Source organism: Triticum aestivum, chromosome 5B, assembly GCF_018294505.1.
Source record: "Triticum aestivum cultivar Chinese Spring chromosome 5B, IWGSC CS RefSeq v2.1, whole genome shotgun sequence".
Lineage (NCBI taxonomy): Eukaryota > Viridiplantae > Streptophyta > Magnoliopsida > Poales > Poaceae > Triticum > Triticum aestivum.
This window is the reverse complement of record NC_057807.1, coordinates 40098531-40170619: the sequence shown is the minus strand read 5'-3', so window position 1 is coordinate 40170619 and position 72089 is coordinate 40098531.

The window sequence follows — 72089 nt, the reverse complement described above, 5'->3', positions numbered from 1 at the left end:
AATGTTTCAGACTTGTGTTTCATAAAGTAAATATACCCATATCTTCTCAAATCATCTTTGAAGGTTAAAAAATAATGATACCTGCCATGAGCCTCTACACTTATCAGACTGCATACATCGGTATGTATTATTTCCAATAACCAATAAGTCATTAGCTCGTTCCATTGTTCATCTTGCCCATTAGGCACGGTTCGCAAGTATCAAATGATTCATAATCAAGTGATTTCAAAAGCCCATCAGCCTAGAGTTTCTTCATGCGCTTTACACCAATATGATCTAAACGGCAGTGCCGCAAGTATGTTGCACTATCATTATCAACTTTGCATCTTTTGGCATCAATATTATGAATATGTGTATTACCACGATCGGGATTCAATAAACCATCAACATTGGGTGTATGACCATAGAAGGTTTTATTCATGTAAACAAAATAACAATTATTTTCTATCTTAAATGAATAACCGTATTGCAATTACCATGATCTAATCATATTCATGCTCAAAGCAAACACGAAATAACATTTATTTAGGTTCTACACTAATCCCGAAAGTATAGGGAGCGCTCGATGATGATCATATCAATCTTGGAGCCACTTCCAACACCCACCATCACTTCATCCTCTACTAGTCTCTATTTATTCTACAATTCCTATTTTGAGTTACTAATCTTAGCAGCCGAACAAGTATCAAAACCCAAGGACTACTACGAGCACTAGTAAGGTACACATCAATAATATGTATATCAAATATACCTTTGTTCACTTGCCATCCTTCTTATCCACCAAATATTTAGGGCAGTTCCACTTCCAATGACCATTTCCTTTGCAGTAGAAGCACTTAGTTTCAGGCTTAGGTCCAGCTTTGGGCTTCTTCACGGGAGTGACAACTTGTTTGCCATTCTTCTTGAAGTTCCCTTTATTTCCCTTTGCCCTTTTCTTGAAACTATTGCTCTTGTTTAATCATGAACACATGTTGCTCTTTCTTGATTTCTACCTTCATCGATTTTAGCATCACAAAGAGCTCGGGAATCGTTTTCGTCATCCCTTGCATACTATAGTTCATCATGAAGTTCCAGTAACTTGTTGATGGTGACTAGAGAACTCTGTCAATCACTATCTTATCTGGAAGATTAACTCCCACTTGATTGAAGTGATTATAGTACCCAGACATTATGAGCACATGCTCACTAGTTGAGAAATTCTCCTCCATCTTTTAGGCAAAGTACTTGTCAGAGGTCTCATACCTCTTGACACGGGCATGAGTCTGGAATACCAATTTCAGCTCTTGGAACATCTCATATGCTCTGTGTCGTTTCAAAAATGTTTTTGAAGTCCCGGTTCTAAGCCGTAAAGCATGGTTCACTAAACAATCAAGTAGTCATCATATTGAGCTAGCCAAACATTCATAACATCTGCATCTTCTCCTGCAGTAGGTCTATCACCTAGCGGTGCATGAAGTACATAATTCTTCTGTGCAGCAATGAGGATACACCTCAGATCACAGACCCAGTTCACATCATTGCTACTATCATATTTCAACTTAGTTTTCTCTAGGAACATATAATAAACATAGGGAAGCTATAACGCAAGCTATTGATCTACAACATAATTTGCAAAATACTATCAGGACTAAGTTCATGATAAATTAAAGTTCAGTTAATCATATTACTTAGGAACTCCCACTTAGATAGTCATCTAAATGATAATGTGATCCAAATCAACTAAACCATGTCCAATCATCACGTGAGATGGAGGAGTTTTCAATGGTGAGCATCAATATGTTGATCATATCTACTATATGATTCACGCTCAACCTTTCGGTCTCCAGTGTTCCGAGGCCATATCTGCATATGCTAGGCTCGTCAAGTTTAACCCGATTATTCTGCGTGTGCAAAACTGGCTTGCACCCATTGTATGTGAACATAGATCTTATCACACCCGATCATCATGTGGTGTCTTAGCACGAAGAACTGTCGCAACAGTGCATACTCAGGGAGAACACTTATACCTTGAAATTTAGTAAGGGGTCATCTTATAATGCTACCATAGTACTAAGCAAAATAAGATGCATAAAAGATAAACAACATATGCAATCAAAATATGTGACATGATATCGCCATCATCGTCTTGTGCTCATGATCTCCATCACCGAAGCATCGTCATGATCTCCATCGTCACCGGCGTGACACCTTGATCTCCATCGTCGCATCGTGTCGTCTCGCCAACTATTGTTACTACGACTATGTCTCCCGCTTAGTGATAAAGTAAAACAATTACATGGCGATTGCATTGCATACAATAAAGCGACAACCATATGGCTCCTGCCAGTTGCCGATAACTTTGTTACAAAACATGGTCATCTCATACAGCAATTTATATCATGTCATGTATTGACCATATCACATCACAACAAGCCCTGCAAAAACTAGTTGACGTCCTCTACTTTGTTGTTGCAAGTTCTACGTCGGTGCTATGGGCTTCTTGCGAGAACCATTCTTACCTACGCATCAAGACCACAACGATTTTTCGTCAAGTGTGCTATTTTAACCTTCAACAAGGACCGGCCATAGTCAAACTCGATTCAACTAAAGTTGGTGAAACTAACACCCGCCATCCACCTATGTGCAAAAGCACATCGGTAGAACCAGTCTCATGAACGCGGTCATGTAATGTCGGTCCGGGCTGCTTCATCCAACAATACCGCCGATTCAAAGGAAGATGTTGGCGGTAAGTAGTATGACTATTATCGCCCACAACTCGTTGAGTTCTACTCGTGCATAAAACATCTATGCATAGACCTGGCTCGGATGCCACTGTTGGGGAATGTAGCATGCAACTTAAAATTTTTCCTATGATCATGCAAGATCTATCTAGGAGATGCATAGAAACGAGAGGGGGGTGTATCTTCAACCCTTGAAGATCGCAAAGCGGAAGCGTTTATCAATGCAGTTGATGTAGTCGTACACCTTCATGATCCGTCCCGATAAAGTACCGAATGTTGTGCACCTCCGCGTTCAGCACACATTCAGCTTGATCACGTTCTCGCCTTGTTGATCTAGCAAGACGAGTGAAGTAGTAGATGAGTTCCGGCAGCATGACAGCGTGGTGACGGTGTAGGTGATGAACAATCTTCGCAAGGCTTCGCCTAAGCACTACGGAAACTATGACGGAGGATAAACTAGAGGGGATGGGGTTGCCGGCACACGGCTTGGTGTTTCTTGATGTGTCTTTTGTGCTAGCCCTGCCCCTCTATTTATATGTTGAGCCCTAGGGTCAAATCTTGGAGCAAAAGCCACCTCAAAGTCGGTTTTGCCCGAAAGGAAAGAGTCCCACTAGGACTCCAGGACCAAACGCCACAATCCTAGGCGTCTGGCACAGACGCCATCGGCCTCGGTGTCTGGCCCAGGTCCAGACGCCAAGGTCTCCGACGTTTGGCCCCCTAGCCTCCGCAAAAATCCTTTTGCACCGACTTATCACCCCGTGGGCCTGACCCCTTGGCCTAACCATATCATCAGATATATGAATCTTTACCTCCGGACAATTCCGGAGCTCCTCGTCATGTCTGTGATCTCATCTGGGACTTCGAACAACATTCGGTCACCTACGGGTTCGAGAACTATGTAGACATGACCGAGACACCTATCTGGTCAATAACCAATAGCGGAACCTGGATTCCCATATTGGTTCCTACATATTCTACGAAGATTTTTATCGGTCGAATCTTATGACAACATACGTTATTCCCTTTCTCAATCGGTATGTTACTTGCCCAAGATTCATTCGTCGGTATCTTCATACCTAGTTCAATCTCGTTACCGGCAAGTCTCTTTACTCACTCTATAATGCATCATCCCAGAACTAACTTAGTAGTCAAATTGCTTGCAAGGCTTATAGTGATGAGCATTATCGAGTGGGACTAGAGATACCTCTCTTAAACACGGTCTGAAAAATCCTAATCTCGATCTATGCCAACCCAACAAACACCTTCCGAGGCACCTGTAGAGCATCTTTATGATCACCCAGTTACGTTGTGACGTTTGATAGCACACAAGTTGTTCCTCTGGTATTCGGGAATTGCATAATCTCATAGTCCGAGGAACATGTATAAGTCATGAAGAAAGCAATAGCAATAAAACTTAATGATCATTATGTTAAGCTAACAGATGGGTCTTGCCCATCACATCATTCTCCTAGTGATGTGATCCCATTCATCAAATGATAATACATGTCTATGGTTAGGAAACATAACCATCTTTGATTAACGAGCTAGTCAAGTAGAGGCAAACTAGGGATACTATGTTTTGTCTATGTCTTCACACATGTACTAAGATTCCGGTTAATAAAATTCTAGCATGAATAATAAACATTTATCATGATATAAGGAAATAAATAAAAACTTTATTATTGCCTCTAGGGCATATTTCGTTCATTACATCACATCCATTAGATGCAGATCTAATGGTCAGAAATGGTGGATTGTAGACACTCCATCATCACCAACTGAGTCTCTTATAGGATTAGAGATTACTTCGTCCCTCCAACTTAACTGCGGGAAAGGTGCGGCTTTGTGTTTGACGCCGCATTGCTCATTACTATGCCAGCGCCATGACTGGGGTGCTTCACCCCTGCTGCTCTGCACTGTTATATCGGTATGGCACGTGGACCCGGTTGCTTGATGTCCCACATGTCGACGAAAGGGACTAGAACATTTATGAAAGCGAGCACTCCACTCTTACGACAGAGGAGTACATGACACGACGGCCCAGTGAACTATTACATGTACTGCAGTACTACTATAGTTTTGTTGTTTCGCACGAACCATCGATGCAAACCCGATTAAACACGCAAGGGCGGTATTTTTTCCACGTGGTAGATGATACTAGCCATACATTTCGAACGCAGTTTTAATGTATGCAAACTGAATAATTAATTAACAATATGAGATCTAATAAAACTAAAAACACATATGATTTATTGTGTTAGAGTGTAGTAGTAGTGTTGTGTTGCATAGTTGTTAGATGTAACATGCGAGAACGTGTAGAGATGTACTTTTGGAGAGCCTACAGAGAGAAATTGGATATAAAGTGGATTCCAATATTTGTATTCATCTTCATAGCATTTATAACTCATATCTACAGTTTGTATTGTAGACATGAATGCATGTTCGCTCTTACAAAATCAGTACAACAATAATGGGGTGGCGTGCCACTGGCACGTTGGCCTACTAGCTCCACAGAGAGAGAAAGAGAAGAGATAAATACATGAGCAGTCAGTGTATTCCAAGCGAAAAGCGTAATACGGTCACCGGACTTCAGAATACGCTCACTACGGTCACTATATACGTATTGCAGTGATTATACGGTTACTTTCTCACCGTTCAGCATCGGATTGCACTATGTTAACCGGCCAAATAGTTTGTGTGGCACTATGTTGACTAGTTAATTTGACGATGTTTCTTGTGGGTCCCACTTGTCAGTTCACATAGGAAAAATGTCAGATAAACACAAATTTACGAAGGCACGACAAGACTCCAACCCATGCGCAGGAACCACCTGGTTGTGTTTGTGTATATCAGGGCTTGATGTGTGAGTATGGACGTGTAGGTTGAGCACTTGAGCATGAAAGTGTTTGTTGGTCGTGTGGTGTGTGCATGCATGCATGTGTGTGTGTGCGTGTGAGTGTTGCGTGTGTGCATAGCTGTGTGTGTACGTGTGAGTGTTGTGTACGTGCGTGGCTACCTATGTTCGTGTGAGTGTTGCGTGCATGCAGTTTGTGTGCATGCGTGTATGTGCCTATAATCACCACACCGGCTCCTGTGTCTTAAAACAGACGGCTCAACATACAAATACAAGGCCACCTTGTCCACTATGCCCGCGGTCATAACTTCGAACGACTGTCCAATATTTTTTTTATCTTTTTCCCATCTTATACACGCCGACAGGTGGGCCCAATGGTAGTGAGCTAATGTGATGCAACACTAGAGGTGCCACGTCGAGCGTTTAACTGGTCAACTAGTCGTGTCTTCAGCAAATAAAGAGCTATACGATGGGCCCGTGACTACATAATAACCAGAAAACACAAATGGTGACCGTAGTTAGTCGATTCTAAAGTCCAATGTGTGTATCGTGCTTTCGCTTCAAATAAAATGATCGTCATTGTATATATCACGAGAGAAAGATGAAACATGTGTGAATGTGATTGGGGCGTAATTTTAGAGGACTTGGAGATAGTTTGTGTGCTTACGTGAAAGCGGCGTAGAGGGGGTGTATGCGATGGAGAGGGAGATGCACTTCATTTCTTTTTATTATGAATAACTTCATATATAGTATAAAAATATAAAAAATCATTGTGCGGAATTAATATCATTGGGGGGCACCATGCAATGCAAATTAACGGTCATATATCTTTGTATGTTGTATATATGTATAAATTCTAATATAATTTTTTGGCCACACTTTGTGTGGTTTTATTCAAAAGGAATGTTGTATGCGAAAAAACGTGAATAGAGGGCTTTTCGGATCAATGGGGTATGTGATGTAACATGTGTGAATGTTTAGTTGATGTATTTGGCAGAGCCTAGACAGATATGTGTATGTATTACGTATTCGAGAGAGGAACGGATAGAGGGGCCGGCGGCATGGGGCGGGGGCGTGGGAGAGATAGCACGAGAAATGAGAGGTCTAGACAGAGAGAGAGACGAATAGGATGTCACAGCGGGAGATGCCCTCGAGTGTGTATATGCAAAGAGGAGGGGATAGAGGCACGGGGAGAAAATATTTTGTGTGCTGTCTGTGTTGGTATGTGTGAGTGTGAGAAGATAACGAGACCTAGGGGCTTAGGGTGTGTCACCGCGTGAAGTTCGGTGGGCCAAGGTGAGGCCCTTGGCTCGGTTCCGTCCTGCGCCACATTGGTCGTCCCATGACGCATTTAGGGAGACCCATGGAGGACTAGTCGTACAAGACAAAGCTAGCAGAGCCGTGAAGGACTCTGTGTCCACTAACAAAGCCGGCTAGGATTAGTAACCCTAGGTCCTCGGACTAAGGTAACCCCTTATCTCTGATATTACTATTCATCCTATCTAACTAGAAGGGGCATCCTAAAGAATTCTCTGCTACAATCATACTCATCAATTAGGAAAAGAGCTAGAGACAATGCGTGAGAGACAGGCCTAAAGATAATGTATGTGCGGGAGACACGTAGGCATGTCTATGTATATATAAAGGGTTGATGGGGATTGTGCGTGTGTATGCACTACAAAAAAGACACGTCCGTGACATTTCGGGACGAATGATTTTTTTGTCACACTTATGACACTTCTATGATGATAATTGTGACAAAACCTGGTATCATCATAGATGTGGTGGGCTCCTACTTCTATGACAAAAACTCATGACAGAAAAAGGGCTTTTCATCCTGGGAGTGCCGAAGATGCAGCTGCATGACATTCTTTGGGCCGTCCATGACGGAAAAACCGTGGTAGAAGCGAGGGCGAGGAAAATATCGGGGTGTTCCCGGTTATGGTGGGTTGTCAGGGCCGAGCGATGCATGGAGGTTTGCGTGTTTCCCGCGTACACGCACGCGCGTGGGTGCGATGCGTTTGGCTCTAACTAAACCCGAGCGAGGTGTTCGCCTACTGAACCCAAGCGAATGCACTGTAGGCTATGCGTTACTGAACCCGAGCGATCGATCGATGGCTGTTAACTAGACCCGATCGAGCGATTCCTTCGCTACTGCTGCTAACTGAAGCAGATCGATGCTGCCGAGGGATTCCTGGATTAGGGGGTATCCGGACAGCCAGACTATACACATCGTCCGGACTATTGGAGCGTGAAGATACAAGACTCAAGACACCGTCCCGTGTCCGGATGGGACTCTCCTTTGCGTGGAAGACAAGCTTGGCGATCCAGATATTGTATTTCCTTCCATGTAACTGACTCCATGTAAACCCTAGCCCTCTCCAATGTCTATATAAACCGGAGAGGATGGTCCTTAGAAGGCCGATCACAATTACAATCATACCATCATAGGCTAGCTTCTAGGGTTTAGCCACTACGATCTCGTGGTAGATCTACTCTTGTACTACTCATATCTTAAATATTAATCAAGCAGGAAGTAGGGTTTTACCTCCATCGAGAGGGCCTGAACCTGGGTAAACATTGTGTCCCTTGCTTCCTGTTACGATCAGCCTAAGACGCACAGATCGGGACCCCCTACCCGAGATCCGCCGGTTTTGACACCGACATTGGTGCTTTCATTGAGAGTTCCTCTGTGTCGTTGCTGCAAGGCTCGTTGGCGGCTTTATTATGGCCGCCCCATCGGCTGTCGCGCCAACGATGGCCTCTCGGGTCATCACGCAGAACCTTCGCATCAATTCGGAGCTTGCTGAACAGATGGATACGATAGAACTCTCATCCCTTAATGAGCTCTTGGATCGCATCACCGCTTTGGGAGTCGCTACAGACTATGACCGGATTGGGCTTAAACCCGACCAAACGAACATTAGATCCCCGCCAGCCACCCATGAGATAGCGGTAGTGGAGGAACCCATATGGATTACCCCTCTATTTTGAGGACGAATCGTGTCTGTCTCACTAAGCTCCCTTAGCCGAACTCCCACTCGAGGGAAGACATGGCCCAGATTCCGGACTTAGGATCGGGTATTCGGCCGGAAAAATTGCGCAGCATCTCGGATCCCGAGCTGTCGAACTCGGAGGCTCCCCTGCCCCTAGGCGCTAGGCAGGATTAGAATCCGGACTCAGCCGCGGACACCCATCCGTGCTTAAACCGTCTCTCCCATATCAGACAAGAGCCCCATGAGACAGTACATCGCTACTAGGCCAGATTCCTCCTTGTGTTAAATAAGGTCAAGGACTATCTCGAGGAGGACGCGGTCTCACTTTTCTGCAAAAACTGTACGGACAAAGGAATCCTTATTGATATAAGTCGCCATGACATAATACACCTTTCTTACTTAGCAACCATAGTACAAAAATACTGTGCAATGCAAAGCGCCTGGAAAACCCAAACAAAATTTTGGGATAGCCCGGCTCTCACCAAAACCTTTGTTCGAGCTAAACGGGCGAACCCTCGTAGGTCGGCCGATCCAATCCCCGAGAAGTCAAAGCCCGCCCTAGGTCGTGGTACCATATTGGAAGAATGGCTCAATGGGCCATGTAAGCTCCACAGTTCGCCAGACACAACACCAACCCATAGCCTTAGGGCATGTTGGATACTCCGGCAGGTAGCAAAAAGTGGCGAGGATCTCCTTGTAAGCCATAAAGCAGAACAACATCCCACCAAAGAACACAATACAGTACTAACAGTCTTCGAGACTTTCTCGTCAAACAATAGGCGCAAGCGAGCTCATCAAAGCCCCGTTGGAATCTGCCATGTGGCAAAAATAAATCTGTGGAACGACACTGCTATAACTTTCAATGCGAGTGATGAACCTCAATTCCAGACTGTCCGGGCACCAGCCGCTCTGGTCCTTAGCCCAATAGTGGACGGCTTTCGGCTCCCTAAAGTACTCATGGACGATGGAAGCGGATTAAACTTTATCTACGAAGAGACACTCAAGAAGATGGAAATTGATAAAAGCCGCATTGAACAAAGCGGCACAACCTTCAGGGGAATTATCCCCAGTCGGGAAGCACGGTGTGCGGGAAAAATCACACTCGATGTGGTATTCGGCACCCCGGAGAATTACAGGTCTGAAGAAATCACATTCCAAGTGGCTCCTTTTGGCAGGAGATACCACGCCCTTCTAGGGCGGGACGCGTTTGCATGCTTTCAAGCTATACCCCATTACGGGTACATGAAGCTTAAAATGCCCGGTCCCAATGGAATCATCACTCTAGCCAGTGATTTGGACATCACACTCCATGTTGAAAACAAAACCGCAGCACTAGCCTTGGAAGCATTATCCAAAGCCCTAGCAACCGAAGAATTAACAACACTGCACGCCACCGTGGACAGGGACGACATGATACTCGACAATTGACCTAAGTCCACCTCATTTAAACCAGCAGATGAGATAGTCAAATTCCAAGTTCATCCAACGGACCCCACGAAGACAGCTTCAATCGGGACACAGTTGAGCCCCGCAATGGACGCCGCACTGCGAGACTTTCTTACGTGAGAATTGGGACATTTTCGCCTGGCACCCATCGGACATGTCGGGCATCCCACGCAGATTGGCCGAACACAGCCTCAATATACTAAAAGGATACAAACCTGTCAAATAGACTCTAAGGCAGTTTTCAGAGCCCAAACGGCAAGCCATGGGGGAAGAGCTAGCCAAGCTACTTTAGGCCGGATTCATCAGAGATATCAAGCGTCCGGATTGGCTGGTAAATCTAGTAATGGTACCAAAGAAGGAAAAATCCTGGCGCCTGTGCGTCGACTTCAAAGACCTCAACATTGATCAAATCATCGACGCCACAGCAGGACATGACTCGCTATGTTTCCTCGACCCATACTCGGGATACCATCAAATAAAGACGGCAGAGTCCGACCAAGCTGCAACAGCTTTCATAACGCCATATGACCCTTTCTGCTTCAACACTATGCCTTTCGGGCTGAAGAATGCCGGCGCAACCTATCAACGCATGATTCAAACATGCCTGGAAAAGCAAATCGGCAAAACTGTGGAGGCATATCTGGACGACGTAGTCATAAAAACAAGACACATCGAAACCCTAATAGATGACTTGAGGCTTACATTCGACAACCTCCGAACATACGACATCAAGCTGAACCCGGAAAAATGCGTTTTCGGCATCCCCTCTGGAAAACTACTGGGCTACATCGTTTCGAATTGAGGAATTGAAGCGAATCCGGCAAAAATCCAAGCTTTGTCGCACTTGGCTATACCAACAGACCTCAAGCACATCCAGAAACTAGCTGGATGCGTAGCTGCTTTGAGCCGCTTTATCTCCAGGTTAGGAGAAAAGGCATTACCTCTTTACCGCCTTCTTCGGTGCACCGAACACTCAGTGTGGATTGATGCAGCCGCGGCCGGACTCGATGAAATAAAGACCTTATTGGCCAATAATCCAGTCCTAACAGATCCAAATATCAGCGAACCTATGCTACTGTACATAGCTCCAACACATCAAGTTGTAAGCGCACACTACAAAAAAAGACACATCTGTGACATTTTGGGCTGAACGAAATTGTTTTCTGTCATACATATGACACTTCTATGATGATAATTGTGACAGAACCAGATATCATCATAGATGTGGTGGGCTCCTACTTCTATGGCAAAAAAACATGATAGAAAATGGGCTTTTCGTCCTGGGCGATCCAGAGACGCAGCTGCATGACATTCTTTGGGCTGTCCATGACAGAAAAAACTATGGTAGAAGCGAGGGGGAGGAAAATTTCGGGGAGTTGCCGGTTACGGTGGGAGGTCGAGGGCCGAGCGATGTGCTTTCTCTCATACATGTATGCGTGTGTGTGTGTGAGGCGTTGGATCTAACTGACCCCGAGCGAGGCATTGGGCTCTAACTGAACCCGAGCGATTGCACTGTAGGCTAGGCTGTTAACTGAACTCGATGGAGCGATTCCTTCACTACTGCTGCTAACTAAAGCCGGTCGATTGGATGAATAGTGTGTGTTGCGGGGGGGGGGGGGGTGGTTGGATGAACAGTGAGTAGTGGCGTTGCCTCTGGATGAACAGGACCCCGGGGTGTGGAGGGCTCGATGAACAGTAGAAGGTGGAGAGGTGGCCGTGGAGGGGTGGTTGAACAGGACCCCCCGGTGTAGATGGATGGATGAACAGTAGAAGGTGGAGGGGTGGTTGAACAGTAGCCGGTGGAGTAGCGCGCGGTGGAGGCTGGATGAACAGGAGCCCATGGAGGCTGGAGGAGGTCGACGGTAGCCCGTGGAGGCTGGAGGAGGTCGACAGGGGAGATGAACAATATCCCGTGGAGTACCATTTTGCGGTACGCACACCCCTCCCGATGAACAGGATCCCCATTTTGACCATAGGAGGTCCATTTCGTCCGTTTTGCGGTACGCCACACCCCTCCCGATCAACAGGACCTCCGTTTCGACCGTAGGAGGTCCGTTTCCTCTGTTTTGCAGTACGCCACACCCCTGCCGATCAACAGGACCCCCGTTTCGACCGTTGGAGGTCCGTTTCCTCCGTTTTGCAGTACGCCACACCCCTCCCGATCAATAGGACCCCATTCCGAATGTAGGATGTCCGTTTCCTCCATTCTGCGGTACGCCAGGCCTCGTTTCCATCGCTTGTTCCGTCCAAGCCCTCTCGATGAACATGACCACGCATTCCGTTCCGACCCAGCCGGTTGGCTCCCACGCGTTTCGTTGCCTCCCGATGAACACGACGCATTCCGTTGCCTCCCCATGAACACGACGCATTCCGTTGCCTCCCCATGAACACGACGCATTCCGTTGCCTCCCCATGAAAACGACGACATTGTTTCTCCGTTCCGACCCAGCTATGTACACGAGCCCTCGCCGTACGTATGCGCGAGTAGGCGTTCAAGACCCCGCCCATATGTACACATATGTGGCCGTATTTTCTTTCTTGCATCCTGGCCGCTGTACGTACGTGTACATGCTACATGCACGCCTCTACTATGACACGTGCGCGCCTCTACATCCACCAGTATACATGTACGTACACGTTCGCGACCAGAATGACAACGCTACGTACGCTTCGACCAGGTTGGTCCCGACTGTCAGACACTTCCTTGCATGCGAAGATGTAGCTGGTCCGTTTCGGAAAAAAATGTAGCTGGTGGGTCGCAGCTGTCAGAGGGGTGAATCGTTTTTTTTTTGCCCGGAAGCTCTTCCTTTGCGTGCGAAGATGTAGCTGGTGGGTCCCAGCAATCAGGGGACGAATCATTTGTTTTTGCCCGGACGCACTTCCTTGCGTGCGAAGATGTAGCTGGTCGGTCCCAGCAGTCAGGGGAGCGAATATTTTTTTGCCCGAATGCACTTCCTTGCGTGCGAAGATGTACCTGGTGGGTCCCAGCTGTCAGGTGGAAACTTTTTTCGCGAAATACGGTGTCCCGTCCGGTGGGTCCCCGTTGTCAGGTGGAGGAATAGTTATTTTCACGTAATAAGGAGACACTTCCGTGCTGCGGCCGTGGACCCAGCTGTCAGCCTCTCCACGTACAGTCCACGTCCTATGGAAGTCGTTCCTTGACCATGTTGACCACGTCGTGCCGAGAGCACCACGGCGGTGGACGACGGCGAGGCCTAGGAAGGGGACGACTCGGAGCCGGGGAACACGCAACAGTGGATGCCCACACGAAGAGGAGTACGAGGGTTCACTGGTTCGGCTGCGGTGTGAGGCTGCTGTCGCCGCAGAATAACAGGGGGTGTGGGTGAGTAGAGGGATGGCCTGGCCAGCGGTAGGAGTAGTAGGCGGCGGTGAGGCCTCCGCGGCATCACAGCTGGCCACGGGAGGCAGGAGCACGCAGCACGACTGGCGCTGGTTTGGGTGGCTGGAGCAAGATGACCAGAGGTTGAAGAAGCACTACAACCGTTGGATGAACATCGTACGGTAACAGGAACTAGAATCGTTCATATTGACTAAGTTGACAAAGCCCTCCGTCCTCATCAACTTGGTAGGACCACAAGTATGCTGGGTTCCAACTGGTAGGGGGAGTATTCATTTTTTTGCGTAATAAGGCGGCACTTCCTTGCCTGCGAAGATAGCTGGTGGGTCCGACAAGTCAGCGGGGGGCACGTTTTTTTGCGAAATACAGAGGCCCTTCTGGTGGATCCCAAATGTCAGGTGGAGGAATCATTATTTTGCACGTAATAAGGAGGCATTTCCTTGTGTGCGGCCGTGGACCCAACTATCAACCTCTGCACGCATAGTCTACTTCCGATGGTGTCATTCGTTGACCATGTTGACCATGCCGCGCTGAGCGCATCCAAGGTGGTGGACGACGGCGGGGCCCCGGAAAGCAACGAGCCAGAGATGGGAAGACGCGGGAGTAGAGTCGCAGATGGAGAGGTGTACGAGGGTTAACTGGTTCTAGTGCGGTGTGGTTCGGCAGACGGTGGAGAAGAACAGGAGGTGTGGAGGGGTGGAGGGATGGTCTAGCCAACGGTGGAGTAGCACTTCATAGCGAAGCGTGCTAAGCAGAGCTGCTAGCAGCAGGAGGCGGGAGGTGGTCCCGGCGGCGCTGGAGGAAGAAGACGAGAGATTGAAGATGGATGCCGGTCGTTGGATGTAAATCCAACGGCTAACATGTCAGAATCATTTGTTGACTAAATTGACAACGACTTGTGTTGGCTTCGACCTATTAGCCCACATTTCAGCCTCCAAAAATGTGGCACATATTCAAACCATCTTTTCAGAACTTACAGACTTTTTTTTGCGCGGTAGAATTTACAGTCAATTTGATCATTTTTTTTGAATTACAACCATTAGCTGGGCTGGGTGAACAATTAATGTAGCGTCCGTGCGGCCCATTTATTTTAGTTCCTAAAAAATTACAGGCCATTTGCACTTTATCTAGATACACAATTTTGCTTGGCTGGTTCTAATTATAATGTTGGGTTGGGCCAGCAATGTTATCAAAAAATAAAAAGGGCTGAGCATTTTGTTATAAATATATTTAAATACTAAGTGATATTATTACATTCGTCCTTTAATCTTACCAAGCTTTTGTACACAATCACTAGGATTTTTGTGCCAAAACAATCCAGGATTTTATTTGTTAAGAAATTGTTTTTATAAGTTAATAAGATGTTCGATATTGTTTTCTTACATATGTAAGTATCTATTAAATATATGATGACAATAAAAATAATATATACTAACATAGAAAATAATTTAAATATATATAATCTAGTTAGAAGGGAAACATAAGTTGTACGTGGCGTTCCTATTCTTATATAGAAAAATAGAACAGACCTCTGCGTTTTCTTCAAAAAAATACATAAATTGGGCTGCCAAAAATAAAACCTCGGATGGGAGGTCCATAGGCCGGTCGATACATGACGGCCCTAAGAAAATACAAACAGGCCCTCACATCCGAGGTTGTGGGATGCGCATGTTAAAAATGAAAGCCTAGACGAGGCAGCCCAAAACCACGTCCAAGACTTGCCAAAACATCGTCCCTCGTTTTCTCTGTGTTTCGCACACTCGACATTGTGTGGGCATTTTGACTGTGCATCATATGAAGCTGTGCTATGCATGAATGGTTATCAGCATGATGTTAACTAGCTGGTAGTTGCATTTTCAACCATGAATAAAACTTCCAACATGATGTTTACCCTCTTTGAAAAGGCCGTGTTAATATAAATGCTCTGCCTCTGAAAGTTGCAGTTTCTTATCTGAAATTGAACTTGCAGTTTCTTATCTGAAACTAAAACTTGTAGTTTCTTCTCGTTTGCACTTTTATACTCCTATGAAACTACATTTTTTTAAGTGCTAAAAATAGATCTCAAGAATTCATAAAATTCTTCTTATGCTCAATACTGCAAATCTGAAATTCAAAAGACATTCATATCTGAAATTACTCTCAAAATAAACAACACAAAACACAACTCACAACCTGCAAATACTAACAACCCTAAGCTCCTCCTGAAAATTCACAACCTGCCCGACTATTGGGATATGGGGTGAGGGGCAGCCCCTCCTATTCCTCAGTGGCAGACAGTCGCCCCGTGAGACGATGTGAATGGCGAGGGAGACGATGGCAGGGAAGCGTCGTCGGGCCAATTGCTTTTCTCCTCTTGTAGTTAGGTTCGGTCGACGAAGACTATAGATGCTCGATCCTTCAATATCTGGTGGATGCTCCATCTGGGATCAATACTCCCACCATCGCTCCCTCACGATCGGATTTGGTGAATCGGTTTTCTCCATGGCCTAGAGGAGCTGTTGTAGATATTTGGCCATGGATATCGCCGTCGCCGATAGTTGGTCCTTGTTGTCAAACCAATACTGTATCTCCAACATCCTAGCTAGCTTCACAGCGTCGCTGTTAGCGATCCTCACGTATCAGTTGTACTCCTCCATCAACCTACTTCTCCACAGCACCTTCAGTCGCCGGCGGTGGTTTTTGAATGAAAGAGGAGAGGAGCAGCGCTGGTTTTCGATTAGAACGGGAGACGAGCTATGCTGGTTTTGGACTGGAATAGGAGAGGAGGGGCGGTGGTTTTGAAATGGGAGAGGATAGGAGCGGCACTAGATTTAGATTGGAACGGGAGAGGAGCGGCGATGGTTTAAGAGGAGAAGAGCGGAAGAGCGGCACTGGTCTTGGAAGTATTTTTTTGTTGTTTTGCGTATTTTGGGTCAAAGTTTGACCATGTACTATATGTGACAACCAAAATTTGAATGCATGTCACCAAAAATTGTATCGTTTGGTTCATATCTGAATGTACTGTCAAATTATATAATTTTTACAATGTATAACATATATTTTATGTGCGAAAATCATGGTCAATTATGACCCAGAATAAAAGGGAGACTAGTTAATGTGGGGTCGCATTCTTAATTGAAGGGTAAATTGATTTTGATTTTGATACAGTCATAGCGCGCTGGCCCTCTGGCCCAATTCTAAATCGCTGCAGCACGCTCCTCTCCCTCTTCTCCATTGCAAAACCACCTCCTCTCCTCTCCATCATCTCCATTCCAAAACCACCGTCTCGCCTCTCTCTCTTCTGATCTTCGCCATTGCAAAACCACCTCCTCTCCTCTCTATCATCTCCATTCCAAAACCACCTCCTCTCCTCTCCATGATCTCCATTTCAAAACCACCGTCTCGCCTCTCCCTCTTCTGATCTTCTCTCCATTGCAAAACCACCTCCTCTCCTCTCCATCATCTCCAATCAAAAACCACCTCCTCTCCTCTCCCTCTTCTCTATTGAAAGACCACCGTCTCTCCTCCCATCTTCCAAAGCTAGCACTGGACCACTCAGAACGACATCTATGGAGAGGATGCAGCAGTGAATCAGGCAGATCGCCGGCGGCGATCAGGCAAAGTTAGCCAGGTTGAAGGAGATCCTTAGGTCGTTTGACAATGAGTGGGAGATTTCGAGGACGGTGTGGGCCATGTGGCAATGTATGTGAAAGAGCAAGACGGCGGCGATGAGGGCGGTGATGTACATGTACGCCTCGGCGGCAGTCACGCCGCAGTCCTCCGAGTGTCTCCTATGGGCGATGGAGCAGACAGATTCGCCCGAGGCGACAGCCAGGCGGAGGTGGTGGGCGTACAGGTCGAAGGTCGAGCACCCAGAGGATAACGAATCGATGGAGTATAGTGTGTCATTCGTGAGGGTGCAGAGCCAGCCGGAGCCACAGGAGTATTCGTTCTCCCACCGCAAGAGAAGTCCGGATGGCGCGACGTCGCTTCCCCATTGTTCTCCACGGTTCCCTCGATGCTCGCCTCGTTTGAACGATGGCGGTAGGGTTTAAGGTAAGCTTCACACTAACCTAATCTTCCACCTGCTCATGCTTACAATCAGTGTGACAGCTAATGAAAATCATGCTTACAATCAGTCTCCAAGTACTACGCCAATCACCCTAAAATAGCTCTAGACCTTTGGGTCAAAGTTGTGACACACTGTACAAATAAAGAAAAATAGATTGGTGCTTCTTTCAGAGAAGAGTACTCCCTAGAAAAATGCCAATATAAGCTACTAGTATTTGGTTAGAGGATTTGCTGCTGAGAAAGATCCATCCACAGAGAGTGCCACACATCCCACTGGTAGTGGTGGATGCCAATGCGTGCATGCAACATGGTTGGTGTCGGTAATTTTTACTTGGCACACCTCGCACTCTGCATATATGTCGGTTCGATACGTACATTTGTGCAGTTCCACCAAAATGCAGCTGAATAACCCTATTTGCATAGATAATGAAAAAGCATGATTACATTATAGTGGTACTAGTTGATGAAACACACAAAATAAATAGAAGAAAATATTGCGATAGTATCATAGTATGCCATGCTGCGAGGGCGAGATGGGCCCTGCGACGCCTCATATGGTACGTCTCATACTGGACATCGTCCCAAGTCTCCCAGATACACCTTCTGCCAGTGATAAACATCAGTGTACAGCAGTAGTACAAGGATGCACCTTGAGACATTCAAATCTCTATTTTTGTACATATCAACTAAAATTAAGCACCCCAGTTTGCAGAAATGCTTAAACATTAACAATGGGACTAGTTGATGAAACATACTTTAACAAAGAGAAGCACTTTCTTTATCTACATTGGAAATGAAATGATAGAGATGACACTCGCTCTATTGTAACTGTATTATTACTTCATTTTATCAGTGACACTAGGGTCGAGCAGGTGGAAAACGAGGTGTACCGTGCGTCGCAAGGATGGAGGCCGGGGGTGCTTAGACTGGGATGCTGAAGCTGGCTCTTTCAGTAACCAACATGGATGATTCAATTCATGTGACCTTTTGGTGTAGTTCACCTAAAATGAAGCAATGTCCCGTGAGCTAGCAGCTTCTTCTTCAAAAAAATTAAAGAAAAGGGCTCCAGCTCCGGTTCCCTTTCCATCAGAAAACAAAACCCATAGAGCTTCTTCTTCATTAGTTGCAATAACTATAATTTGGATATCATTTGTGTAGTTCAACTAAGATCGAGCGTGAAATGTATATCTCTGTTTGCACGAAAAAGGTGGAAAGGAGAGTGACTAACAAGTGATGAAACATGCATCAAACGAAAAGAAGCATGTTCCTTATCTGAATGGCTATCCTACAAGGACAGTAGCAATTTCTAAAGAAGTGGCATTGATAGCTATTAGTGTGGGCATTAGGATTAACTATGACAACCATTAAATACGACATTACTTTGGGCACGGGAGAGTAGGCAGACCAGGACAATTGCATTTCTAACAAAAAGAACCAACTTAACTTAATGGGAAATTTTAGCAGGACATGTAAAGAAGTGCCATTGATTCATATTACTGGAGGCATTACATTGAAAACAACATTGGTTTTACGTGTCCTTACTTCTAATAGTGCGACTGCTACATTTTACCAGTGGCATTACATAAGAGTGGCTCGGGCCAACAAACATCAGAACAGGATTTCTGGGTTGGTCCCATTTTTGTTTGCTATAGCCACCTTATATTGTGTGAGGCTAGCAAATCTAGTGTTGGACTTGCTATGTTGACTTGTCCGCCATACCCCACTTCCTTTCCTTTTTCAACCAATAGATCGGGTTTATATTGAGTTTGTACTGCGTTTCCCTTTATTTCCCTATTAGACCTAGAGACCAGTTGGATAGCCAGTCTCTGCTACTTTTCGCCCCCATTGTTTCCTCTTTCGACCAAGTTCTAGATTCAGGTAACAAATCCTCCCCCACCCCCACCCCCTTTCTTCCTGGTTTGAACCAAGTAGTACTAGATTCGAGTGCATGAACTATTTGTACCTCTTAAATGTAAAAAAATTAGGTGGTTTTCGAACAGCCAATCGATCCTATCTACGAGGGCCCCTGAGAAATAGTAAAAGTTACAAATGCAGGGACGTCAGGAGCTCGGGAAGTAGAGCAAGGCCGGTTTCGAAGGAAGTTATACCTGATGGTCGCCGGGATGTCGCTAGGTGGGCGGCGGGAGGCCGGATCTGCCCACACTACGACAACGAGGAAGAAGGTGTCAGAGTCCCTCCCTCGCCAGCGGTGCTTGGGAGAGAACGGCAAGGCAGGCTGATCGGGACGCGCCCAGCAGTGGGTAAGAGCCGTCGTCGACGATGACCGCGTGAACGTTGCACCTTCTCACCTTCCCCGGCGGAGAGGAGTTGACTGGATCTGTGACCAGCGGTGAGCAGAGAGAGAGAGAGAGAGTGTGGCCACCACTGTCGTGTTTAGATCTGGAGAGGCCGAGACAGTGTGAAGAGAGCAACACTAGCAAGCAAGCGCGGAGGCTCCTGCCTATATAGTGGAGTAGTACTAAGTTTTCTTTTGTCTACCGGAGCCGGCTTGACCTCGTCAATGACTGTCGAGAAGTCTTCATGCACGTGGCCCGGAGGCGCAGTTGTTGTCATTTTGATCTGAAGCACTGGATTATAACATATAACACGAAAAATGCCACATGACAGGAAATCATAACCTCACTGCCCAAAGGAGACAACATAAATCCCGATGGACAAACTAGACGATGAGAAAAGCTCAAATTAAAGATAAACTCGTAGAAAAGGGGTCCGTCGATAGATGTCCTAATTAACATAGCCGGCTTGACCCAGATGGCAGCCGAGTAGTCACTGTTCGTGCATGTGCCCCCAATGACTAGCCCAACTCAGTTGTCGCTATTTAACCCTCGCAGTGATCCGAAGCACATGACACATAATTTTGTGAGATGACAAGAAACCTTTTTTTAGATTTCTCACCACAACTACAGCCATGTACAACACATCTTGCACGATATGTAGACGATAGCCAATCCAGGCGTCTGCTGGAGTCTGGTCACATGCATGGACGAACTGATCTTCTGTGTCTTGCAGGGATCGTCGAGGCACCAACGTAGTACAACACTTCTCTAGTACTATCGCTCGTCTCCTTCTTCTATTAAGTCACCCGACTTGCGGGGCCGGGGAGTGTGCCTATGGTCGGTTCTCAATTGCCGCCCCACATGTGTGTGCAAACGCAATATGACGCGCGTTCCATTCGGAGAGCAGCGTGGTAGACCGACCGATCGTCAGGGGTGTGGCGCGAACACGACGGGCATGCTGTATACTCCATACAAGTGTACCGTCGTTTTCTAGACGCTTTGCTCCATGGCACGGGCGCAATCCATGGATACAAAATTAGTATTTGTATACTATTTAAAAGTCGAGGGCGGGGCTTTTACTGCCCGGTAGGCGGCGGGACAGTTCCACCTAGTAGGTTCGACAGAGATGCGAGAAGACAAGGGAGTAGGCTCCTGCAAATGTAGGGCTGTGTGATTTGATAGCGAGTTACTACTGGACAGGTGGGGCCCTGTGATTTGATTTGCCATTATCATTTTTACTGCGACACTACGACCGGCGTGAGTCTCCTGATTCATGACCACCTCCATACAGGTGCCTCTCCCAATGCTCCACCATGTAGTAGAGGCTGGCTCTTGCATGAGAGCCCACTTCTCCACTTTTTCCTTGCCTCTCTTTCCTCCACATATGCAAAAATGCCATGTAAAGCGCACTATTGTACTTACTTGCTCCTACAGGTGCTTAAGCTTGCCACATAGGCATAAAGCCTGATGTGGCAAGTTAATCAAGAAGACAGAGACTAGTTTGGTGACCCAAGGAAGAAACGGTGCTAAGCGCGTACGTGTACCTACGTGAAAAGATAATTTTGAATCTATAGCTAATGAAATGAAGCAAACTTAGCAACACCATTTCATTGGAAGTGGTCACTCCTTGGCAAATGCAATAAATACTAGTACTCCTTGTGTCCCATTATATAAGAACGTTTTTGACACAACACTAGCTACTGTAAAAAACGTTCTTATATTATGCGACAGAGCGAGTACGAAGAAAGAGATAGAGGGGAGTAAAAAACAGTTATAGCCAACCTTATAGCCAACCTTGTTGTAGTATGAGTGACTAAGTGATGACTATGTGTGACATGCCAACATCTGAGATCAAATGGTCGCATGATAAGTTGCTGAAAATTTGCAGAATAACCCTCCAGGATAGGATATTCACCCATAGGTCTAGAATCACGCCATGCAACCGTTCAATCTCAGATCCAAGGGCTCTCATAAGCCCGTATCATGGGAGAATGGAAAGCCACTACCCTGCCGTTCGCACGCTGGCAGTTCGCTCCTACTCGTCCCCGCACGTCCTTTAATACTACGGCGGTTCGCTCCTAGTCATCCCGTCCATTTACATTACTGCAGTTCCACTAATCCTAACCCTCCTCCCAAATCCATGGCGTCCCAAATCTCCCCGATCGGCGGTGAGTACAAGGTTAGCACCATCACCGGCGATGAGTTCGACGTCATCTACACCCGTACTTCCGTGGCGGTGAAAGGATGCCTTTGTCGCTTCAGACGCATGTTTGAAAACTCACATGATTAGTGGGTCGATGGGCTAGATGTTGATGACACCACTGTCGTGGGACGAGAGAAGGATCTAAAGGACGAAGAGAGGAAGAAGCCCGCCGTGATCCAGGTTTGCGTACATAACGTTTGCTTGGTCTACCACATATGCCATGCCGATGTTAAGTGCCAGGATTTTAGGAACTTCCTCGAGGACAAAAACAGGCAAATTCATTACTGTAGACTTTAAGAACGACAAAGAAGTCTTGCGTCGGATAGGCCTCGTTGTAGGCAACCCCTTCGACCTCCAGAAGAATCGGCTGGTGCCCTCTCGTCAGCCTTCAATGCTGACCCTGGCAGGAGCCATGGTTCATCCTTCCTACCATAAACTGGAGAAACCTCATTACACGTTTCATCGTCATGCATTGCAGCGGAATGTACCAGATATAGACGACATCCACTATGCTGCAATGGATGGCTACCTTTGTTTCAATATCTACAAGGGTTGGATGAAGAGCAACGGCCAAGTTGGCGATTCAAGCAAAGAAGTATCGGCCAAGAGGAAGAGGGACAAGGACGAAGTCGAGGACGTGGACGAGGACTCCGAGTAAGGTGGCAGTGTCATTGCTCATGGCAGTTCTAAACTTCTATTGCAGTGTCAACCGGATTAGTTGCATAGTTTAATTTCAGGTGTGCTCAGTTTAATTTGAGGAGTGTGTTGTGTTGAGCCCCCAGCAGAACTATGTTATGTTTCTTCTTGTTACTTTAAATATTTAGTATGTACATACTAGTACTAGTATTTCTTTAATAGAATTTAGCACCCCAATTAAGCATGTACTAGCTTTTTAATAGTACTATATGCATATTTGGCGACGAGCGCTCTCTATATGTACCACCTTTTTCTTAAATTTCAATTTTTGCTCCATGGAGCAATCCATCGATAGTACTACTGTACAAAAGTATACATTTTTTAGAAGGCTAGCTTACTGTTCATCATATATATATATATATATATGTAGCCAGTTAAATTCTCAACCTAGAACGACGTGCATGCCATGTAGTAAACCGATCTGGAGGAAGTTTAGTAAAAATGAGGTGATTTTACCGAGCGATCGGCGGGGGAGCATGGCCTGTCATGCGGTCCCATGTGTCATGATGTACCAAGGCGATGCGCGTGTCCCTCTTAAGGCAGAAGCAATACTAGTACGTGGTTTGAGATGATGTCGAACCGAAGTGTGAAATAATGGTTGCTTCGTCCGTCTGGCAAGGTGCGGCATTGTGATTTGACGTCTCATTGCTCATTACTACTACTATGCCGGTACGAGTGGGGTGCGTCGCCCCTTCTGTTCTGCACTGTTATTTGGTGGTTGACACGTTGACCCGGTTGCTATATGTCCCACATGTCGGCGACAGGAAGTACAGAATTCATGAAAGGGAGCGTCGACGGAGGAGTATACTACAAAATTCATGAAAGGGGGTGACTTAGTTTTGGAAAAATCTGTTTTTAATAGTACGTACACACTAGGATTTATAGGGCTCATCTAAAAAACATTCGTTTTTCCGTTTGATAAGTCTCAATTCTAATATACTAGTAGTAGTACCATTACATGTTGGATTTCGAGGTGCGTTAGATCACCCGACGCAAGCAGTGTCAAGAGGAAACTAACCAATGCATGTACAAGTTCATGGAAATTTAGTGGTCATTCATGCATTTGTTCTAATTAATGCCTTAGTAAACATAACTTCTTGAGAAAAATGAGCGTACTGTGCAAACTACGAAATTAATTCGACCACTCAACGTACTGTGCAAAGTTTTCATCTAACGTCTCATTGCTCACCTGACGAAATTAATGCCTCGGTAGGCGGCGGGACAGTTCCGCCTAGTCGGTTCGACAGAGATGCGAGAAGACGAGGGAGTAGGCTGCTGCAAACGTAGGGTTGTGTGATTTGATAGCGAGTTACTGCTGGACAGGTGGGGCCCCGTGATTTGACTTGCCATTATCATTTTTACTGCGACGCTACGACCGGCGTGAGTCTCCTGATTCCTGACCACCTCCATACAGGTGCCTCTCCCAATGCTCCACCATGTAGTAGAGGCTGGCTCTTGCATGAGAGCCCACTTCTCCACTTTTTCCTTGCCTCTCTTTCCTCTGCATATGCAAAAATGCCATGTAAAGCGCACTATTGTACTTATTTGCTCCTACAGGTGCTTAAGCTTGCCACATAGGCGTAAAGTCTGATGTGGCAAGTTAATCAAGAAGAGAGAGACTAGTTTGGTGCCCCAAGGAAGAAACGGTGCTAAGCGCGTGTACCTAGGTGAAAAGACAATTTTGAGTCTATAGCTAATGAAATGAAGCAAACTTAGCAACACCATTTCATTGGAAGAGGTCACTCCTTGGCCAATGCAATAAATACTAGTACTCCCCATGTCCCATTATATAAGAACGTTTTTGACACAACACTAGCTAGTGTCAAAAACGTTCTTATATTATGCGACGGAGGGAGTACGAAGAAAGAGATAGAGAGGATTAAAAAACACTTATAGCCAACCTTATAGCCAACCTTGTTGTAGTATAAGTGACTAAGTGATGACTATGTGTGACATGCCAACATTAGATAGCCTAACGCACCATGTTAAATCTCCAAGGGCACGACCACGCGAGCGACGCGACGGTCGTGGTAGGCGCGACCATGATACGGGCCGCTGGCAGCCCTTGGATCTGAGATCGAACGGTCGCATGCTAAGTTGCTGAAAATTTGCAGAATAACCCTCCAAGATGGGATATTCACCCATAGGTATAGAATCACGCCATGCAACCGTTCAATCTTAGATCCAAGGGCTCTCGGAAGCCCATATCATGGGAGAATGGAAAGCCACTACCCTGCCATTCGCACGCTGGCAGTTCGCTCCTACTCGTCCCCGCACGTCCTTTAATACTACGGCGGTTCGCTCCTAGTCGTCCCGTCCATTCACATTACGGCAGTTCCACTAATCCTAACCCTCCTCCCAAATCCATGGCGTCCCAAATCTCCCCGATCGGCAGTGAGTACAAGGTTAGAACCATCACCGGCGATGAGTTCGACGTCATCTACACCCGTACTTCCGCGACGGTGAATGGATGCCTTTCTCGCTTCAGACGCATGTTCGAAAAGTCACATGATGAGTGGGTCACTTGGATAGATGTTGATTACACCACTGTCGTGGGACGAGAGAAGGATCTAAAGAACGAAGAGAGGAAGAAGCCCGCCGTGATCCAGGTTTGCGTACATGACGTCTGCTTGGTCTACCACATATGCCATGCCGACGTTAAGTGCCAGGATTTTAGGAACTTCCTCGAGGACAAAACAGTCAAATTCATTAATATAGACTTTAAGAATGACAAAGAAGTCCTGCATCGGATAGGCCTCATTGTAGGCAACCCCTTTGACCTCCAGAAGAATCAGCTGGTGCCCTCTCGTCAGCCCTCAATGCTGACCCTGGCAGGAGGCATGGTTCATCCTTCCTACCGTAAATTGGAGAAACCTCATTACACGTTTAATCGTCATGCATGGCAGCGGAATGTATTAGATATAGACCACATCCACTACGCTGTAATGGATGGCTACCTTTATTTCAATATCTACAAGGGTTGGATGAAGAGCAACTGCCAAGTTGGCGGTTCAAGCAAAGAAGTATCGACCAAGAGGAAGAGGGACAAGGACGAAGTCGAGGACGTGGACGAGGACTCCGAGTAAGGTGGCAGTGTCATTGCTCATGGCAGTTCTAAACTTCTATTGCAGTGTCTACCGGATTAGTTGCATAGTTTAATTTCAGGTGTGCTCAGTTTAATTTGAGGAGTGTGTTGTGTTGAGCCCCCAGCAGAACTATGTTATGTTTCTTCTTGTTACTTTAAATATTTAGTATGTACATACTAGTACTAGTATTTCTTTAATAGAATTTAGCACCCCAATTAAGCATGTACTAGCTTTTTAATAGTACTATATGCATATTTGGCGACGAGCGCTCTCTATATGTACCACCTTTTTCTTAAATTACAACTTTTGCTCCATGGAGCAATCCATCGATAGTACTACTGTACAAAAGTATACATTTTTTAAAAGGCTAGCTTACTGTTCATCATATATATATATATATATATATATATATATATATATATATATATATATGTAGCCAGTTAAATTCTCAACCTAGAACGACGTGCATGCCATGTAGTAAACCGATCTGGAGGAAGTATAGTAAAAATGAGGTGATTTTACCGAGCGATCGGCGGGGGAGCATGGCCTGTCATGCGGTCCCATGTGTCATGATGTACCAAGGCGATGCGCGTGTCCCTCTTAAGGCAGAAGCAATACTAGTACGTGGTTTGAGATGATGTCGAACCGAAGTGTGAAATAATGGTTGCTTCGTCTGTCTGGCAAGGTGCGGCATTGTGATTTGACGTCTCATTGCTCATTACTACTACTATGCCGGTACGAGTGGGGTGCGTCCCCACTTCTGTTCTGCACTGTTATTTGGTGCTTGACACGTTGACCCGGTTGCTATATGTCCCACATGTCGGCGACAGGAAGTACAGAATTCATGAAAGGGAGCATCGACGGAGGAGTATACTACAAAATTCATGAAAGGGGGTGACTTTTTACATAGTACGTACACACTAGGATTTATAGGGCTCATCTAAAAAACATTCGTTTTTCCGTTTGATAAGTCTCAATTCTAATATACTAGTAGTAGTACCATTACATGTTGGATTTCGAGGTGCGTGAGATCACCCGACGCAAGCAGTGTCAAGAGGAAACTAACCAATGCATGTACAAGTTCATGGAAATTTAGTGGTCATTCATGCATTCGTTCTAATTAATGCCTTAGTAAACATAACTTCTTGAGAAAAATGAGCGTACTGTGCAAACTACGAAATTAATTCGACCACTCAACGTACTGTGCAAAGTTTTCATCTGACGTCTCATTGCTCACCTGACGAAATTAATGCCTCGGTAGCCGGCGGGACAGTTCCGCCTAGTCGGTTCGACAGAGATGCGAGAAGACGAGGGAGTAGGCTGCTGCAAACATAGGGTTGTGTGATTTGATAGCGAGTTACTGCTGGACAGGTGGGGCCCCGTGATTTGATTTGCCATTATCATTTTTACTATGACGCTACGACCGGCGTGAGTCTCCTGATTCCTGACCACCTCCATACAGGTGCCTCTCCCAATGCTCCACCATGTAGTAGAGGCTGGCTCTTGCATGAGAGCCCACTTCTCCACTTTTTGCTTGCCTCTCTTTCCTCTGCATATGCAAAAATGCCATGTAAAGCGCACTATTGTACTTATTTGCTCCTACAGGTGCTTAAGCTTGCCACATAGGCGTAAAGTCTGATGTGGCAAGTTAATCAAGAAGAGAGAGACTAGTTTGGTGACCCAGGGAAGAAACGGTGCTAAGCGCGTGTACCTAGGTGAAAAGACAATTTTGAGTCTATAGCTAATGAAATGAAGCAAACTTAGCAACACCATTTCATTGGAAGAGGTCACTCCTTGGCCAATGCAATAAATACTAGTACTCCCCGTGTCCCATTATATAAGAACGTTTTTGACACAACACTAGCTAGTGTCAAAAACGTTCTTATATTATGCGACGGAGGGAGTACGAAGAAAGAGATAGAGAGGATTAAAAAACACTTATAGCCAACCTTATAGCCAACCTTGTTGTAGTATAAGTGACTAAGTGATGACTATGTGTGACATGCCAACATTAGATAGCCTAACGCACCGTGTTAAATCTCCAAGGGCACGACCACGCGAGCGACGCGACGGTCGTGGTAGGCGCGACCATGATACGGGCCACTGGCAGCCCTTGGATCTGAGATCGAACGGTCGCATGCTAAGTTGCTGAAAATTTGTAGAATAACCCTCCAAGATAGGATATTCACCCATAGGTATAGAATCACGCCATGCAACCGTTCTATCTTAGATCCAAGGGCTCTCGGAAGCCCATATCATGGGAGAATGGAAAGCCACTACCCTGCCGTTCGCACGCTGGCAGTTCGCTCCTACTCGTCCCCGCACGTCCTTTAATACTACGGCGGTTCGCTCCTAGTCGTCCCGTCCATTCACATTACGGCAGTTCCACTAATCCTAACCCTCCTCCCAAATCCATGGTGTCCCAAATCTCCCCGATCGGCAGTGAGTACAAGGTTAGAACCATCATCGGCGATGAGTTCGACGTCATCTACACCCGTACTTCCGCGACGGTGAATGGATGCCTTTCTCGCTTCAGACGCATGTTCGAAAACTCACATGATGAGTGGGTCACTTGGCTAGATGTTGATTACACCACTGTCGTGGGACGAGAGAAGGATCTAAAGAACGAAGAGAGGAAGAAGCCCGCCGTGATCCAGGTTTGCGTACATGACGTCTGCTTGGTCTACCACATATGCCATGCCGACGTTAAGTGCCAGGATTTTAGGAACTTCCTCGAGGACAAAACAGTCAAATTCGTTAATATAGACTTTAAGAACGACAAAGAAGTCCTGCATCGGATAGGCCTCATTGTAGGCAACCCCTTCGACCTCCAGAAGAATCAGCTGGTGCCCTCTCGTCAGCCCTCAATGCTGACCCTGGCAGGAGGCATGGTTCATCCTTCCTACCGTAAACTGGAGAAACCTCATTACACGTTTAATCGTCATGCATGGCAGCGGAATGTACTAGATATAGACCACATCCACTATGCTGCAATGGATGGCTACCTTTATTTCAATATCTACAAGGGTTGGATGAAGAGCAACTGCCAAGTTGGCGGTTCAAGCAAAGAAGTATCGACCAAGAGGAAGAGGGACAAGGACGAAGTCGAGGACGTGGACGAGGACTCCGAGTAAGGTGGCAGTATCGTTGGTCATGGCGGTTCTAAACTTCTATTGCAATGTCTACCGGATTAGTTACATAGTTTAATTTCAGGTGTACTCAGTTTAATTTGAGGAGTGTGTTGTGCTGAGCCCCCAGCAGAACTATGTTATGTTTCTTCCGGTTACTTTAACTCTTCAGTATGTACATACTAGTAGTAGTATTTCTTTAATAGAATTTACAACCCCAATTAAGCACGTACTAGCTTTTTTAATAGTACTATATGCATATTTGGCGACGAGCGCTCTCTATATGTACCACCTTTTTTTAAAATTTCAATTTTTGCTCCATGGCGCAATCCATCGATAGTACTACTGTACAAAAGTATACATTTTTTAAAAGGCTAGCGTACTGTTCATCGCACACACACATACATATATATAGCCAGTTAAATTCTCAACCTAGAATGACGTGCATGCCATGTAGTAAACCGATCTGGAGGAAGTATAGTAAAAATGAGGTGATTTTACCGAGCGATCAGTGGGGGAGCATGGCCTGTCATGCGGTCCCACGTGTCATGATGTACCAAGGCGATGCGCGTGTCCCTCTTAAGGCAGAAGCAACACTAGTACGTGGTTTGAGATGATGTCAAACCGAAGTGTGAAATAATGGTTGCTTCGTCCATCTTGGATGGTGCGGCATTGTGATTTGACGTCTCATTGCTCATTACTACTACTGGGCCAGTACGACTGGGGTGCGTCCCCCATGCTGTTCTGCACTGTTATTTGGTGCTTGACACGTTGACCCAGTTGCTATATGTCCCACATGTCGGCGACAGGAAGTACAGAATTCATGAAAGGGAGCGTCGACGGAGGAGTATACTACAGAATTCATGAAAGGGAGTGACTTAGTTTTGGAAAAATCTTTTTTTACGGAGTACGTACCCACTAGGATTTATAGGGCTCATCTAAATAACATTCATTTTTCCGTTTGATTAGTCTGAATTCTAATATACTAGTAGTAGTACCATTACATGTTCGATTTCGAGGTGCGTTAGATCACCCGACGCAAGCCGTGTCAAGAGGAAACTAACCAATGCATGTACAAGTTCATGGAAATTTAGTGGTCATTCATGCATTCGTTCTAATTAATGCCTCAGTAAACATAACTTCTTGAGAAAAATGAGCGTACCGTGCAAACTACGAAATTAATTCGACCACTCAACGTACTGTGCAAAGTTGTCATCTGACGTCTCATTGCTCACCCGACGAAATTAATGCCTCGGTAGGCGGCGGGACAGTTCCGCCTAGTCGGTTCGACAGAGATGCGAGAAGACAAGGGAGTAGGCTCCTGCAAATGCAGGGTTGTGTGATTTGATAGCGAGTTACTACTGGACAGGTGGGGCCCTGTGATTTGATTTGCCATTATCATTTTTACTGCGACACTACGACCGGCGTGAGTCTCCTGATTCATGACCACCTCCATACAGGTGCCTCTCCCAATGCTCCACCATGTAGTAGAGGCTGGCTCTTGCATGAGAGCCCACTTCTCCACTTTTTCCTTGCCTCTCTTTCCTCCACATATGCAAAAATGCCATGTAAAGCGCACTATTGTACTTACTTGCTCCTACAGGTGCTTAAGCTTGCCACATAGGCATAAAGTCTGATGTGGCAAGTTAATCAAGAAGAGAGAGACTAGTTTGGTGACCCAAGGAAGAAACGGTGCTAAGCGCGTGTACCTAGGTGAAAAGACAATTTTGAGTATATACCTAATGAAATGAAGCAAACTTAGCAACACCATTTCATTGGAAGAGGTCACTCCTTGACAAATGCAACAAATACTAGTACTCCATGTGTCCCATTATATAAGAACATTTTTCACACAACACTAGCTAGTGCCAAAAACGTTCTTATATTATGCGACGGAGGGAGTACGAAGAAAGCGATAGAGTGGAGTAAAAAACACTTATAGCCAACCTTATAGCCAACCTTGTTGTAGTATGAGTGACTAAGTGATGACTATGTGTCACATGCCAACATCAAATAGCCTAACGCACCGTGTTAAATCTCCAAGGGCACAAACACGCGAGCGATGCGACGGTCGTGGTAGGCGCGACCATGATACGGGCTGCTGGCAGACCTTGGATCTGAGATCAAACGGTCGCATGCTAAGTTGCTGAAAATTTGTAGAATAACCCTCCAGGATAGGATATTCACCCATAGGTCTAGAATCACGCCATGCAACCGTTCAATCTCAGATCCAAGGGCTCTCGGAAGCCCGTATCATGGGAGAATGGAAAGCCACTACCCTGCCGTTCGCACGCTGGCAGTTCGCTCCTACTCGTCCCCGCACGTCCTTTAATACTACGGCGGTTCGCTCCTAGTCGTCCCGTCCATTCACATTACGGCAGTTCCACTAATCCTAAACCTCCTCCCAAATCCATGGCGTCCCAAATCTCCCCGATCGGCGGAGAGTACAAGGTTAGAACCATCACCGGCGATGAGTTCAACGTCATCTACACCCGTACTTCCACGACGGTGAAAGGATGCGTTTCTCGCTTCAGACGCATGTTCGAAAACTCACATGACGAGTGGGTCGCTGGGCTAGATGTTGATTACACCACTTTCGTGGGACGAGAGAAGGATCTAAAGGACGAAGAGAGGAAGAAGCCCGCCGTGATCCCGGTTTGCGTACATAATGTTTGCTTGGTCTACCACATATGCCATGCCGACGTTGAGTGCCAGGATTTTAGGAACTTCCTCGAGGACAAAACAGTAAAATTCATTACTGTAGGCTTTAAGAACTACAAAGAAGTCCTGCGTCCGATAGGCATCGTAGTAGGCAACACCTTCGACCTCTAGAAGAATCGGTTGGTGCCCTCTCGTCAGCCCTCAATGCTGACCCTGGCAGGATCCATGGTACATCCTTCCTACTGTAAACTGGAGAAACCTCATTACAAGTTTCATCATCATGCATGGCAGTGGAATGTACTAGATATAGAACACATCCACTACGCAGCAATGGATGGCTACCTTTGTTTCAATATCTACAAGGGTTGGATGAAGAGCAACTGCCAAGTTGGCGGTTCAAGAAAAGAAGTATCGGCCAAGAGGAAGAGGGACAAGGACGAAGTCGAGGACGTGGACGAGGACTCCGACTAAGGTGGCAGTGACGTTGCTCATGGCGGGTCTAAACTTCTATTGCAGTGTCTACCGGATTAGTTGCATGGTTTAATTTCAGGTGTGCTCAGTTTAATTTGAGGAGTGTGTTGTGCTGAGCCCCCAGCAGAACTATGTTATGTTTCTTCTGGTTACTTTAACTCTTCAGTATGTACATACTAGTACTAGTATTTCTTTAATAGAATTTACTACCCCAATTAAGCACGTACTAGCTTTTTTAATAGTACTATATGCATATTTGGCGACGAGCGCTCTCTATACGTACCACCTTTTTTAAAATTTCAATTTTTGCTCCATGGCGCAATCCATCGATAGTACTACTATACAAAAGTATACATTTTTTAAAAGGATAGCATACTGTTCATCACACACATATATATATAGCCAGTTAAATTATCAACCTAGAACGACGAACATGCCATGTAGTAAGCCAATCTGGAGGAAGTATAGTAAAAATGAGGTGATTTTACCGAGCGATCGGCGGGGGAGCATGGCCTGTCATGCGGTCCCACGTGTCATAATGTACCAAGGCAATGCACGTGTCCCTCTTGAGGCAGAAGCAATACTAGTACATGGTTTGAGAAGATGTCGAACCAAAGTGTGAAATAATGGTTGCTTCGTCCGTCTCGGAATGTGCGACATTGTGATTTGACGTCTCATTGCTCACTACTACTACTGGCCGGTACGAGTGGGGTGCGTCCCCCCTGCTGTTCTGCACTGTTATTTGGTGCTTGACATGTCGACCCGGTTGCTATATGTCCCACATGTCCGCGATTGTAAGTACATAATTCATGAAAGGGAGCGTCGATGGAGGAGTATACTACATAATTCAGGAAAGGGAGCGACTTAGTTTTGGAAAAATCTATTTTTACGGAGTACGTACCCACTAGGGTTTATAGGGCTCATCTAAAAAACATTCGTTTTTCCATTTGATAAGTCTCAATTCTACTATACTAGTAGTAGTACCATTACATGTTGGATTTCAAGGTGCGTTAGATCACCCGACGCAAGCAGTGTCAAGAGGAAACTAACCAATGCATGTACAAGTTCATGGATTTTTAGTGGTCATTCATGCATTCGTTCTAATTAATGCCTTGGTAAACATAACTTCTTGAGAAAAACGAGCGTACTGTGCAAATAACGAAATTAATTCGACCACTCAACGTCTACCTTGGTTGGAGAGATTTTGAAATTGAGCCATAAACTGGAAAGGCTCAATTACTATTTGTGGCCTTGTATAGATGCAAAATGTATTTTTTTATAGTGGCCTTATATAAGTAAATGGAGGCAGTACTAACCAAAGTACGTACGTAGTAGGGACGAGGAATAAACGGAGGGGGTAGTAAAATTTTCTCCTAAGTGATGACTAACCTTATAGCTAACCTTGTTGTAGTATGAGTGACTAATTAAGTGATGACTATGTATGATATGCCAACATCAGATAGCCTAACGCAATGTGTTAAATCTCCAAGGGCACGACCGCGCGAGCGACACGACGGTCGTGGTAGGCATGACCATGATACGGGCTGTTGGCAGCCCTTGGATCTGAGATCAAATGGTCGCATGCGAAGTTGCTGACAATTTGCAGAATAACCCTCCAGGATAGGATATTCATCCATAGGTCTAGAATCACGCCATGCAACCGTTCGAACTCCGATCCAAGCGCCCTCGGAAGCCCGTATCATGGAAGAATGGAAAGCCACTACCCTGCTGTCGTGGAATTGTCACGTCAGATGTCCTCGTGAAAGGACTTAGTTGGGGAGCCATCGCAACTAGGAAGCTTGAAGGGGTTAATCGGGACAAAGGAAACGAGAGGGTTTATACTAGTTCGGCCCCTTAAGGTGAAGCTAAGGCCTATGTGTAGTTTGGTTGGTATTGATGTTTCGATGACCAGGGAGTGAGATACACTATGCCCGGTTCTCGATGAGTTGTTTCTTACCCTAAGCCGCCAGCGGGTCGTCCCCTTATATACACGGGTTGACGCCCTACGGCTTACAGAGTCCCGGCCGGCTTATAAACAGTGTCCGTCTCGGTGACCAGTTAAGTCTACCTTATGATACAAGTCATACTACTATGGCGGTTTATTACAAAGGGCCTTAAGCCACCTATGGGCCTTAAGCCCTCTATGAACCGCCATCTTCTCCTTCGTTCTTGGGCTTCTCTCTGGTAAGTCTTATTTGCGTAACCCGGCCCCTCCTGGGCATCTTACACAAATAGTTATATCCCCAACATTAGGCCCCAGATTGATTTGAACATGTTCATGTCAATCTTAAAATACCATATGGAACTGTCCTTCAGTCTTTTGTTTTGCGCGAAGATTTTAACCCGCCATGACGTCATCTTCTGGATCTAGGTTAAATCACCGTGACGTCATCTTCAATAAAACTTATTTTTTATTCCGTGATATCTTCCAACGGATCCTTGCCTTTACTGACCATCCTGAGAATCAAGGTGTCAGGGCCGCTGGATAATAAATTTTATCTCCTCGTTTCTCGCGCCGCCTCAGTTATTCTTCTCTTATAAATAGGCGCGACCCTGGTCTTCCATTCTTCCCTCTTTCATTCGTCTTCTTCCTCTCGCCTCCTCTCGAGCTCTGCCACCGCCACCGTCAAACCCCTCGTCTTCATCGACTCAGGCCGCTGCATCAACCTGACTATGATCAGAAATCGACGGCGAACCTCCGCAGCTTGTCCATATCCGTGAGTTTCTCTCCTTCCCTTTCTTAGATCTGCATTGGAGCTTTGTTGAGTTCGTCGGTGTTCATCGCCGCCCGACGCAAACCCTCGCTAGTTTTTACCTCCAATGTCCTGTTTAGATCGTAAAACTATGTAGAACTGCTGCGGTAATTGTCTTTGTTTATCTTGCATAGAAACAGATCTCATTTCCCTTGTTTGGAAACCCTCTTCGAGTGTATGAACTTCTCTGCCCTGTTTCTAGGTCTAGAAAATTTACTTTTCAGAGCAATAATTTGATCCGGAATGATAGCTGTTGAGGGAGTCCTGGATTAGGGGGTGTCCGGATAGCCAGACTATGACCTTTGGCTGGACTCCCGGACTATGAAGATACAAGATTGAAGACTTTGTCCCGTGTCCGTATGGGACTTTCCTTGGCGTGGAAGGCAAGCTTGGCGATACGGTATGAAGATCTCCTCCTATTGTAACCGACTCTGTGTAACCCTAGCCCTCCATCGAGAGGGCCCAAACCTAGGTAAAAACATCGTGTCCCTTGTCTCCTGTTACCATCCGCCTAGACGCACAGTTCGGGACCCCCTACCCGAGATCCACCGGTTTTGACACCGACATTGGTGCTTTCATTGAGAGTTCGGTTGTGTCGTCACCATCAAGAAGGATGCCGCATCCCATCTTTAAAGACGGCGTCGTTGCTAAAGGAGTTTTTGGTTGTCGGCCAAACTCTCCGGCTAGGCAGGTTTTTGATGACCGCCAGTCCGGCCGCCGCGCCAACGATGACCTCTCGGGCCATCGAAAGCAATCTTTACATCAGCTCGGAGCTCGCTGAGCAGTTAGATACGATGGAGCTCTTCTCCCTAAATGAACTCTTGGATCGCATCGCGGCCCTGGGAGTCGCTACTGTTTATGACCAGAGTGGGCTTAAACCTGATCAGAGAGAGATCGACTCTCCCCAGATCACCCACCACGTTGAAGTGGTGGAAGAACAATGCGGCGAGTCTTCGCCCGCCCTAAGGACCAGATGCGTCCGGATTCCCGATCCCTCCAAGCCAGAAACCCGCGGAGGGGAGGATGTCGCCCGAACCCTGAACCTAAAGTCAGGTAGTAGGCCCGATTCATTGAATAATATCCGAGAAAGCAAGATTCCGAATTCGGAAACCGCTCGGCCCCTGAATCTTACATCGGGCAGGGTTCCGGATTTATTTCCACCCGCCCACCCAACTATACGGGATTTATCCCTAATACGGCAAGAGTCCGGAGAAACATTACACCACTACTGGGCCAGATTCCTCCTGGTCATGAACAGGATAAAGGACTGCCGCGAGAGAGAAGCAATTTCACTCTTCCTTAACAACTACATGGACATCGGAATCCTCAACGCCATAAATCACCGCGAAATTACACGATTCGCCGACTTGACATCCATAGTACGAAAGTACTGTGCGATTGAAAGCGTTCGGAAAACCGAAGAGAAATTCTGGGACAATCCGGCCCCGAATATAACATGAGTCCGAAACAAAAGGGCGCATTATAGCCAGGCATCTGAGCCAAACATCAAAAAACAAAAACCCTCTACAGGGTACGGGACCGTATTGGAAGGATGGCTCAATGGACCCTGTAGAATTCATAATTCAGGGAAAGCCACACCAATGCACATCCTCAGAGCATGTTGGATACTACGGCAGGTAGCCAGAAGCGGCGAGGAGCTTTTAACTCCAGCACCCAAAGAATACCTCCCCAGTACGGTGTCGACAGTCTTCGAGACGTTCACATCAAACAATGCAAGGAAATGAACGCTCCGCAACCTCGCCGAAGTCTACCAGGTAGCAAAAATAAACCCATGGAGTGACACGGCTATCACCTTTAACGCTAGTGACGAACCTAAATTCAGGACAGCCCGAGCACCAGCCGCATTGGTCCTCAGTCCGATAGTGGATGGCTTCCGACTTACAAAGGTACTCAACCTCATCTCATCTACGAGGAAACCCTGCAAAAAATGGAAACTGGAGCCGCATTGAGCGAAGCAACACAACTTTTAGGGGAATAATCCCAAGCCGGGAAGCGTGCAGTTCAGGAAAAATCACACTGGACGTGGTGTTCGGCACGCCGAACAATCACAGATCCGTGGAGGTCACGTTTCAAGTGGCCCCATTCAGCAACGGCTACCACGCTTTGCTGGGGCGAGAAGCATTTACAATTTTCCAAGCCATACCCCATTACGGGTACATGAAGCTCAAAATGCCCGGGCCCAACGGAATCATCATTCTCGCAAGTGATCCGGACATAGCGCTCCGCGCTGAAAACAAGACAGCTGCACTGGCACTAGAGGCATTATCTGAGGCCCTAGCGGCCGAGGAGTTAACGCGTTGCGCTCCACGGTGGACAAGGACGACGTGATACTAGACAAGAGATCCAAGTCCACCTCTTTTAAACCGGCGGACGAAATAGTAAAATTCCAAGTTCCAACGGACCCTACAAAAACGGCCTCCATCGGGGCACAATTAAAACTCGATGTAGAGGCTGCACTCAGAGAATTTCTGCGAGAAAATTGGGACATTTTCGCCTGGCACCCCTCGGATATGCCAGGAATCCCACGCAGGATGGCCGAGCACAACTGCTGGAAGCCGGGTTCATCAGAGACATAAAACTTCCGAACTGGCTAGCAAACCTGGTGATGGTACCAAAGAAGGACAAATCTTGGCGCCTATGTGTCGATTTCAAAGACCTAAACAAGGCCTGTCCAAAGGACCCTTTCCCACTCCCTCGAATCGATCAAATCATCGACGCCACTGCAGGACACGACTCATTGTGTTTCCTCGATGCATACCCTGGCTACCATCAAATCAAGATGGCAGAGTCAGACCAGGCCGCAACGGCATTCATCACCCCGTACGGCCCATTCTGCTTCAACACGATGCCCTTCGGGCTCAAAAAGGCCGGCGCAACATATCAGCGCATGATTCAGACATGTCTGGCCAACTAGATCGGCAAAACAGTCGAAGCATACGTAGACGATGTGGTCTTCAAAACAAAACACGTCGATACTCTAGTAGACGACTTGAGGCTCATGTTCGACAATCTCCGAACATATGACATTAAGCTCAACCCGGAAAAATGCGTTTTCGGCGTACCAGCCGGAAAGCTCCTGGGCTTCATCGTATCCGGTAGAGGAATTGAAGCAAGCCCAGCCAAGATCCGAGCTCTGTCACAATTAGATACCCCAAAGGACCTCAAACAAATACAAAAACTGACAGGATGCGTGGCGGCTCTAAGCCGCTTTATGTCCCGCTTAGGAGAAAAGGCATTACCCCTCTATCACCTCCTACGGCGCACCGACCACTTCGAGTGGACGAAGGCCGCCATGGCCGGACTCGAAGAAATAAAAGCCATATTGGCAACAAATCCGGTCCTGGTCGCGCCCAACATGGGCGAACCAATGCTATTATACATCATGGCAACCCATCAAGTCGTCAGCGTGGTGCTCGTCGTCGAACGAGAAGCGGACGGACACAAGTTCCCCCTCCAAAAACCAGTGTACTACGTGTCCACTGTGCTAACTCCATGCAAGTCACGGTACCCGCATTATCAAAAGATAGCATACGCGGTGTTCATGGCATCCCGGAAGCTGCGACACTACTTTCAAGAGTGCTCCATAACAGTGGCATCCGAAGTACCCCTTAATGACATTATAAACAACCGCGACGCAACAGGCCAGATTGCCAAATGGGCCATCGAGCTCCTCCCGTTTGACATAACCTACAAGCCAAGGCGAGCTATTAAGTCGCAGGTTTTGGCGGACTTCATTGCCGAATGGACTGAAGCCGAACTCCCTAAAGAATGCGGCGCATACTCCAACTGGATCATGCACTTCGACGGCTCCAAAATGTTGGCTGGCCTGGGGGCTGGCGTCGTCCTGACGTCCCCAACCGGGGACACAGTCCAATATGTACTTCAGATAATGTACACGGATTCGACCAACACAGCCGAATACGAGGCCCTTTTACATGGCCTCCGAATGGCAGTCTCCATGGGCATTCAGCGCCTAGAGGTCCGCGGGGATTCAAATCTCACAATATCCCAAATAAATGGAGACTTCGATGCCAAGGACCCGAAAATGGCAGCTTACCGCAATGCCATCTTAAAGATGTCAGCTCGGTTTGAGGGGCTCGAATTTCATCACATAGCCCGGGAAAATAACCAAGCAGCAGACGTGCTGGCACGCATCGGCGCCAAGCGTGAGGCCGTCCCTCCCAACATCTTCGTAGAAAGGTTGTTCAAGACATCTGTATCATGGGACGGAGAATCCGGAAACAATAGCCCGGACACAACTACACCGCCCCTCACCGAGCATCCTGACACAATTGGGGGCTACGCCAACGAAACAACGCCGTCAGCCCACGAAATAATGGCAGCCATTGTCCCTTGGACAGAGCCATTCCTAGCCTACCTAACTAGGCAGGAACTTCCCGAGGACCAAAACGAGGCCCGCTGCATAGTGCGGCGATCTAAAGCCTACAAAGTGCACGAGGGAGAGCTTTACAAGAAAAGCACAACCGGAGTTCTTCAAAGGTGTATCTCCGAAGAAGAAGGACGAGACCTTTTGTCTGAAATCCATGCCGGACTTGGCGGGCACCACGCCACAGCCCGGGCCCTTGTAAGCAAGGCCTTCCGTACTGGATTTTATTGGCCAACGGCCCGCGCAGACGCTCAGGACTTAGTGCAACGATGTGTTGGTTGCCAGTTATTCGCCAACCAAAGCCACATGCCGCCTACCACCCTACAAACTATACCCATTACCTGGCCTTTCGCGGTCAGGGGGCTTGACATGGTCGGACCACTTAAAGGAGGAACCCACGAGCAAAAATACCTACTGGTCATGGTGGACAAATTTATAGAAGCCAAGCCTGTAAAGACGGCCGAATCCGGACCAGTGATAGACTTCCTTTCTGGGGTTGTACACCGTTATGGTGTCCCCCACAGCATCATAACCGACAATGGCACAAACTTCACGGCCGATGAAGTCAAACTTTGGTGCAAAAACATGGGCATCAAGCTCGACTATGCTTCAGTCTATCACCCTCAAACTAACGGTCAAGTCGAACGGGCCAACAGTCTCATTATGAGCGGCATCAAACCCAGACTAGTGCGATCCCTCAAGGAATATGACACGCACTGGGTAGAGGAGCTTGACTCTGTACTCTGGGGGCTGCGGACCACGCCGAATCGCACTACCGGATTCACACCATTTTTTATGGTATACGGCGCAGAGGCAGTACTGCCATGCGACATAATCCATGACTCACCTCGAGTGCGCATGTATGAAGAAATAGAAGCCGAGCTCGATCAGCAGGACAGCTTGGACGCATTGGAAGAGGAGCGCGACATGGCAAAGGCTCATTCCGCATTCTATCAACAGCAGGCTCAAAGATATGAAAGCAGAGAAGTACGGGCCAAAACGTATAACGTTGGCGAACTAGTTCTACGCCTGCCGGACAAGAAAAAGGATAAATTAAAGCCCAAATGGGAGGGCCCCTTCATCATCGACCAAGTACTGATCGATGGAGCATACCGTCTGCGAGGCGCATCGAACAACCGACTCGAGTCGAACCCATGGAATGCAGCACGCCTACGAAGATTCTACGCCTAGCGCCGGACTCCGTGTTTGTCTCCTTCCCTCGTCCCTTTGTTTTATTTTTTGTTTTTATTTTTGGCAGTCCGGGATTTTGTTCCTTCTCCCTCCCCCTTTTTCTCACAAGCCCTAAGGGGCTCGCATGTGCAATATTCGCATGCACCCGACGCGCTACCTGCGCTCACAATACCTGGGGGCTTCTCTACCAAGAAGTTTATATAAAACGGGCCTCACGCCCAAAACATGTGTAATGCTTCCACCTGAACCTTTTATACACCATTATATGCATCGATATGACTTAGGCTTTGGCCAAGCTGGGTTGCCTGGCTCCTGTGCTTACCCCTACGTCCCCGTTCGTTCGTCTAGGCGGTAAAGGGAGCACCTCTGCAATTGTTACTGCCGGGTCAGCCGGATGTGTACCTTAGACTGGGTGAAGCCGAAAGCTAGCGTTCTTAAGGGAATATTCGGTCGGTGAGCTAAAAGATGATCTTTCATATTTACTTTTTTGCCCCTATATGCTTTTCTTCTCTTTCTGGTAGTTCGGACATGCACTTTAGGGCATGCCTCCCAGGGAAAGGAACCCCTAACAGAACTATTCTCTCTGGAAGATGTTTCTTACTAACCATGTAATATAACATAACTAGTTGGGCACTTGTCTACTAAAGCACTTATGACCCCTACGCCTTGTCTCCATGCATGCCCTGGTTCTTACATAACCAAGAGGGTATTCGGGCACACTCCGGACTATAGGGTTCAGAGGTCGAAGCGAAAAGGTCCGCAATGACAAATGATCTACAATTCGGCTAGAGGACATTTTTTATGTCATTTTTACATAGTCAATCCGACTCGGCATACTCTTCTTCAATGCCATCTAATAGGCGGTCTAATTTACAGTCTTGTTGGGAATACTTTGCAGCCAGCTCCACCTGGCCATATGCCAAGCTGACCGGGATCTCCTTTCCGTCCGGACCTATAGGGCCGACCTCGGCCATGTGGTTTGGGTCAGCCTTCGTGTATCGAGTCTTCACCATGGCCCAGGCCTCCCTGGCACCTTGACGGCAAGCCGATATCTTCCATAACTGGAAGCGCTGCCGCACTCCCTCCAGCTTCTTGGCAAGCTCCTCAAGGCCTTCGGGCACGGAGAGGGATGGCCACATAGCCTCGATGATGCCTCGCATTGCCTGCCGAACTCGCTCGTGTAGTTGCAACAACTCGGGAAGATGGTCTCCCGATGAACCGGGCATTTCCTCCGCCGGACGACCTGTCAGCAGACCTACAGACATAGCTTTGTCAATTGAATTCCTTGCCGAATTCTTTTTTCGAAGATTCGTTCAAGAACTTACTAAAAATGCCGCGTCGAAGTCGCCGATTCTCCTTCACGGTAGAAGACAGCGGAACGCGAACATCTTTCAGTTCCTCGCCTAGCTGGGTATTGGCGTCTTGAAGCTTGTTCTTCTCTTGCCTCACCCTCGTCAGCACGTTCTCGCCAGCCTTTAGTTGGCGTAGGAGTTGTTGCTGGTCCGGATTTGCTCCGGCCTCATCTACATTATTATAGTCAGGGTTGCACGCCTGCCGCATTTCAAAACAGAGGTACCTTTCGAAGCACATAATACCTGCGGGCGTCCCCTTGACATTCTCTGAAGCGGCCAATGCGGCCTCGAGCTGAGCCTTTCACTCTTCGAGCTCCTGGGACAATTGCGTGTTCTTCTTTGTAAGACACTGCATAGCACATGATTCTTCAAACAGTTATCTTCACTGTTTCAAGTCTCGAGGGCTACTGACATATATAACCTTCAATTCTACTCACCTGTATGTCTTTCACATACTGCTCCGTGGCTCTGGCTAGACCATTTTGAGCAGCACGGAGATACGCATCTCCTGTATTAAAGGCGTCCAACGCCTCTGGGGAAAAACACGCATCACGGAGAACAGTCCGACGACGCCTGTGGTTTAGGGCACTCTCCACCTCTGAATTAGTGGCAGATAGCCCGTCGGCGCCCTCTGTCGGAGGAGCGCCCGAGGCGCGTCCCGTGTCCGCCTCCGCTTCCGGACCCGGCCTCGAACCTTGGCCGGCGGACATACTCCGGCGGGCTCTCTTCTTTCTAAGAAAATCATGAGCATTAGTAGGACTCAAGGGCATAAACCATAGGCGTTACATCCGCACACCATACCGTTGCACCGGAATCTCGATCTGGTCCGCACTTCTTTTTGGCCCGCCTGGTTTCAGCGGCCCTTGTTGGCTGCCCACCGTGGGCTCGGCCTTCTGCCTCAAGGATTTACCCTGCGAAACGTTGTTAGTGCACGGCATGCAAGATAAAACATGAGAATACTGGGACTTCGGTCTTAGTTACCTTGGAGGCTGGAAGTAGTCCGGGATAGTCGGCCGTGATGGCCACTAAAGAGTTATCCTTTATCGGGGGTTGGATATGACATATGCCAAAGGATGGCTTATCATGGTGGGAGCGAGTAGAACGTCGCCGGTGCCTGGAAGCGGGATGAGGCGAAGACATGCACGCCGGCGGAACTTACCCAGCTTTGGGGCTCTCCTAGGAGATAACACCCCTACTACTGCTCTGCGGGGTCTCCGCATGATCACTAAAGCAAAGTGGCTACAATGGTGCTCCTGGAGCTGTCTCTGGAGGTAAAAGAGGGCAGGGCTAGCTCTCTCCTTCCTGGGCTATTTGGTCTATCTTCCTCTCAAGGTCTGAACCCTTTGCATGGGTGCCCCGGGGGGTTTATATAGGCCTACCCCACGGGGTTACAATAGTAATCCGGCTGGGCGCGGGTCCCAGCCGTCTGTCTCTCTGGCCGCCGTCCTTCCCGCTGGATTCTGGGGCCCGCCGAATGGCAGGTCCCGCGGACAGGCTTGATACTATAGCAGCACCCCTAATGACGCAGGCTCGGTCATCGGGTCGTGGCAACAGTGCTGCCGTCTATCAGACGATCACTGTCGCCATTCCCTATCTTATCTGATTAATGGCTCATGGGGCCCCGGAGGAGTCAGCCGACTCCAGGAAGGCCGACTCCCACGGGACCGTTTTCGGGTTGCTCAGGCCGGCTTCGGCCCTCTCACTGACAGGCGGTTCTGCCGCCTTCGGGTCGTACAGGCCGGCGTCGTGGGCAGAGTGCACTGCGTACTATGGCTGAGATCAGGGCAGGCATGGCAACAGTGCCGTATCTCACCGGGGATCTTCCAGTGGTACGGCTTACTGTAGCCATGCCGGCCCTTCGTAGGCAGGGGGAAACGGCCATGCCGCAACCGTACCCCGCATCGTACTTCTAGATAAGGGAGGAGTCTTGGGCCGACTCTCCACAGTCGGCTTCCCTGGGAGTCGCTAGCTTGGAGTCGGCTTATCTGGGAATCGCCGCCTGGGACTCGGCATATGCTGGAGTCGCTCCTGGGACTCGGCCTGAGGGGCGCGGCCTTCCCCGATGTCTTGAGATGTCCTGGGGCTCGGGTTAGCCTACCCATGGCCCATTACTCCGACAGTAGTCCCCGAAGCTGGTGAAACCCTGCGGTCGCTGCATTGTGGGGCATCAACAGCTTCAACCTTTTTTTAAAGTGCAGACTATGGGACTCGGCTGCCGTCTTCCCTTGGGCCGACTGTCAAAAGTTGGAGCTTCAGTGAAGAGCCTCAGTTCGAAAGTTGTGGCGGGAAGCCAGGCGGCGTGCCTGATACGCTTCCCCGCAGCCATCAGGGCGGTCCTATCGCGCGGCGCCACGTGGGGAGAACAGTCTGCCTGCGCACGCGCGCGACGGGACGGGCCGTCAGGCGGGGCCCGCCACTACCGCGCCTCGGCACATGAACGGATCCGTTGTGGCCGAGGATGGTTGGCGTTCCCACGTTGTTACTGCGAGCAGTAACTTCGTGGGGTAAATCATGGGGCGGCGTGGGCATCGTGCGTAGTTAATCCCACGTCCGCCCCCTCGGCTTCTCAGCCCGCAGGGCTATAAGTAGGCGGGGGGAAACGGAGCGGCACAGCTCGCGCGCCCTTCTTCCCCGCTCCCCCGCCTCATCTTGCTCTCTCTCTCCTTCCTCCACCATTGAGCAGGGGCACATCCTACCGCGGCGATGAGCTCTTCCTCCGCCGCGGCCTCTGCCGTGCGCTCCGGCGTATGGGACGGCTCGGAGATAGAGGAAGAACACATCGAATTCCTCCGCCAGACCCGCCGTCTGCCCAGCGCGGACCTTGTGCGTGCCCGCGCCGCACCGGAGGGGGAAATCCGGCCAGCGTCGGAAGAGGGCGAGCGGGTCATCTTCCGCTTGCACCTTATGCGCGGCCTGGGGCTGCCGGCGAGCGGCTTCTTCCGCTCGTTCCTGGAGTTCCACAGCCTTCAACCGCACCACCTCACACCGAACACGGTGGTGCTGCTCTCCTCCTTCGCCACCCTATGCGAAGGTTTCCTCGGTGTTCTTCCCACCATCGAGCTGTGGGGAGAATTCTTCTCTTCTAAGCTCGGCACGCACATCGCCGGCGTGCCGGCCCAGTGCGGCGCCTTCATCGCGACGCGGCGCTCGACGGCCGACAACCCCTTTCCTCCCATCACGCTGATTAAGTCGGTGAAGATGTGGCAGCGCTCGTACTTCTACGTGAAGAACCTCGCCTCCGACGGCGACTGGGTCAACTTGCCGACTTACAACGCCGCTCCCCTGACTGGGCGGCTCCCCAGCTGGTCCCACCGAGTCAAGTCGCTGACTCTTGCCGGAGCCGCCGCCGTGGTGCGACTCCGAGTCTTGACGCAGTCGCAGGGACTCGTCGGGGCCGACTTGCTGGCCGCCTTCGTGGCGCACCGAGTTCTCCCGCTCCAAGTCCGGCCTCACCTGATCTGTCAAATGAGCGGCCTCCGAGACCCAAGTCGGATGAGCACCAAGGAGATGCCCCGCAAGGAGGTGGCGAACATGGTAAATTACATCGCACACTTCGAGTACGAGGAGGACTGGCAGTTCGGCCAAGAGCCGTACTCGCGCGCCAACCCTCCACCAGTGGTAAGTCACGTCTCCCCGCTGTTTTATCTTTTTTTTGCAGCCGACTCCGGCTTCTGACTCTTGTTAGCTTCTTCTGAACTAGAATCCTCTTATGCAGCCTGCCTCCGGCGCCACGAGGCAGTCCCGCGTGTATGTTCCCGACCGCGCGGAGAGCGACGTCGACGACCCCGACTTGGGGGTTGCGACGATGGAAGCCGACGCCGAAGGCGGGGGAGGGGGGCAGAAGGCGACTTCAGGCCCTCGACCACCTTCGCCGACTGGCCCGATGACAACGCCGAAGGCGAAGTCGCTCCGCGCCACCAGCTGAGGATCGGCCCGTCGGGCGCCGGCTCCTCCGCCGGTCAAGGCGGCGCGAAGAGGCGTCACGCCGGGCCGAGTGCGCCCGGCGGCAAATTGAAGAAGTTCAAGGGGGCGGCCGCCGCGACCAGGCGAGAGGAGGTGGCCGCGAAGGCCAACCGCTTCCGAAGGGAAGTGAGAAAGCCGCTGCTAGTATCCGCGTAAGTCTTTACGCTCTTTTATTTTCTTCGTTGATTCTTGTCCGAGTCTTCATTTATATACTCCCTCCATTCTTCTTCAGGGCCCCTCTTTCCCTTGAGAGAGTCGCCGTCCCCTCCGTCATGGGGTCGGCAGAGACATCCGCCAATACTCGGGAGGCGACGGAGCGGAATGCGCGGGAGAAGCGGGAGGAGGAGGAGGCCGTGCGTTTGGAGAAGGCGGAGGCCGACAGGGCGGCCGCCTCCGCCCAGAAAAAGTTGGATGATGCCGAAGCCGCCCTTGCGGCGAGATGGCGCGCCGAGGAGGCCGCGCGTTGCCGATCGGCGATGCTCGTCCCCCCACTATCGTCTGCACTGCCGCCTCCGGAGTTCACGGGGCAGACCGGGGGAGCCGGCGCCGAGAACCCCATTGCGGAGAAGGAGAGCGGCGAGGCCTCCATGTCGGATGCTCTCGTGCCGCCGCCGCCGCCTCCACCGCCGTCTGGGAGCCCGCACGGCAAACAGCCGGTGGATCCGTTGGACGAGGCCGAAGCGCGGCTGCTTCTCCAAGTCGCCTCGCTGGTGCATTGCCGTCTTGAGAGGGCGACCTCGGCGCCGCGACCTCAGGAGATCGATGCTGCCAGCTCGGCAGCTCTAGACGCCGAGGCCACAAGCGCCGCGCCCACCGAGTGGGTGTGCCGAGGCGGCACCGGGCCGCTAAATCAATTGCTCCTGGAGGTCCAGGCGAAGTTGCGGGCCGAAGGCGACGCCCTTCAGGCCTGCACCAGAGCGCACCGGGCTGCGCGAACGGCCGTCCGAGTAAGTTTCTTCTCCTTCTTGATTCTTGTCTTTCTTCGTGGGGGCGCGCCAGCGCACCCACTGGGTGTAGTCCCCGAGATCCAGACCGGCTGCTGAGTAGGCGGTTCGGAACTCCCTCTGGCGAGTTCCAAACACTAACTTCGTCTTTAATGACTTACTGCAAGAGTATCACAACCTCCGCGCTACTGCCTTCAACTGCAATGTTGAGGAGTTGAGCAAGCGGGCTGCCGACTTGTCGGAAAAACGGAGTGAGTTCTTCTTCTTCGCGGGGCGCGCTGGCGCACCCGCGGGCTGTAGTCCCCGAGATTCGGGCCGACTGCTGAGCAGTCGGGCCGGATCTTCCCGGTGATCTTCTTTGCTGACGACCGATTTGTTTTCTCTTTCGATTTTCAGGAGCCAACGCCGCTCTTCAGGAGCAGCTGGGCGAGGCCAATACCGCCCGTCGCGCCAAGGAGGAGGAGTGTGATAGGCTCGCCACGGAGCGCGACCTGCTGGCGGCGCAGCTGGCCGAGCAGAAGGAGATGCTCAAGAAGGCGCAGGACGAGGCCGAGAAGAAGGAAGCCGCTCTCCTGGCCGAGTTCGAGAGTGAGCGTTCCTCCTGGACTGATAGGGATGCAATGTTGACCTCCAGCTTCCATGAGATTGAGGATATTGTGGATAGTACGTTTCTTTCGCTTCTTCGCGCTTCCGACTATGTGTCGGGCCGACTTCTGATTTTTAGAATTTCTTCTTTTTTTTGTCTTGGCAGACTTCTTCCCTGGTCACTCGCAGGCGGTCCCTCTAGCCATCGAGGCTGCTCATGAGGCGCGAAGGGCGAATGGTGAGGAGATCGCCGCCAATGCCCCCCGAACCGTTGATGAACAGCTCCTGAGCATTGAAGCCCGTCTTCGTCCGGTCCACCGGCAGATGCGCCGGCTTCAGCGTGCCGGATATGCCGGCTCTGCGCACCGCCAGTCGGACCCCCGATAGGCTGGAAGTCGCTGCCGGCCGTCTTGAGGCCTGGAAGGGCTCCTCGGCCCGGGCCGGAGCGCGTCGGGCCTTGGAGTTCGTCAAGGCGTGGTATCCAGGGCTGGACCTGGACCGCCTAGCCGCGTTCCGGTCAAAGGCCCAGGCCGAGCTGGAGGCCGTGGAGGGCACCCATATCGAGCGTGCGGCGGCCATCGCCGAGTACACGGATACCAGCGTCTTCGTGCCCGAGCGGGCTGAAGGCGGCGAGGAAGTGCTGGCAGAGTGGTTCGGGATGAACCCGTAGTATGGCGAGGACTCGGCGGAGGTGATCGACTCCAGCACTGAGGAGGAGGACAAGGTGGAGGCCGAAGGCGAAGCGGTGGTGCCAGAAGACGGAGCAGGCGGCCAGCCTCAGCTCGACCGCGCCTCCAGCAACGAGCCGCGTTAGGAGAAAACGACTGCTGCCGGAGGCGATCAAACCAAGACCGCCCAGCCGACTGCCCCAGTGCCTGACACGGCCGTCTCCTCCGATCCTCCACTCCTAGATGCCGCCTCCTAGGCTGCCTTTTCCGCCACTGTTTGTCTGTCTTTAGTAATCTTTTGAAAACTTTGTTAGATTCGAACAATTCCACCCACGGGGTGTATCTTGAACTTCTGTTCAAAGATTCGGCCAAGGGCCTATGTAAATATTAATCTGCTTTCCGTCTTTCCTTACTTACTGCTCTTTTAGGCTTTTCCTTTTGCCGCCTTCCCTTAGTTGCTGCCTTATCAGTCGAATAGCCGCTCTGCGGACTGTCGCTGGGTCAAGTGCTTGGCTACTTTGGGAAGGCAAGGACTTGGCCGTTTAGAGTTTCTTTAGCAAGTCGGATAGGAAGCGATATGCCGACTACCCAAGAGTCGGCCGTCCTTAATAGAGGCTACTCATGAGTCGGCCTTTCGCTTCAGAAATGCTGGAGGCCGCCTTATGCTATGTTCGTGCTTTAGGTCCTTAGCCATTTTTCGCGTGGGTGCCCGTTCTTCCTCACTCCTGCGTGCCTCACAGTCACTCTGCGAGCTGCGGCTTTGCCAGGAGGCGGATTGGGCACCGCACACTACTTGTCTGACTGCTGGAAGCTTCTCATGGCGCAAGGCGGCGAGTCCCCGGGCCGACTAGTCAGGCCCGGTGCCAAGTGGCGTGTAATGAAAGTAATGTACTCGGAGGCATAATTCTTATCGTACAGATCACAAAAAGGGCAGTCCCCGAGCTCGTCTCGAGGGGCCCCAAGTCTTAGTACTTTAATACAAAGGGGTAGTGTGATACATACTGCATCAACTGTAAAATCTTCGAAGAAGATTTGCATTCCACGGGCATTCTGTCTCTTTGCCGGAGTCGTCCCTCTTGCGCGCTCGGGGCTTCTGGGCGTCGATCAAATAGTAGGCGTCATTCCCTAGTACCTTGCTGATGATGAAGGGGCCTTCCCAAGGTGCCGATAGCTTGTGTTGGCCGGCCGTTCGTTGGATCAGCCGGAGCACAAGGTCGCCTTCTTGAAAGGATCTTGGCCTGACCTTCCTGTTGTAGTATCGACGCAGACTCTACTGGTAGATGCTGGACCGGCTGAGTGCCAACAGCCGGCCCTCTTCCAGCAGATCGACGCCGTCTTGACGTGCTTCTTCTGCTTCTTCCTCGGCGTACATGGTGACTCGCGGGGAGTCGAACTCTATGTCCGTTGGGATGATGGCTTCGGCGCCATAGACGAGGAAGAATGGTGTGAAGCCGGTTGACTTGTTTGGAGTCGTGCGCAGACTCCAAAGGACGGCTGGCAGCTCCTCGAGCCAACAGCCGGCAGATCGCTCCAGCAGTGTGACGAGTCGAGGCTTGATGCCGGATAAGATGAGTCTGTTTGCTCGCTCCACCTGGCCGTTTGACTGCGGGTGGGCAACGGACGCTAAGTCCAGTCGGATGCCCTGTGTCGCGCAGAAACGGGCCAAGGCGCCTTTGGCAAAATTCATGCCATTGTCGGTGATGATGCTGTGTGGGATGCCGTACCGAGTTGTGATGTCAGCGATGAAGGTCACTGCAGTCGGACCATTCAATTTCTTGATGGGCTTCACCTCCACCCACTTGGTGAACTTGTCCACTGCGACAAGTAGGTGATTCAAGCCACTTCGTGCCGTCTTGAATGGTCCCACCATGTCCAGGCCCTGACTGCAAAGGACCAGGCGATGGGGATAGTCTTGAGTGCGGAAGCCGGCTGAAGTGGCTTGGAACGAAAAATCTGGCACCCTTTGCACTTTTGGACTAACTCTTTGGCCTCTTCCAGAGCGGTTGGCCAGAAAAAACCGTGCCGGAAGGCTTTGGCGACGAGTGCTCTTGAGGCCGCGTGGTGACCGCACTCGCCTTCGTGGATGTCTCTGAGGATTGTCTGACCTTGTTCTGCTTCGACGCAGCGTTGGAAGATGCCGGTAACGCTGCAGCTGACCAGCTCTCTGTTGACTATGGTGTAGGCTGCTGCTCGGCGTTGCACTTGCCGAGCCAAGATTTCGTCGGTTGGCAGCTCTCTGTTTACTAAGAGTCTGAGGATGGGCTAGGCCCATGAAGGTGCTGCTATTTCTTCAACTGCCACCAGCGCGACTTGGATAAGGGCGGCCGGGCTGGGGGGCGGTGGGTTGGAGTCCGCAGCCGCTTGCTGATTTGACAAAGTCCCGGGGCCGACTGGAGCAGTCCCTGGGCCGAGCTCTGGAGTCTTCGATCTTGCTGCTGCAGTCCCCGGGCCGGGTTTTGAAGTCCCCGGGCCGGCTTCGACTGTATGTTTCTTAGGGTTGGGCCCGTCCTCCTCAGGCGGAGCCAGCACATAGATTGAATCCGATTCTGGTGACGGCTTGATGGAAGGCTTGAGGAGGCGCCGAAGGGTGAGACCAGATGGTATTGCCTGGCGGGTGGAGCCGATTCGTGCCAAGGCGTCTGCTTGGTCGTTGTCGTTCCTTGGTACGTGGAGGAACTCGCACCCCTCGAAGTATCCGCTGAGTTGCTGGACGAGGAAACGGTAGCTCACCATATTTGCGTCCTTGGCATCCCAATCGCCAGATGATTGCTGGACCACCAAGTCAGAGTCGCCATAACACAGGATCCGGCGAACGCCGAGTTCTTTGGCAAGCCGGAGCCCGTGGATGAGCGCCTCGTACTCTGCCACATTGTTGGAGGCGGCGAAGTGGATCTGCAGCGCATATCTAAGCTTGTCGCCCTTGGGGGAAGTGAGGACGACGCCGGCTCCCAGGCCGGTGCGCATCTTGGAGCCATCGAAGTGCATCCGCCAATGGGTGGAGTCGGGCGCTGGCGGCAGATACTGGGTCTCAGCCCAGTCGACGAGGAAGTCGGCCAGTGCTTGTGACTTGATGGCGGTGCGGGGCTCGTAGTAGACGGTGTAGGGAGCCAGGTTGATGGCCCATTTGGCCACCCGACCAGAAGCATCTCGGCTTCCAATGATCTCGGCCAGTGGAGCTGTGCAGACCACGGTGATTGGATGCTCCTGGAAGTAAGGCTTCAATTTCTTGGCGGCAAAATGCACGCAGTAGCACATCTTCTGGTAATGGGGGTAGTTCTGCTTGGTGGTCGACAACACCTCGCTCAAGTAATATACCGGTCTCTGGACGGGTAGTGCCTTGCCTTCCTCCTTGCGCTCGACTACAATGACCGTGCTGACTACTCGGCTGGTGGCGGCAATGTATAGGAGCATGGGCTCTTTGGGAGTCGGAGCCGCTAGCACAGGGGGAGTAGTCAACATCTTCTTTATCTAGAGAAAAGCCTCGTCCGCCTTGGGAGTCCACTCAAAGAAGGTCGTCTTCTTCATGAGATGATACAAGGGGAGAGCCTTCTCGCCCAGTCGACTGATGAATCGGCTGATGGACGCCAAACAGCCGGTGAACTTCTGCACATCTAACAGTCGTCTGGGTGCCTCCATCCTCTCGATGGCCTTGACCTTTACTGGATTGCACTCTATGCCGCGTTCGGAGACCAGGAAACCGAGGAGCTGGCCGGCTGGCACTCCGAAAACGCACTTTTCCGGGTTGAGCTTGATCTGGAATCGGCGTAGATTCTCAAATGTTTCCTTGAGGTCCTCCAGCAAGGTCCCACGCTTTTCTGTCTTCACCACCACGTCATCCACATAGACGTGGGCATTTCTGCCGAGTTACTTCAGGAGGCACTTCTGCATGCAACGCTGAAAGGTGGCGCTGGCGTTTCTCAAGCCGAACGGTCTTCAGCCTGTCAGCCGGGTTCAGCTTGATCTGATGATATCCTGAATATGCATCTAGGAAACTAAACAGCTCGCATCCGGCCATGGAGTCTATCACCTGACCAATCCTTGGCAGAGCAAATGGGTCCTTGGGGCAGGCTTTGTTGAGGCTCGTGTAATCAATGCACATCCGCCACTGCTTGTTCTTCTTTAGCACCAGTACTGGGTTTGCCAGCCACTCCGGAAAAAATACTTCCATGATGAAGCCGGCTGCAAGGAGCTAGGCTATTTCTTCTCCAACAACTCTTCTTTTTTCTTCTGACTGGCGGCGCAAGGGCTGCCTGACGGGCTTCACATCAGATCGGACGTGTAATTTGTGCTCGGCGAATTCCGTCGGGACACCAGGCATGTCCTTGGGGGACCATGCGAAGATGTCGTGATTCTCATGGAGGAAATCGATGAGCTCGCCTTCCTATTTGCTGTCAAGGCCTGTGCCCATGACAGCGTACCTCTCCGGGTGCTCCGGGTCAACGGTATCTTCTTTGTTTCTCTGGCCGGCTTGAATGATCCTTCTGCTTCCGACTCCTTGGGGTCGGGTGATAACTCGGGCTGCTTGCCGGCCATTGCCACGAACCGATCAAGGAGCCGTTTTTCAACTGCGATCACCAAGGATTCGGCCAGCCGACTGCTTCCGGACGCGCAAGCGGACGACTTCCTGTAGTCGCCGGACACGGTTAGGATTCCCTTGGAACTCGGCATCTTTATCTTGAGGTAGGCGTAGTGGGGGACCGCCATGAACTTGGCCAAGGCGGGTCGCCAAGCAGTGCATGATATGGGCTCTCAAGGTCCACCACCTCAAACCAAATTGGCCCTCGGCGGAAATGATCTTTGTCTCCGAAGAGGACATCTATCAGGATCTTGCTGATTGGAGAGCAGGAAAGGCCAGGGACGATTCCGTGGAACACAGTCCGGCTGCTCTGAAGCTGTCTTCGCTTGATTCCTAATTTCTCCATTGTATCCTTGTACAGGATGTTGATACTGCTGTCTCCGTCTATCAGTACTCGCGAAAAGCGAGCGGCCCTCCTATCTGTGGCGAGCGTGGCGCTTAAGACCAAGGCGTAGGAGCCTGGACTTGGCATCTCCTCTGGGTGATCAGCTCTGCTCCAACTGATAGGCTTCTCGGACCAATGCATGAACTCTAGAGTGCTTGATGCAACCGCGTTCACTTCTTGCTGCTGTTGGCGCCTGCTGCGCCGGTCATCCGCTACACTGGTGAACACCACATAGGCTCCGTGCTCATCTGGGAACTCGTCTTGTATCGCGCCGACTGGCCTGACAGCCGGCTGCTGGGGAGGGGGTGGAGGAGGCGGCCCAGCAGGAGCGAGAGGGAGCAGGCCGTCCCCCTTGGCGATTCTGGTCAGCCAGTGGCATTTCCTGGTGGTGTGGTTTGACGGCTTCGTGCCACTATGAAACTTGCAGGGACCGTCTAGAGTCTACTCGTAGGAGAAAGCTGGCAGCCAGTTGGACTTGCCGCCCTTCTGCCGCTTTGCCGGAGGCGGTCCATCCAGCTGCTGGTCCTCTGTCGTTGCCACTTGCCGACTGCTGGAAGTCGGCTGCGAGGCTTTGCGCTTCTGGTCATTTTGCTGTTGCCGCCGACTGGTGTCTCCAGCCGGAGTTCTTGGAGCCTGAGGGGCGACTTTGCCAGTTGTGCTAACCCGAATCTCCGCCTTCATGGAGGAATCGGCCGTGGCGTACTTTTCCACTGTGATCAGCAGCTCATCGAGGGTCTACGGCTCGTCGCAGAGGAGCTTGTGCTTGAGGAGGTTGCCTTCTCTGCACCCAGCAGTAAAGTACTCGATGGCCTGCACCTCGTGCATGCCTTCGCAGGAGTTCTGGAGTTCGCTCCATCGCGTGAGGTAGTCACGAGTAGACTCGTCAGGGCCTTGCACGCACAAGGAGAGCTGGCGTGGCTTGGGAGGTTGCTTGTACGTGCTCGTGAAGTTGCGGACGAAAGCCTCGGTGAAGTCGACCCAGCTATTGATGCTGCGAGGCTTCAGACTGTTTATCCACGTCCGGGCCGAGCCATGGAGCATGAGCGGGACGTATCTTACGGCAACACGCTTGTTGCCGTTCGCGATGTTGACGGCTGTGGAGTAGTCGATCAGCCAATCTTCCGGCTTCACGATGCCGGTATATTTGGGCGTGTCTCGGGGGAGCGTGAACCCTTTGGGAAAGGGCTCGTCCCGTATGAGGGGTCCAAAGCAGGGGGGACCCAACTCGTCTTCTTCTTCCAGTGCCAGGGATCGGTGGAGTCGGTCGATCCGGTGGCAGGCGTCGTTCTCTCCGACTCCCTCTCGGCGGCCAAGGAGGTTGCCGAGAGTCGGGTGTTCCACGGGCGGCGGGGAGACTCGTCTTTCTCTGCGAGGAGGGGGAGGTAGGTAGTCGTCCCGCCGTTCCATCACTCTAGGGCGGCCGTCTTGGTCACGCTCGATGGTGATGTGAGTCTGACTGCTGCTGGCAGCCGGCTCCTTGTCCTTCTTCCCACGGGCCCCGCCAGTCGGCGTTCGAGATGTCGCACCTTGGTCTCGGCGAGGCGGTGGGTCGTCGTTTTGGTGCTGCGGTGCCTCGGTGCGGCAGCCGGCGTTATTCTGCGCGGCAGCTGTGTCGAGGAGCTGCTGAACTCGCTCCATCATTATGCGGTGCTCTTCGCCTTCGAAGTTGTTGAGCTCGTCTGTTGCCGCCTGGGCGGCACAGATATTCTCTGCGGGCGTGGCATACACGGGGCGATCAGCCCCGAAGAGGTTGGCGATTGCCGCGTCGCGCTGTCGGACCGCGCCTAGGCGGCTAGAACCGGTCGGAGCCGGCGAGCCGCCTACGGCGCGATCCATATCTCGTTGTTAAGCTTCTGACAAGCGCCTCATGCTCGATAGCTTCTTCGCGCCCTCGATGAGCTGAAGGCGGAGCGCCTCCAGCGTCCCGGCGTCGGCGTCGAGGTCTCGCAGGGCCGCGTCCAACGGGTCGTGCGCTCCTTCGCCAGAGCGCTCGCCGTGCTCGAGGACGAGGACCTCAGTGACGGAGCTTCCGCCGCTCCCCCCGTACGAGAGCGGCTCGTCGTAGATCACCACGTTGGTGGGGAACGCGTCGAGCGATGCGGTGTCGGAGTCGACCAGCATCGGGTCGGTGGATCCTATGGACTCGAGGTCCGCGGCAGGCTCGCCGGCGACGTGGAGTTGGTCAAGGAGGCCCGCGAGGGGGCTCTCGGGGCCACCCGTGCCTAGGTCGGGCGCAGGCTCGTCGGAGAGGCAAACCTCACCGATAAGATCGGCGAGGCAGCTGGCTGCACAGGCGATCTCAGCGCTGCATAGCGCGTCGGCACAGACGCCATCCGGCGTGCCGGGCTGCACTACTAAAAAACATCTACTAATGGCGCACCTAATTTGGCCATTAATGGCGCATCACCGGTGCGCCATTACTAGCACGCCATTAGTAATTTTTACTAATGGCGCACCAGTGGTGCGCCATTAGTATCTGGTATACTAATGGCGCACCACTGGTGCGCCATTAGTATAGGCCATGGTGCGCCATTAGTATGCCTCCCAGGGGCCATGTATACCCAGGTGCTTTGGATACTAATGGCGCACCACAACTGGATGCGCCATTAGTAACCGCGGTATACTAATGGCGCACTGTCCAGTGATGCGCCATTAGTGATGCGCCATTTTGAATCTAGATCTGGATCGTGATTTTTTGCCCATTTTTTGCTCGTTTTTTTTTGCTTGTTTTTTGGCACGACAATATTCTCAAATTTTGTTCCTGTTTTTGGATCTTGTTGCCATGGTCTTTTGCTGGAGAGGAGTTCGCCGGAGAGGAGGAGGAGGAGGTCGCTGGAGAGGAGGAAGGAGAAACCATGAGGGGATGGGAGGAGCTCACCGGAGAGGAGGGAGGTGGAGCTCACCGGAGACGAGGGAGGAGGAGCTCACCGGAGAGGAGGGGATTTTTTGCCTCACCGGAGAGGAGGGAGGAGGGAGAGGAGGGAGGAGGAGCTCACCGAAGAGGAGGGAAGAGGAGCTCACCGGAGAGGAGGGAGGAGGAGCTCACCGGAGAGGAGGGAGAAGAAACCATGAGGGGAGGGGAGGGGAGGGGAGGGGAGGAGGGAGGAGGGAGGAAGAGTTCGCTGGAGAGGAGGGAGAAGAAACCATGAGGGGAGGGGAGTGGAGGGGAGGGGAGGAGGGAGGAGGGAGGAGGAGGTCGCCGGAGAGGAGGAGGAGGTCACCGGAGAGGAGAAGTATGGTGGAGGAGAGAAGGGAAGATGAAATGAAGAGAGGAGGAGAGGACCAGCCATATATATGGCATACTAATGGCGCACCGCGGGCAGGTGCGCCAGTAGTAATTTTTTTATTTTTTTGATTTATTTTGAATTTTGAAGGTGGGAAGATACTAATGGCGCACCACGGGCAGGTGCGCCATTAGTAATTGTTTTTTTATTTTTTTGACTTATTTTGAATTTTGAAGGAGGGAGATACTAATGGCGCACCATGGTCAGGTGCGCCATTAGTAACTTTTTTTATTTTTTTGACTTATTTTGAATTTTGAAGGCGGGAAGATAGTATTGGCGCACCATGGGTAGGTGGGCCATTAGTAAGTTCGAATTTTTTTGATTTTTTTTGCCTCTCTAGATCTTAAAAGCCCCGTATCTTTTTTTTCTGTTAGGTTTTTGAGGATTTTGAAAATGTTTAACGAGGTTCCCCCAGTTAAATTTGGATGTAACTTTTCGAGTAGATGATTTTTCATATAAAAAACTTTTTCATCCGAGTTAGTATGCAAAAGTTATGCCCATTTTTACAAATTCTCGCGAGATTTTGCAAATGAAGTCAAAATTCATATTTGCAAATTTTCCCAACAACTAGGCCACATATCACATGGGAAACTTATTTTCTTTTATTTTTTTGACATTTTTATCATTTTCTTTTATTTTATTTTAAAACTGAAAAGGCGATCCACAGGGGGGGTGCATTCGGTGGAAGTGGTGGCCAAGGTTACTAATGGCACACCGTGGCATGGTGTGCCATTACTAGTTTAACAAATTAGTAGTTTTGAACAAAATTTTAAAAAAATATTTTTACTAATGGCGCACCGTGGATGTGGTGCGCCATTAGTATTTGGACACTAATGGCGCACCAACACATGGTGCGCCATTAGTATATAGTAATGGCGCACCACATGTCTGGTGCGCCATTAGTGTCAATTCCATCTATAGCCCTTTTCCTAGTAGTGCTGGCTGTGCTCGCCAGGGAGGAACAGGGTTCCCGTCCAGAGCAGATCTCCGGACGACGGTGCACCTCGCCCCACGGTGGGCGCCAAATGTCGGGGGTTCGATGCGACATATGCCAAAGGATGTCTTATCATGGTGGGAGCGAGTAGAACGTCGCCGGTGCCTGGAAGCGGCATGAGGCGAAGACATGCACGCCGGCGGAACTTACCCAGCTTCGGGGCTCTCCTAGGAGATAACACCCCTACTGCTGCGCTGCGGGGTCTCCGCATGATCACTAAAGCAAAGTGGCTACAATGGTGCTCCTGGAGCTGTCTCTGGAGGTAGAAGAGGGCAGGGCTAGCTCTCTCCTTCCTGGGCTATTTGGTCTATCTTCCTCTCTAGGTCCGAACCCTTTGCATGGGTGCCCCGGGGGGTTTATATAGGCCTACCCCCCGGGGGTACAGTAGTAATCCGGCTGGGCACGGGTCCCAGTCATCTGTCTCTCTGGCCACCGTCCGTCCCGCCGGCTTCTGGGGCCCGCCGACTGACGGGTCCCGCGGACAGGCTTGATACTGTAGCGGCACCCCTGATGACGCAGGCTCGGTCGTCGGGTCGTGGCAACAGTGCCGCCGTCTATCGGACGATCACTATCGCCATTCCCTATCTTATCTGATTAATGGCTCGTGGGGCCCCGGAGGAGTCAGCCGACTCCAGGGAGGCCGACTCCCACGGGCCCGTCTTCGGGTTGCCCAGGCCGGCTTCGGCTCTCTCACTGACAGGCGGTCCTGCCGCCTTCGGGTCGTACAGGCCGGCGTCGTGGGCACATTGCACTACGTACTGTGGCTGAGATCAGGGCAGGCATGGCAACAGTGTCGTATCTCATCGGGGATCTTCCAGTGGTACGGCTTACTGTAGCCATGCCGGCCCTTCGTAGGCAGGGGGGAGACGGCCATGCCACAACCGTACCCCTCATCATACTTCCGGATAAGGGAGGAGTCTTGGGCCGACTCTCCACAGTCGGCTTCCCTGGGAGTCGCCAGCTTGGAGTCGGCTTATCTGGGAATCGCCGCCTACGACTCGGCATATCCTGGAGTCGCTCCTGGGACTCGGCCTGAGGGGCGCGGCCTGCCCCGATGTCTTGAGATGTCCTGGGGCTCGGGTTAGCCTACCCATGGCCCATTACTCCGACATCCTTGCTCAATTGATGAAATACTCCATCAACCAACTCCACGCATAAGTCCGGATCTTCTTGGGAGTCCGGATCGAGGGACCATTCCCGATCCTCGGGTTGTGGAGCAGAGCTATTTATTTCCTTCACAGCCTGGCGCAGCTCCTGCGTTTAAACATCGCTAGTCTAAGTACTCAACTACGGGAATTTCGAAAATGGATAGGCAAGTGAAAGTGTCCGCTCACCCAACTAGGAGGATTGTACATAGAGAATCCGCCTTCCGGGTTAACGCAGAGGAATTCTTCCTCTTCCCCCTTGTACAAAGCGGATAAGATTCTCGTTAAAGTGGCGGCCGAATCTGGCCCCTTGCGACCGCACCGGGTAGCATCATCCTCCCCGTTGAAATCCCACATGGGGTGGCCTCTGTATTGAAGCGGCTGCACCCCTCGCGTGATGCATATGGCCATGACCTTGATCATGGTCAGTCCGGAATGAGACAACAACCTTATCCGTCTCATCAGGTACAGGACGTCCCTGTCAGCTTTCCTCTGAGGGTTCCGTGGGCGCCAACTCAGGAGCTTCTTCAACGGGGCATTATTGAACTCGGGGAGGCCGATCCGTACAATGTCCGGCAGGGGGACGTCATCTAGATAAAACCATTCCGAGGGTCAGTCTTCGGACACCCTCTTTGGGGTGCCGGATAGATATCCGGTCCCGGCGCTGCGCCATAGTTCGGCTCCGCCCACTTGATAAATAGACCCCTCCTGAGAACGAGGCACAAGGCAAAACAAACTCTTCCACAGAGCGAAATGGGCCTCAACGCCCAAGAACAGCTCACAGAGGGCCACGAAGCCCGCAATGTGTAGAATGGAGGCGGGCGTGAGGTTGTGTAGCTGGAGGCCGTAGAACTCCAGCAACCCTCGAAGAAACGGATGAATTGGAAATCCGATTCCTCTCATCAAATAAGGGACTAGGCATACCCGCTCTCCTCGGGAGGGATTGGGGACGCTCTCCGCCTGCTCTCCGTCGCTATAGGTAGCAATCCCGGCTTGAACTGGGACCATATATGCTGGGGGGAGAAGCCCCTTGGACTGAAGCACTACTAGCTCGCTATGCGGGACGGAACACCGCCCCTAATCTCCGGACCGAGCGCTGGAGGGGCGAGAGGAGGAGCTGCACCGACCGGCCATGGTGGAATGGATCTTTGTCGAAGGCACTCTGATGAAATCTCGCGGAGGGAAGATGGTGTGAATTGGATCTAAATCCCCATCTCTTTTATGGGCGGTTCATTAACGCAACCAGGGGGTAACTGAAAAAATCCCCTGGCTTTTCGCATTCGTTTGACACGTGGAAGATGGTCATTATGGGGCACAGAAGCAGAGGAGGGCAGCACGCACTAGAAGCTGGACACTATTCGACGGATACAGAGAATTTGCGGGAGAACCCACCTTGCAATGCCGAAGACAACTTGTGCGCTGGACTCGTCGTAATTGAAGCCTGGTTCGGGGCCTACTGAGGGGGTCCTGGATTAGGGGGTGTCCGGATGGCCGGACTACGACCTTTGGCCGGACTCCCGGACTATGAAGATACAAGATTGAAGACTCCGTCCCGTGTCCGGATGGGACTTTCCTTGGCGTGGAAGGCAAGCTTGGCGATACGATATGAAGATCTCCTCCTATTGTAACCGACTCTGTGTAACCCTAGCCCTCTCCGGTGTCTATATAAACCGGAGAGTTTTATTCCGTAGGACGAACAACAATCATACCATAGGCTAGATTCTAGGGTTTAACCACTCTGATCTCGTGGTAGATCTACTCTTGTACTACCCATATCTTCAATATTAATCAAGCAGGAGTAGGGTTTTACCTCCATCGAGAAGGCCCGAACCTGGGTAAAAACATCGTGTCCCTTGTCTCCTGTTACCATCCGCCTAGACGCACAGTTCGGGACCCCCTACCCGAGATCCGCCGGTTTTGACACCGACAGCTGTCATCTGTGAAACATGTTTTTATCACCCGGAAAACTTCTTCTGGCAAATGCCCTTAAACACAACTGTCGAGGTGTCCGGTTTAAATAAATGACACAGAACCTTAGTTGCTCCTCATGACCTGAAGAATTTTGAACTGCTCTTGATACTTGTAGCGGCTTAAATATTGTTGCACAGTCATCCTTACACCATTAAGCCCCTCATTAAGCCGCCACCTTGAATAATTAATATTTTTCTCCCAGGTTAAAATTTAACCGGATCTTCTTATTTTGTCACAGGCCAACTGTTGTCATGGCTCCCAAGGCGGCCAAAGCACCTGTAACCTGCAATTGGGTCCCATCCATAGTTACCAAGAGTAAACTAGCTGAGTTCGTAAAATCTGGCCACCTGCCGAAAAGGGAGGTTATGTATTAAATTTGTCCCTGACCCATCTGAAGAGAAGCCTCAACCCAAAGAAGGGGAGGTGATAGTTCTTACAGATCACATGAGCCGGGGATTTGCCCCTCCCGGCTCAAAATTCTTCAGGGAAGTTTTGAATTTCTTTGAACTTAGACCTCAAGACATTGGACCCAATTCCGTGTCAAATATTTGCAATTTCCAAGTCTTCTGCAAGGTGTACCTGGGAGAGGAGCCAAGTCTGCTATTGTTCAGGGAACTTTTCTATATGAACTGACAAAATGAACGTGCCAACGGGCCCAGTCTTGAGCTTGGCGGCATCTCGATCCAGCGGCGTAGAGACTGCCTTTTTCCTTATGCTGAGCTGCCGAGTCACCCAAAATCTTGTAACCAAACGTGGTTCTACTGTCAGGACACTTCTCCAGCTGATAAGAAGCCTCTGCCCGGCTTTCGCGCCCTGCGCCTTGAGTCCAACCATCCGCTACCAGACAAACTGACGGTCGTTGAACATCTGCCTCTCAATCCCACCATCAAGAAGATCAAAGCTCTCTTGGGAAACGGTTTAAACGGCATCGATTTGGTCCGAGTCTGGGTCACTTGGCGAGTACTGCCATTAAGCCGCCGTTCCGGCTTAATGTGTACCTATACAGGCGAAAAGGATGACCCGTTATGCCATAGTCCTGACGACTTACCAGATGATGTGGTGGAGGCTATGACCCAGTCACTGCTGAAGGAAGGCACTGTGACAAGCAACACCTTTGGCTTACTCCCCTTTTGCAATAAGAACCCGGCCCCTGCAGTAAGTTATCAATCTTACTAAATACTCTTTGCTACATTATACCTTTTTTGGTACTCATAATTCCTTATCCTTTCCACAGGCCGATGATAACTTCTAGAAGGTCAAATATGACCATGAGGCTGCAAAACAAGCCAGGACAACCAAGAAAGCCGAAAGGAAGGCCGCCAAGACTAGAACCTCAAAGAAGAAGAGACCCAGCGCCTCCGACGTACTCAAATTGGATGATAGTTCTTCAGATGATGAAGAGGTAATCTTTAAATTTTCTTAATTCCCTTGTCATTATCTATTTGACATTCTATCCCTTCAGGAGGATACGGGGAACAGTCAAGCAGCCAATGAAGAGGTAACTATAATCTCCTTCGACTCGGAGCCTTTGCCAAAACAAAAGATCCGAAGGGTGACCCGGAAAGTAAGATTTTCACATGCTCTTGCTTATCAAGATCCTCAATTTCTTTTGAAGCAACAACAGATTGAGAACCGGAGGCAGACCAGGAACAACAAGGATGCGGAACTCTCCTCCGGATTACCTGACATAACGAGGAAACGTCGGACTGAGGTTATCTCCAATTTACGTTCTGTTTTACCTTTTGCAGGCTTAATTCGTCATCCTCTCAATTCATCAGACTCCAATTATCAGGATACCTCTCCTTCTTCCGGTGAATCCGTGCAGTCAAACATGCCGGCTTGCAAAACTGCTCCCGGGTAATCTAACCCTATGTACCTTGAAATTTACTTTACACACGCTTGCGTATTCATCCTTCTGCCTTTGTTAACAGCATGGAAGTGAAACCCAGCAAGAGGGCGAAGAAGAATAAGCCGTCCAAGACCCGATTATAACTGAACCGGGGATTAATGCGTCTGCTCCAGACAGCTCTACCCATCAGCCACCGCCTGATCCGGCTTCTAAAATTCCAGTGCCAACGTCTGATCCACCCGTCGAAGATACTCTCAACACAAATGACCCGGAGACTCCTAGCCCGGTCAAGACAAATGAACCAGAAGTTGAGATTGTGAGGTCTCAGTTTGTTGAACCGGGGCGGCCTACCGTCCTTGCCAAATGTACTACCAAGGAAGAACTTGCCGAACGTCGAAAAGACAAGCCAGGACATTACTGATATACTCATTTAAGCATTGGTGATATAATCTCAGGCTATCTGAATCAAGTGCATAATAGCCATGACCTAGAAATTGATATGGTAAAATAGATATAGCACAAATCTGAGGTATAACTTATACTTTTTACCTGAATCTTACATACTGTACCAGCCCCCAAGTCTATTGCTTCTGAATAAATATGCTGTAGACTTAGAAATCTGCTTTACTTTGTTAATTTAGCCGGTTCAAAGAGAATATATTTAACCCGGTTATAACATGATAGTTTTAAATGTGCAATACACATTAGCCCCCAAGTGTCAAGTATCTTTACTTGTAAAGTGCTTGACACTTAATATGTGTGACCCGGTATCATAAGTTTAAAATTCTTCAGCATACATTAGCCCCCAAGTGCCAAGTATCTTTACTTGTAAAGTGCTTGGGACTTGAATGTTACCTTACTATAATCCTTACCATAACCTTGTGTCAATGCAGGCCACCATAAGTCAGTTTGAATCGGAGCTTTCTGTCCTAAAGAGTCGTCTGGAAACTCAAGAACTTGAAACTTAGAAGGCCAACTCCAAATTTGAATTCAGTGTCTCTGAAAATGAGAAGTTGAAAAAATATTTTGAGTCAGAGAAGAAAACTTGGGCTGATGAGAAGGCTTCATTGGTGACTCGGGCCGAGACAGCAGAAGCATCTCTTGTAGAGGCAACGACTGAGATGTCTGACTTAAAACGACAAATATCTCAAATGGTCTCAGCCATCTTCGGTAAGTTACTCTGCAAAACCTCAAATATTGTAACCTGACAATGACTATTGCAATCCTTACTTCCTGCTGATCGTTATGCTTGTGCACACACAGGCCCCAGGAGTACCAACCTTAAGCAAAACATGCTGATCAAGCTTAAAGCAGTTTACACCTGAGTGGAACAGCTGTACTCCGGGTCACAACGTGCCTTGGCTGTTGTAGCCTTATCAAATCCCCTTCCCGCCTCTTACAAGACGTGCTGAAGCATCTCTCTGTGCTACCTCAGCGAATTAAGGATTTAAGGTTGTCATCCGTAAGAGCCGGAGCCATAGCCGCATTGAGCCGGGCAAAAGCATGGCTTCCAGAGCTAGACTCGTCTGACCTTCCTCTTGGATACCCCAGTCGGAAGGAGGATGGCATTGTATTTGATGATCATGACTTTATCGCCTGTGTCAAAGTCATACGTCCTGTGGCGACCCTCATTGGGAACTATACTGATCTCACTAAGTACTCTCTGGGCTATGAGAGTGAGAACCGGAGAATCCCAAACATTCCATATGATAACATCAGCCTGATCCCTCCTACTCGTAAGCATACTTTTGCCCCTGAAGTGGACCCAGCCGGTTTAATAGATGCTGAAGCTAAATTTGAAGCTTTGAGCGGCATTGACTGGGCATCGCCAACTTTCCAGGACAAAACAGTCGACGGAGAAGCGGAGAAGGATAACCCGGAGACTTCAAGCCCGTCGAAGGAGTGAATCGCCAGGTGTTTTAAAAAAACAATGCTTCACTTATTCAGACTCAGGGAGTCTTGTAAAAGCATAGGAAAGACCTCTCAACTTTTGTCATGCCTTCGCGCATGTTTATGGCACTTAACACTTTCACAGGACGCCATTGTTATATATTTCCAGTTTATGTTGATCGTTTGTCTCCCTGATGTTAAATTTGCTTGTCTTATCCTGCACATGAAACAAACAAAAGCTCCCTTGGCGGTTTATCACATCGGGGGTCACATAAAGTATTTGTAACCCGAAACACGAACCAAAGGCACCCGACATAGGCCGGTTTATGACTATACTTTGCTAAGCATAAGCATAATAGCATACCTGCGATCCTTTGATAATCTTTCCTGCTGACTTGATGCTCACCTGGTACTTATCAACCTGGTGTGACCAATATTAAACCAGAAAAACAAAAAACATCTCATAATGTTTTTCACAAGGTCTCAGGATAGTCAAAATAATTTACGGGCTTCTGATTCGAATACGATCAGTAAACCATTCCAAAGTGGTTAAGCTAAGATTCAGATACGATCATATAGCCCTCAGTGGCTTGGCGATGCCGATCAAATGGGTATCGATAGCTATGTTCTCTTTGGTTCGAATACGACCTATGTTTGAACAGGAAGCCCCCAAGTGACCATGAGATTTGTTTAATGACGTTGATTCGTATACGATCCATGTCAAACCCAAAGGAGTTAAGCTGTGATTCAAATATGATCAAGAAGCCCCCAAGTGGGTTTGGCACTATGCCGATCAAGCGGGTATTGACAGCTATGTTATCTTTTGTTCGAATACGACCTATGTTGAACAGGAAGCCCCCAAGTGATCATGGCGAGATTCAGATATGATCATAAGCCGGACCAAAGGGAAAGCCGGATTCAGATATGATCCGCTCCCTGTTGGTAGTGTCCACTACCTGATAAAGAAGACATAAAAACATTCTTTACGGAAAAAAGGACAGAGGTCATGCTTTATTACTTTATCTAATATGTACATTGTTAAAAGTATATACATCCTAAGAGTCGGTGGCTCAAGAATAGTAAGGCCGAAGATGAGCTATATTCCATGGCCGGCGGGTCTCCTCCTCCGACTTATGTGAGTCCTTGTGTTCTCGAATATCAATGAGGTTGTATGACCCGTTGTTCAGATTCTTGCTGACCACAAAGGGTCCTTCCCAAGGCGGAGATAGCTTGTGCATGTCAGATTGATCCTGGATGAGCCGGAGGACCAAATCACCTTCCTGAAAGGTTCTGCTCTTGACCCGGCGGCTATGATAAAGACACAGGTCTTGCTGGTAAATCGCCGAGCGGGCCATTGCAAAGTATCGCTCCTCATCCAACAAGTCCAGTGCCTCCTAGCGAGCCTTTTCGTTGTCCGCCTCAACATAAGCCGCCACACGGGGCGAGTCATGTCGGATGTCACTTGGTAGAACTGCCTCTGCTCCATAAACCATGAAAAACGGTGTATAACCCGTAGATCTGTTAGGCGTCGTGTTGATGCTCCATAGTACAGAGGGTAACTCCTCCACTGTCACACCCTAGCTAGTCATGCATTAGAGTGTTGCATCATGTTTACTCTTTCATCAGAAACTTGAAATGGGGATTTGTAAAACCCTCAGAATCATTTCTGAAAATGATCCAAATAAAAATTTCTCCAAAAAGGTCCAAGAAAATGCTCATGTTGCCCTCTGAAAATATTGGACAGAGATAAAAATCAAACCAATATTTTCAAGAGCTCATAAGTATTTATTTTGGGCATTTGGAATTAATGCATAAATATTTGCATTGGAAATATATTAGTTATATATATTAATATATGTCCAAAAATTATGCCATCTGTTGGGGAGCTCTGGAATAATATATCTAGCCCCTGCAAAAATTGGCATAAGGTTATAAAATGATTTAATATTTTATTTAAATCAAAACAAATGTCAGAAATTAGAAAAACAAAAATAAATAAAAGGAGGAGCTTACCTGGGCTCCTCCCTGTCCGGCCCAGCCAGCTGGCCGGCCCAGCCAGCAGGCGGCCCAGCCCACCACTGCAGCCCTCCGTCGTCTTCCTCCCCTCGCCCCGAAGCTGCTGCGTGCTCGCACGCGCACGGCCGCGCGGCCACCTCCTGCTTGCCGACGAGCTCCTGGCCGCGTGGACGACTTCCGCAGGCCGTCCCGATCCCCCTGACCCCCCTCACTCTCCCGTGCACCTCTTCCATCTCTCCCTGCTTCGCCTCCCTCGCCCCCTCTCCCGAAGCAGAGCACAGCCGCCGACGCCGTTCGCCGTAGCTGCAGCCACCGCCCTTCCCTCGCTCCCCCGACTAGCCCAGAGGCTCCGCCTCGACCCCCTCTTCCTCTCCACCGAGCCACGAGGCCCCGGACGCGCTGCAACGCCGCCACCATCGTCGTTTCCGTCGCCGGCCGCCGTGGATCCTCGTCGTCGATTCGAGAGCTACCGGACGTCCCCGAGCCCGCTAACCATCCCTGCAGCTCCGCGGTGAGCCGCTGAACCGATTCCCCCTTGCCCCGTCGTCCCTAGCATCCTGTAGTTGCCGTCCCCTTGAGCTCCGAAGCTCGCCGCCGCCGTGCCTCGTCACCGTCGTGGCTGGAGCCGTTGTAGCTCGAAGCTGAGCACACCATCGTGCTCCACACCTCACCAGGAGCACGTAGCACGCACCAACGCCTCCCCTAGCTCCATGCATCGCCTAACCCGCCGTTGGCCGAACTCCGGCCGCCGCTCACGAACTCGCCGTCGTCGGTACCGGCCACCTCAGGCACGGCCACCACCACCGTTCGACGCGCGGGAGCAAGGGCTCTCCAACGAGCCCAAGCACGGCCTCGCCCGTGCCCTGTAGCGCGTTTCCGTATCGCGCCGCCGTCTCGGGCCTCGCCGGCGTCATGTCGCCGGTGGGTTTGACCTGTTTGACCTGGGGTTTGACCCCCCCAGGGTCACTGACGCGTGGGCCCCGTCGGCCAGGTGTCAGATTAGTGCTAATCACTGTTAGTTAACCCCCCGACACTGACCAGTGGGCCCCAGCGCCACTAATTCCTAATTAGGATTAAATTAACCCTGTTTAACCCCCCTGTCACTGACGTGTGGACCCCACACGTCAGGTTTGACCCCAGCCAGCCGCAGTTGACCACTGACGTCATGCTGACGTCATGCTGGCGCAATATATATATTTCTGGATTTAATTTAAATCAGGAAATTCCAGAATATTATTTAAACTTCAAAAATTCATAACTTTTATTCTGTAACTCCAAATCAGACAAATTATATATGAAAAATGATCAGAAAAATCCAATCTATCCATATGTACTATTTTCATGCATGATCAAACAAGTTAAATTGATGTTTTAAGCAGAACAAGGAAAAGCACTTTAAAAGGCCATGTTTGAGTTTGAAATTTGAATCTTTGATTCAAATTTGTTCATGCCCTTCTGGTTTTAGTTGCATTAGCCCAACACACTCATATTGCCATGTTTCATGCATGCATCATATTGTTGCACATTGTTTGGTGATGGTTGTGTATCGGTGTTCTTTGCGGCAGGTTCTGCCTCCGAGGAGTACCGTGATTACCCTAACGAAGAACCGTATCAGTGCATCGAACCATCAGGCAAGCAACCAACCATTTGATCATATCGATACAATCCCATGTTCTCGCTCCTGCTCTCTTTTACTGCATTAAGACAACGCGTTTCAAACTGCTGTGTGCTACGGTAGTTGAACCCATTTCCTCTGCATGACCTGTCATTGCCACAGTAACTAGATGAAACCCACTAGCATGTGTAGGAGTTGTATGAGCCATATGTATGTGTTGTTCCTACCTTGCTATGCCTGCTATGCTTAGAGTCGTGTCAGGTCTGGTTCATCTGGGTGATGGGCTAGAGTGAAATGATTATGTCGGTAATGAGAGTGGTGTGGTGAACACGATTTGGTAAAGGTATCGATGAGAGGCCATGTAGGAGTACATGGTGGGTTGTTTCATTGAAGCCGACCTTAAGCACTGAGATCTGTATGTGTGATTTAAGATACAGCTACTACCATGCATTGGCCCCTGAAATATGACCCCGCTCGACTTCTTATTCACCCTAGCTCTCTGTCCAGGAGTTGCAAGTAGTTTCTGGTGTTTGTAGCCTACTGGAGGCCGTGGACAGCGCTGACCGTAGGGGTGGGTTGTGATGCGGTAGGTACGTGGCACGGTGTACCGAATACCCGTTAGGTATCTCGGGAACCCTGTTCACATCGTTCGGGGCCGTATGGGAAACCTCGGCCGGACTCCCTGCGGATGGAACCTGAATAGGTGATAAACCTGGACTAGAGGCTTAAGTGTTTAGGTAGGTCGTGGTCTACACCCACGTCGGCTTTCGCTTGAAGTCTGCCGAGCACATGTCGTGTGCAGACGCTAAGTGGTGGAAACATGTATGAAGAAGTACACCCCTGCAGGGTTATCATGATCTATTCGAATTGCCGCGTCCGCGGTAAAGGACTACTTGATTGCCTATACAGTTCATAGACAAGTAAATGGAAACTACTAAAAGCCTCAAGATAAGTGTGAGTGCCGAGGATGGCTCTTCCGTAGGAAGACGGAGGCGGATCCTCGGTAGTGTATTGAAGTGGTGAGTAGTGGACTCGTGTGCGCAAAACCATTTCAAGTTGAAGTATCGTAGGATAGTCTAGCCAAGAGTCAAAGCTGGCTTGCTGCAATAACTCCACCAACCCTTCTTGATAATATGCATGTATGTAGGATCTGATGTAAGTCTTGCTGAGTACCTTTGTACTCATGTTGCTATAATTTACTTTTTTACAGAAGACGCTGCAACCCCTTCTGATGGGTTCTATGTAGACGTTGACATCAACGAGTAGGCTAAAGGCCCAGGTGGTGATCCTGAGCTTGTGAAGGACCATGTAGTATAGCTAGGCTTTCCAAGCCTCTTTTATTTTACTAGTTGTCTGTACTCAGACAAGTTACTTCCGCTGCTGGTTTGTATGACTGTATGACTTGCATGCCGGGTTGTGAGACCCGTACCTTTGTGTATGTTATGTATGGCTCTCTGAGCCTTAAATAAAGTACTTGTGTCATAGAGTCATGTTGTGATGCTTCCTTGTATTTGCACATATCGAGCATATTGTGTGTATGATTGAAATGCTTGGTATGTGTGGGATCTGACTATCTAGTTGTTTATCTTTAGTAGCCTCTCTTACCGGGAAATGTCTCCTAGTGTTACCGCTGAGCCATGGTAGCTTGCTACTGCTCTGGAGCACTTAGGCTGGCCGGCATGTGTCCTTCTTCGTTCTTGTGTCTGTCCCTTCGGGGAAATGTCACGCATTGAGTATCGGAGTCCTGTTAGCCCGCTACAGCCCGGTTTACCGGAGTCCTGCTAGCCCAGTGCTACAGCCCGGACCCACTTGCTGATGACCGACACGTTCGAAGCTGGGTCATGGATGCCTGTCCCTGTAAGTCTGTGCCACTTTGGGTTTACGACTAGTCATGTCAGCCCGGGCTCCTTATCATATGGATGCTAGCGACACTATCATATACGTGAGCCAAAAGGCGCAAACGGTCCCGGGCAAAGGTAAGGCGACACCCGTGGGGATACCGTGCGTGAGGCCGCAAAGTGATATGAGGTGTTACCGGCTAGATCGATGTGACATCGAGTCGGGGTCCTGACAGCGTTGGCATTAGAGCCGGACTGCCTGTAGGTTCTCCAAGCCAAACTGGTCGATGTTGAGTCTAGAAATTCTTTAGTTATATGTAGGGGAATTGTTTGTGGGATGGAACGTAAGGCTCTTTTTACTCCTTTATCTTATGACATTCTGATCTGAGTCAGTCCATTCTTCCACCGGGGGTTAAGGAATTAGGATCTATACTCTCTATCAGGATCACGTGTTACTAATCAGTAGTACCTTATAAGTTTGATGGATACAAGCCTAGTTCAGTTCTACTACCACATTATGTTGTTAGAATGGATTCAGAACTTTGATATGATGATGTTGACTGTGTACGAAATCCTTTGTCAAATGTCTCAAATCCTTCTTGAGCATTTACAGCTGTTATGCTGCCGAAATTTTGCTAGAAATTCTAATGCCTTTGCATTATGATTGTGCTTTCAGATGGCCACTCGCGACCTCAATCAAGTGGTTCGCCTGACTCGATGCCTAGATGTACCCGGCCATACTGCCAAGTTGGTCAGGGTAATGACTGAGGCTGGATACCGCTGGTATCCTGAGTACACGGTCGAAGAGCAATTCCGAGACTTTAATCAAAGCCAGTATCTCTGCACTGTCAGGATATTTCCATCTTATCCTGGATCCACCGAGCCCCTTCACTGCTCCTATGGACTCGGGGTTACTATTAAGATGGCTGTGCAGGACGCCGCCTACTCTATGATGACCATCATGCGAGTCAGATCTGGACTATTTCGGGACTCTGATTTCCGGTATATGCCAGGATCACTTCCGGGAGCACAAGGGTATCTCCAGGCTATCTATGCTGACCCCACTCAGGAGGATTCACGGACTCGCACCACTGCTGAGATGCTCGAGGATAAGGATCGTGAAAATCGGGCCTTGAGGTTAGAGCTCTTCAATACCCGTGCTGACCACTGGGCCACATTGACTCGGTTCGCACCGGCGGTGCAAGCCGGATATTCAGATATGCGCGATCTCTATCCTGTGAGATCTGCTCTGCCAGACGTGATGGGTTGGCGTGATGTAGGAGGCATCACCCCACCTCGCGGTCCCTGCAGGCCACCGTCTGTTGGTCCAAGACCTCATCCTAGCCCCTATGGTCCACAAGCTCTGCGAGATCGTCTGTTTCCGGATGATCATGTTGAGCTTCCAGGCTATGACTTTCGAGGTTGACGAGAAGGCTTATCTTCGGGTCACCCCTCTGAAGGGAACCCATCGTTTCGGTATCAAAGGCAAATTGGCTCCTCGTTACATTGGACCTTTTCGCATTCTTGCCAAACGAGGAGAAGTTGCCTACCAGTTGGAACTACCTCCGCACCTCTCCAGAGTCCACGATGTCTTCCACGTTTCTCAACTCAGGCGTTGCTTCTCGGATCCTATCCGTGGAGTGGACCACGAAACACTTGATCTCCAAGATAATCTTACATATCGAGAGTACCCCGTTCGTATCCTCGATCAGGCCGAACGTACCACCCGACGTCATAATATCAAGTTTCTCAAAGTTCAATGGTCGCACCATTCTGAGGATGAAGCAACTTGGGAAAGGGAGGATCGTCTTCGACTCGAGTATCCCGCCTTCTTCCCGGAGGAACCCAAATCTCGGGACGAGATTCTTTTGAGTGGGGGTGAGTTGTCACACCCTAGCTAGTCATGCATTAGAGTGTTGCATCATGTTTACTCTTTCATCAGAAACTTGAAATGGGGATTTGTGAAACCCTCAGAATCATTTCTGAAAATGATCCAAATAAAAATTTCTCCAAAAAGGTCCAAGAAAATGCTCATGTTGCCCTCTGAAAATATTGGACAGAGATAAAAATCAAACCAATATTTTCAAGAGCTCATAAGTATTTATTTTGGGCATTTGGAATTAATGCATAAATATTTGCATTGGAAATATATTAGTTATATATATTAATATATGTCCAAAAATTATGCCATCTGTTGGGGAGCTCTGGAATAATATATCTAGCCCCTGCAAAAATTGGCATAAGGTTATAAAATGATTTAATATTTTATTTAAATCAAAACAAATGTCAGAAATTAGAAAAACAAAAATAAATAAAAGGAGGAGCTTACCTAGGCTCCTCCCTGTCCGGCCCAGCCAGCTGGCCGGCCCAGCCAGCAGGCGGCCCAGCCCACCACTGCAGCCCTCCATCGTCTTCCTCCCCTCGCCCCGAAGCTGCTGCGTGCTCGCACGCGCACGCCCGCGCGGCCACCTCCTGCTTGCCGACGAGCTCCTGGCCGCGTGGACGACTTCCCGAGGCCGTCCTGATCCCCCTGACCCCCCTCACTCTCCCGTGCACCTCTTCCCTCTCTCCCTGCTTCGCCTCCCTCGCCCCCTCTCCCGAAGCAGAGCGCAGCCGCCGACGCCGTTCGCCGTAGCTGCAGCCACCGCCCTTCCCTCGCTCCCCCGACTAGCCCAGAGGCTCCGCCTCGACCCCCT